The sequence below is a fragment of the Mesoplodon densirostris genome, chromosome 2 (genome assembly GCF_025265405.1).
Source record: "Mesoplodon densirostris isolate mMesDen1 chromosome 2, mMesDen1 primary haplotype, whole genome shotgun sequence".
Taxonomy (NCBI): domain Eukaryota; kingdom Metazoa; phylum Chordata; class Mammalia; order Artiodactyla; family Ziphiidae; genus Mesoplodon; species Mesoplodon densirostris.
Window position 1 is genome coordinate 33,593,362 of NC_082662.1, and position 71,643 is coordinate 33,665,004.

General features: G+C 42.8%; 2 protein-coding genes across 6 annotated transcripts; one reads left to right on the forward strand and one right to left on the reverse strand.

Moving 5' to 3' along the window:
• Positions 1-16,395: 16,395 nt before the first annotated feature.
• Positions 16,396-43,166, forward strand: CAP1 (cyclase associated actin cytoskeleton regulatory protein 1). Of its 5 annotated transcripts, none has more exons than XM_060089580.1 (13): positions 16,396-16,490; positions 30,351-30,472; positions 31,095-31,198; positions 32,884-32,961; positions 34,703-34,846; positions 34,948-35,033; positions 36,969-37,074; positions 38,255-38,432; positions 40,155-40,339; positions 40,521-40,644; positions 40,804-40,886; positions 41,203-41,346; positions 41,984-43,166. In XM_060089580.1, the coding sequence occupies exons 2-13, from the start codon at positions 30,361-30,363 to the stop codon at positions 42,065-42,067; spliced, it is 1,428 nt and encodes a 475-aa protein (XP_059945563.1). In that variant the 5' UTR covers positions 16,396-16,490; positions 30,351-30,360; the 3' UTR covers positions 42,068-43,166. The 5 variants fall into 5 exon arrangements, with proteins under 5 accessions (XP_059945563.1, XP_059945562.1, XP_059945561.1 ...); XM_060089579.1 differs by having other exon boundaries at positions 16,400-16,508; positions 30,348-30,472; XM_060089578.1 differs by having other exon boundaries at positions 16,403-16,508.
• A 71-nt stretch (positions 43,167-43,237) lies between these two features.
• On the reverse strand, positions 43,238-59,762 carry PPT1 (palmitoyl-protein thioesterase 1). The gene is made up of 9 exons (XM_060082556.1): positions 59,628-59,762; positions 55,977-56,086; positions 55,624-55,751; positions 55,228-55,298; positions 53,187-53,289; positions 49,158-49,248; positions 47,990-48,088; positions 45,997-46,068; positions 43,238-44,716 (listed from the first exon to the last, which is right to left on the reverse strand). Exons 1-9 carry the CDS (start codon positions 59,749-59,751, stop codon positions 44,594-44,596), a joined length of 921 nt encoding a protein of 306 aa, XP_059938539.1. The 5' UTR covers positions 59,752-59,762; the 3' UTR covers positions 43,238-44,593.
• Between the last annotated feature and the right edge of the window lie 11,881 nt (positions 59,763-71,643).

The following is a 71,643-nucleotide window of genomic DNA, read 5'->3' on the forward strand; positions in this document are numbered from 1 at the left end:
AGCCAACAGGCTTTGTTGATATATTGGATTAGGACATGAGAAAAAAAGAAAAGTTGAACGAGGCTTCATAATCTCTATCTGGAAGAACAGGGTGAATGAATGTCCCCCTTCAACCTCTTTTGTCTGCCTCTTTTCAGAGCAGAATTTTCCAGAGTGACCTACACTGTTGTCTCCATTTTCTCACCTCCCATCTGTCATCCCACTCCTAGCTAGGCTCTGCCTACTACCTCTGTAAATTGCTATTGACAATATCATCAATGACCACCGTGTTTCTAAATCCAATGGACACGTTCCCATCCTCTTTTTATTTGATCACTCTATTGCTTTTAGTACAGGTATCCACTGCCTTTCTGAAACATTTTCTTCTCTTGGCTTTCTTGAACCATGTATTTTTCTGATTTTCTGCTACCCCTCTGGTTGCCCCTTCTGATTCTCCTTTTCTGGCTTCTCTTCTAATTCACTATTAACGTAGATCAGTAGCTCTGAATGACCCTTTCCTGGTCTCACTCGATACTCCATCCATCCTAGGATTCCTAAACCAACACCTCCTGGACAGACTTGTCTTCTGAGCTCCAGTTCTATATGTCTACTTGCATATTCGGGAAATCCCACAGGTACCTCGAACTGAACTTGTCAAAACAGAAGTCATCACTTTCCCCAACAAACTTACTCTTCCTCCAGGTCCCCAGTCTCTCTAAGGAAATACCATCTACCCAACCACTCAAGCCAGAAAGCTAATAGTCTTGGCTACTCACCTTCTCTTACACATACCCCTGTAGATAATCAAGAGCTCCTGTAATTTCTACCTTTTCTATCACTCACTCTCAAATCTGTCCATTTCTTTTCATCTACTGCTGCCACTGTAGTCCAAGCCATTATCCCTTGACTGGACTTTTGCATCAGCCCCATACGTCTATCCACTGGCCTCCTTGTATCCACTTTGGCCCTCCATGTTATGTTCTTGTTCAAACACAAATACGACCGTGCACTCCCTCGTTTTAAAGCCTTTCAATGATCTCCTATATCCTTGGAATGTACTACAAATTGCTTAATATAGTTCATAAGACTTTGCATGATCTGGACCTTGCTGTCTCTTCCACCTCGGTCTCATATCACTGCCCTTTTTTTCTGTGGCCAGTCACACCGATCTGATCTCAGTCTCTTGAACCTGCCAAGGTTTTCTCACTTTTGGGCCTTCACACTTTCCTTCTGCTTAAACAGCTCTTCTCCATTCTCTTTGTCTGGCTCTCACTCATCCTTCAAGTCTCAGATTAAATAGCACTTCCTCGGGGCAGCCTACCCTAACACCCCAGATTAACTCAGCTCACTCTGTTGTGTGTTTTCTTAACCTTCTGAACTTCTGCTGGGCAGCACTTTGTTTTTGATTCTTGTAATCATTGTAGAGTATCTGTTTCGTGTCCGTTTTCCCCACCAGAGCATTAGCTCCATTATGACATGCTTATTTTACTCACCATTGTAGATAAGCATATAGTTAGATGCTCACTAAGTATTTTTGGGCTGGCTGACAATTGGGGAGGGCCCAAGTCGCACTGTCCTTTGGGCACAGGCTAGAATTGCCTGAGGCTATAACCCCTCCACCCTTTCCTCCCTTAAGGGCAGTTATAAGGGCCAGGGGAAATGGAAGTACTGCATGACTTCATGCACTGTCTAGTACAATATGAAAGAATATTAATCACAATTTTACTTATTAGAGTGAAAAATCAGAAAAAGCCAATAGCCCCTAAATATCCAACAATGTGGGAATGGCTTCATATATTACACCAGTGGTTTAAAATAATTGTCTAATAGATCTAATCCCTGTTTTTCAAATAGAACCTGGAATAGGACTCCAATGTACAATGCACTAAAATGGGGCAGAGCTTCATCTCTTAGGCCTCCTTAGCTTTCCCTTTCTTTTCCCTTCTCTCACTTTTCGTCCTTTCTCCCCCAGATCTTGAAGACTTTCCAGTTCCTGGCTCTATTCGCTCTTTTAAAGCCAGGACATCATTTCTGTTTAGGTTTCCATGAGACACTCCCAAATGCTTTGTTGTGTTGTTGTTATGCTGGCTCAAGTTGGTTTTCTGTTACTTGTAATTTTTAAAAAACAAAAACAAAAAACCTTAAATAATACTGTTGCAGCTTGAGATTCACTTATGTAATGAAAAGAGAATTGGGTTTGGAGTCAGAAAACTGGCTTCAAATCCAGGTCCTGACTTCAGGCAAATTAATCATTTTCAACAAAGTTTTCTCATCTGCAAATGGGACTATACTTTTGCAAATATTAAAAACAAACAATACTAATATATTAAAAGGATTGGTATCGAGCAGGCTCTCAACAAATGTTAAATAAATAAGATTAAAGTCTTATTAGAAGTCCCTCCTATCCCCTCCAACTGGAAGGAGTGCATACAGTGTGGCCAAAGTTAGCAAGGTTGCCATCTTGTGGAGATTTACTGACACACTGTCCAATGTCACTAAGCACATTTGAAGTAAAATGTTCAAGAATCTAGAGCTACCTAAAAGGATGGCAAACACACCAGAGAGACATTGGAATGAAGCTGATAATAAAAGACACGAGACAAGAGTAATTCACCATTGGAAAGAGCAGGGAATGAAGAACCTAGGACTTAACTTTCAGGAACTGTCACATGCAGCAGAGAAGTCAGGGGAAGGGGCAGGAAGGAGTGACTGATGGAAGAGGACAAGTGCACAAGTATAGCCTCGTGTAACACTCAAGCCAGAGTTGACATACCTATCTTCAATGTTAGCTAACCTGATCCTATCTTGTTTTTTTCCAAGATCTCAGAAGGCATTAAGAAAAGCCAGCTGGGGCTTCCCTGGTGGGGCAGTGGTTAAGAATCCGCCTGCCAATGCAGGGGACACGGGTTTGAGCCCTGGCCCGGGAAAATCCCACACGCTGTGGAGCAACTAAACCCATGCGCCACAACTACTGAGTCTGCGTTCTAGAGCCCGCAAGCCACAACTACTGAGCCCGCGTGCCACAACTACTGAAGCCCACGTGTCTAGAGCCGTTGCTCCACCACGAGAGAAGCCACTGCAATGAGAAGCCTGTGCACCGTAACCAAGAGTAGCCCCCGCTCGCCACAACTAGAGAAAGCCCACGCGCAGCAAAGAAGACCCAATGCAGACAAAAATAAATAAATTAAATAAATTTAAAAAAAAAAAGAAAGAAAAGAAAAGCCAGCTGACACCATAATCCTTATAATACCGTTGCTCTGGACCATTCAAATGCTACCTTTGTCTCTTAAATCAATGCTTCATCCTCCTTTTACACCTTATTACAAGATACCACTGGTAAGGATTTTAGTAATTATGAGGATACTGCATGTCAAGGGTTATCACCACTGCACCAGGAGTGGGGTACTCATTAGGGTCTGATCTTGTTCCAGAATCCCATACTGAGAATCTGCTTTCTAGGATCACTTCTACCAACAAAACTTTTAGACTTGATTTAAAGCAGAGCCTGAACAAGGGCTTGCAAACAGGTACGTAGTTTATTCTCAGAAGTGATCCCAAGGGACAAGAGTCAGAGATTGACTAGGAAGAATAAAACGGGCAAACAAGGAAAGCCAATCCGAGGAGGAGTGCTCCAGAAGGTCACTGCTTTGGGCATGTAGGGCTCGATTTCCCTGAAGAGGCAGTATAGAATGTGACTCTCATTTGTCCAACCAAGGGAAGAGGCGAGTATTTATTCACCAGCTCCTGTTCTTTACTGGTCAAGGGTTTCCTGACTGCTGGTAAACTCCCTTGCACTCTCCCAAGTTGGCACTTTCAGTCTGACACATGAGTCAAAATGATTGTGCAAGTTCTCCCAGGCAACCCCTGAGATGAGTTCCATGAGAGAAGCCTGAGGGCAGAAAGCGAGATATTTGGAGAAAGCAGATGAAAATTTGGACTGTCAGGTCACACCTGCACCCACCTGGTTGCCATAGCAATAGCTGGAGTAGAAGTTGCACCCAGAGGCAAAACAGTGCCCAATACATGGCCATAAGTAAGAGACAACATCTTGCCAGATTGAAGTTCTAGCCTAAATAGGATGCACTATTTGTTCTGAACCAGTAACCAATGTGTGGTAGCACTTTACTCATAGCCAAAATAGATGGCTCCCAGAAGAAAAGGGTATATGTGGAGTGACACTTCTATTATACCTAAATGATTATGTTTAAATGTTTATCTTCATGTCTCTGTGAGTCTGACTATGGTTATTGACAAGTTTTATTACACAAGAGAAAAATGTCTCTACCAGAGGACATGAAAATAGTTCCACTGGATTGGAAGCTAAGGCTGCCATTTGCCAATTTTGGGCAAATTTGTCATGCCAGTAGGTGAACAGACCAAAAAAAAAAAAAAAAAAGATTAATTCAGTGGTCTGCTAGAGCCAGCTCATACAGACTTACATGAGTTGATTGTGTATATGTATTAGTTTCCTATTGTTGCTATAAAGAATGACCACAAATTTACTGGACTAAAACAAAACAAATTTGAGAGGACAGAGAGCAAGAAGAACTACAATTCTGCAGCCTGTGGAATGAAAACCATATTCACAGAAAGATAGACAAAATGAAAAGGCAGAGGACTATGCACCAGATGAAGGAACAAGTTAAAACCCCAGAAAAACAACTAAATGAAGTGGAGATAGGCAATCTTCCAGAAAAAGAATTCAGAATAATGATAGTGAAGATGATCCAGGACCTCGGAAAAAGAATGGAGGTAAAGATCAAGAAGACGCAAGAAATGTTTAACAAAGACCTGGAAGAATTAAAGAACAAACACCCAGGAGAATTAAAGAACAAACAGAGATGAACAATACAATAACTGAAATGCAAAATACACTGGAAGGAATCAACAGCAGAATAACTGAGGCAGAAGAACGGATAAGTGACCTGGAAGACAGAATTCACTGCCATGGAACAGAATAAAGAGAAAAGAATGAAAAGAAATGAAGACACCCCAAGAGACCTCTGGGACAACATTAAACGCACCAACATTCGCATTATAGGGGTTCCAGAAGGAGAAGTGAGAGAGAAAGGACCCGAGAAAATATTTGAAGCGATTATAGTCAAAAACTTCCTGAACATAGGAAAGGAAATAGCCACCCAAGTCCAGAAAGCACAGAGAGTCCCACGCAGGATAAACCCAAGGAGAAACATACTGAGACACATGGTAATCAAGTTGACAGAAATTAAAGACCAAGAAAAATTATTGAAAGCAACCGGGGAAAAACGACAAATAACATACAAGGGAACTCCCATAAGGTTAACAGGTGATTTCTCAGCAGCAACTCTACAAACCAGAAGGGAGTGGCACAATCTATTTAAAATGATGAAAGGGAAGACCCTACAACCAAGATTACTCTACCTGGCAAGGATCTCATTCAGATTTGACGGAGAAATCAAAAGCTTTACAGACAAACAAAAGCTAAGAGAATTCAGCACCACCAAACCAGCTCTACAACAAATGCTAAAGGAACTTCTCTAAGTGGGAAACACAAGAGAAGAAAAGGACGTACACAAACAAACCCATAACAATTAAGAAAATGGTAATAGGAACATACATATCGATAATTACCTTAAACATGAATGGATTAAATGCTCCAACCAAAAGACACAGGCTCGCTGAATGGATACAAAAACAAGACCCATATATATGCTGTCTACAAGAGACCCACTTCAGACCTAGGGACACATACAGACTGAAAGTGAAGGGATGGAAAAACATATTCCATTCAAATGGAAATCAAAAGAAAGCTGGAGTAGCAATATTCATATCAGATAAAATAGATTTTAAAATAAAGAATGTTACAAGAGACAAGGAAGGACACTACATAATGATCAAGGGATCGATTCAAGAAGAAGATATAACAATTATAAATATATATGCACCCAGCATAGGAGCACCCCAATACGTAAGGCAACTGCTAACAGCTATAAAAGAGGAAATCGACAGTAACACAATAATAGTGGGGGGGCCTCCCTGGTGGCGCAAGTGGTTGAGAGTCCGCCTGCCGATGCAGGGGATACGGGTTCGTGCCCCGGTCTGGGAGGATCCCATATGCCGCGGAGCGGCTGGGCCCGTGAGCCATGGCCGCTGAGCCTGCGCGTCCGGAGCCTGTGCTCCGCAACGGGGGAGGCCACAACAGTGAGAGGCCCGCATACCGGAAAAAAAAAAAAAATAATAGTGGGGGACTTCAACACTTCACTTACACCAATGGACAGATCATCCAGACAGAAAATTAATAAAGAAACACAAGCTTTAAATGACAAAATAGACCAGATAGATTTAACTGATATTTATAGGACATTCCATCCCAAAACAGCAGATTACACTTTCTTCTCAAGTGCACACAGAACATTCTCCAGGATAGATCACATCTTTTGGTCACAAATCAAGCTGTGGTAAATTTTAAAAAATTGAAATCATGTCAAGCATCTTTTCCAACCACAATGCTATGACATTAGAAATCAATTACAGGGGGAAAAATGTAAAAAACACAAACAATGGAGGCTAAACAATACGTTACTAAATAACCAAGAGATCACTGAAGAAATCAAAGAGGACATCAAAAAATACCTAGAGACAAATTACAACGAAAACATGACTATACAAAGTCTATAGGAGGCAGCAAAAGCAGTTCTAGGAGGGAAGTTTATAGCAATACAAGCCTACCTCAAGAAACAAAAATCTCAAATAAACCATCTAACGGTACACCTAAAGGAACTAGAGAAAGAATAACAAACAAAACCCAAAGTTAGTAGAAGTAAAGAAATCATAAAGATCTGAGCAGAAATAAATGAAATAGAAACAAAATAAACAATAGCAAAGATCAATAAAAGTAAAAGCTGGTTCTTTGAGAAGATAAACAAAATTGATAAACCTTTAGCCAGACTCATCAACAAAAAAAGGGAGAGGACTCAAATCAGTAAAATTAGAAATAAAAAAGGATAAGTTACAACTGACACCACAGAAATACAAAGCATCATAAGAGACTACTACAAGCAACTCTATGCCAATAAAATGGACAACCTGGAAGAAATGGATGAATTCTTCAAAAGGTATAACCTTCAAAGACTGAACCAGGAAGAGATAGAAAATATGAACAGACCAATGACAAGCACTGAAATTGAAACTGTGATTAAAAATCTTCCAACAAACAAAAGTCCAGGACCAGATGGCTTCACAGGTGAATTCTATCAAACATTTAGAGAAGAGCTAACACCCATCCTTCTCAAACTCTTCCAAAAAATTGCAGAGGAAGGAACACTCCCAAACTCATTCTATGAGGCCACCATCACCCTGATACCAAAGCCAGACAAAGATACTACAAAAAAAGAAAATTACAGACCAGCATCACGGATGAATATAGATGCAAAAATCCTCAACAAAATACTAGCAAACAGAATCCAACAACACATTAAAAGGATCATACACCATGATCAAGTGGGATTTATGCCAGAGATGCAAGGACTCTTCAATATATGCAAATCAATCAATGTGAAACACCATATTAACAAACTGAAGAATAAAAACCATATGATCATCTCAGTAGATGCAGAAAAAGCTTTTGACAAAACTCAACACCCATTTATGATAAAACTCTCCAGAAATTGGGCATAGAGGGAATCTACCTCAACATAATAAAGGTCGTATACAGCAAACCCACAGCAAACGTCATTATCAATGGTGAAAAACTGAAAGCATTTCCTCTAAGATCAGGAAGAAGACAAGGATGTCCACTCTTGCCACTATTATTCAACATAGTTTTGGAAGTCTTAGCCACAGCAACCAGAGAAGTAAAAGAAATAAAAGGAATACAAATTGGAACTGTTTGCAGATGACATGATACTATATAGAGAGAATCCTAAAGATGCCACCAGGAAACTACTAGAGATAATCAATGAATTTGGTAAAGTGGCAGGATACGAAATTAATGCACAGAAATCCCTTGCATTCCTATACACTAACAACGAAATATCAGAAAGAGAAATTAAGGAAACAATCCCTTTCACCACTGCAACAAAAAGAATAAAATACCTAGTAATAAACCTACCTAAGGAGGTAAAAGACCTGTACTCAGAAAACTATAAGACACTGATGAAAGAAATCAAAGATGACACAAACAGATGGAGAGATATACGATGTTCTTGGATTGGAAGAATCAATATTATGAAAACGACTATACTACCCAAAGCAATCTACAGATTCAATGCAATCCCTATCAAATTACCAGTGGCATTTTTTTTTTTTGCAGAACTAGAACAAAAAATCTTAAAATTTGTATGGAGACACAAAAGACCCTGAATAGCCAAAGCAGTCTTGAGGGAAAAAAATGGAGCTGGAGGAATCAGGCTCCCTGACTTCAGACTATACTAGAAAGCTACAGTAATCAAGACAATATGGTACTGGCACAAAAACAGAAATATAGATCAATGGAACAGAATAGGAAGCCCAGAGATAAACCCAAGCACCTATGGTCAACTAATCTATGACAAAGGAGGCAAGGATATAGAATGGAGAAAAGACAGTCTCTTCAGGAAGTGGTGCTGGGAAAACTGGACAGCTGCATTTAAAAGAATGAAATTAGAACACTTCCTAACACCATACACAAAAATAAACTCAAAATGGATTAGAGACCTAAATGTAAGACCGGACACTATAAAGCTCTTAGAGGAAAACATAGGAATAACGCTCTTTGACATAAATCACAGCAAGACTTTTTTTGATCCATCTCCTAGAGTAATGGAAATAAAAACAAAAGTAAACAAATGGGACCTAATGAAACTTAAAAGCTTTTGCAAAGTAAAGGAAACTACAAACAAGATGAAAAGACAACCCTCAGAATGGGAGAAAATATTTGCAAAGGAATCAACGCACAAAGGATTAATCTTCAAAATATATAAACATCTCATGAAGTTCAATATTAAAAAAACAAACAACCCAATCAAAAAATGGGCAGAAGACCTAAACAGACATTTCTCCAAAGAAGAGGTAGAGATGGCCAAGAAGCACATGAAAAGCTGTTCAACATCACTAATTATTAGGGAAATGCAAATCAAAACTACAATGAGGTGCTTCCCTGGTGGCCCAGTGGTTAAGAATCTGCCTGCCAGGGCTTCCTTGGTGGCACAGTGGTTAAGAATCTGCCTGCCGTTGCAGGGGACACGGGTTCAAGCCCTGGCCTGGGAAGATCCCACATGCTGCGGAGCAACTAAGCCCATGTGCCATAACTACTGAGCCTGTGCCCTAGAGCTCACATGCCACAACTACTGAGCCCGTGTGCCACAACTACTGAAATCCACATGCCTAGAGCCTGTGCTCCACAACAAGAGAAGCCACTGCAATGAGAAGCCCGCGCACCTCAACAAAGAGTAGCCCCCGCTCGCCACAACCGGAGAGAGCCTGCACACAGCAACGAAGACCCAACACAGCCCCAAATAAAAATAAATTAATTAATTAAAAAAAATTAACTACGATGAGGTATCGTCTCACACCAGTTAGAATGGGCATCTTCAGAAAATCTACAAACAACAAATGCTGGAGAGGGTGTGGAGAAAAGGGAACCCTCTTGCACTGTTGGTGGAAATGTAAATTGTTATAGCCACTATGGAAAACAGTATGGAGGTTCCTTAAAAAACTAAAAATAGAATTACCATATTACCCAGCAATCCCACTACTGGGCATATACCCAGAGAAAACCATAATTCAAAAAGACACATGCACCCCAATGTTCATTGCAGCACTATTTACAATAGCCAGGTCATGGAAGCAACGTAAATGCCCCTTGACAGACGAATGGATAAAGAAGATGTGGTACATATATACAATGGAATATTACTCAGCCATAAAAAGGAATGAAACTGGGTCATTTGTAGAGACGTGGTTGGATCTAGAGACTGCCATACAGAGTGAAGGAAGTCAGAAAGAGAAAAACAAATATCGTATATTAATGCATATATGTGGAACCTAGAAAAATGTTACAGATGAACTGGTTTGCAGGGCAGAAAAAGAGACCCAGATGCAGAGAACAAACGTATGGACACCAAGGGGGGAAAGTGGTGGTGGGTGGTGGTGGTGGGATGAATTGGGAGATTGGGATTGACATATATACACTAATATGTATAAAATAGATAACTAATAAGATCCTGCTGTATAAAAAATAAATAAAATAAAATTCAAAAAAAAAACCCAAAGAAACAAATTTATTATTTACATATCTGGAGATCAGAAATCCAAAATGCAGCTAACAGGGCTGAAATCAATGTGTCAGCCCAGCTGTGTTCCTTCAAGAGGCTCTAGGAGAAAATCTGTTTCTTGCTTTTTCCAGCCCCTAGAGGCCACCTACATTCCTTGGTCATACCACTAGGACTATTGCTTTCATTGTCACATCTCTTTTCCTGATTGACTCTCCTGCTTCCTTCTTTCTCTTATAAGGTTCCATGTGATTGTATTTGGCCTACCTGGATAATCCAGGATAATCTCCCCAACTGAAGATCCTTAATTTAATCACATCTTCAAAATCCCTTTTGCCATGTAAGGTACCAAATTCACAGGTTCCAAAGATTAGGACGTGGACATCTTTGGAGGGCTAGTATTCCACATACCACAGTGCATTTTTCTTCAGTAATATAACATTGGTAGCTTAAAGTTGGCCATGGTGGGAGTATTTACAATACAGAAATCGGCAAATGCTACAAATCTGGTATTTTACCCATGGAGGGCATATTGTTAAAGTTTACCTGCATACCTCTGATTATGATGGTTGGTTAGGTGGATGAGCCATTATTAAGGCAAAAGAGAATTGTCACTATGCAATAGAGGGAGGGAGGATTATGATATAATCCAGAGGATACCTAGGGCACCTCCTAGTTCTGCCATGCTTAGTGCAAAAAATTATGGAAATATTTTACAGGCAGGACCACCAAGGTCTTCAATCCCTCAAGAAAAAAGGTTTGGGTGACCTATAGAAAATTAGTTATAGCCCCAACTAAGTTATGTGAGTAAGTTCTAGTTAATGAAGTATAAGTGGAAGTGATACATGCCACTTCTGGGTCAGGAACTTTAAGACAGTAGCATGCTTCCTTCATGCCCTCTTTCTTTTCCCATCGCTATGACCCTGATGAACCTAGGTGTTGGTTGAAGACAAAGAGAATATGGAATGGGTAGTGGATATGTGAAGTCACAACTATCAACTAAAGCCTTGTGATCAGTTACAGAAAGGTTTCGTGTCATGTCAACTCAGCACCGCAATGAGAAGCCTGTGCACTGCAACAAAGAGTAGCCTCCGCTTGCCGCAACTAGAGAAAGCCTGAGCGCAGCAATGAAGACCCGACGCAGTCAAAAAAAAAAAAAAAAAAAAGTTAGTGATATAAAGGGAATTCCCTGGTCCAGTGGTTAGGACTTGGCGCTTTCACTGCTGAGGGCCCGGGTTCAATCCCTGGTTGGGGAAATAAGACCCCACAAGCCGAGTGGCCAAAAAAAAAAGTTAGAGATATAAAGAAACAGATAAGGGCTTCCCTGGTGGCACAGTGGTTATGAATCCGCCTGCCAATGCAGGGGACATGGGTTCGAACCCTGGTCCGGGAAGATCCCACATGCCGTGGAGCAACTAAGCCCGTGTGCCACAACTATTGAGCCTGTGCTCTGGAGCCCACGAGCCACAGCTACTGAGCCCATGTGCCACAACTACTGAAGCCCGTGCACCTAGAGCCCATGCTCCACATCAAGAGAAGCCACCGCAACGAGAAGCCTGCGCACTCAAACGAAGAGTAGCCCCCGCTCAAAGCAATTAGAGAAAGCCCACGTGCAGCAACGAAGACCCAACACAGCCAAAAAAAAAAAAAAAAAGCAGCAGATATTTTTGGTGACGGGGCAGTAGTGGCAGTGCCTCTGGTGGCACCATCCAGTGTGTTGACCTTCAGACCTTATTCTGCTTCCTGGTGGCCTTCACCAGGGACACAGATAATAGACTCTCTGTATCGAATAATAATTGTTACTACTCATTGCATATTTACTGTGAGCCAAATGTTTTATAAATTTTCTCTCCTAATTGTCATCTCAACCATCAAGATGGATTTTTTAAAAATTTATTTATAATTTATTTATTTTTTGGCTGCATTGGGTCTTTGTTGCTGCGCGTGGGCTTTCTCTAGTTGTGGCGAGCGGGGGCTACTCTTCATTGCAGTGCGTAGGCTTCTCATTGTGGTGGCTTCTCTTGCTGTGGAGCACGGGCTCTAGGTGTATGGGCTTCAGTAATTGTGGCGCACGAGCTTAGTTGCTCTGCAGCATGTGGGATCTTCCTGGACCAGGGCTCGAACCCATGTCCCCTGCATTGGCAGGCGGATTCTTAACCACTGTGCCACAAGGGAAGTCACTCAAGATGGATTTTAATATCTTTTTCTAAGGCTAACTGACTTGACCAAGATCACACATTAAGTGGAAGAGCTGGGGTTCAGGTTCAGGTCAGAGTGATGCCAAAGCCAGATCTTAACCACTACATTATTATATTGTCAATATCTCTTTTGCCTACTCGTAATTTTTGGACCTGAGACCTTAACTCAGGCTGGAGCCAGGGACTCTATCCTAGGAGGAGAAGAAAGATGGGCTCACATAGATCGTTGTCTGTCATCAGCCCCTTCTGGCAGGGGCATTCAGGATCTGCCCAAATGCAGAGAGGCTCTGGGCCAGGCAGCACAGATGCAGGCGCTCCTCTGAGCCAGTCTGGGAAACACTCCAGATGAACCACCAGACTTCTATGTCTGAAGCTCTGAGCGATAAGGGAGAATCTTGGGTGGCACCCTCAGAGACAATGCGATTCTGCAGGTTTAGAATTTTGCTGAAATCCAAGCAAAATACATGAAGAGGGGCCATGTGTGAGAATCATTCAACTCTCTGCTGACAATTCTCGTTTGAAAAATGATTAACTGCACTCTTTTCTCCCTTTCTCTCCCCAGGCTGGATTTTGAAGGTCTGAGGCTGAAAACCCCAAAATCTAGCCTTCCACCCATCTCCCATTCACCCATCTCCAAGTCTCAGAGCCACCCAGGCCCTTCCCACCCTTTTCGCTTAGCCACAACTTTCCATAACTATCCATTGAGATAGATTTTTGTGCTAGAGAGGCAAGGACTCTAACTTCAAGGTACTTAGGGAGAAAGAAGATATTTAAAAATAATTGCACAAATAATTATTTAATTAAGATTGTGATATCTGCCAAGAAGGAGAAGTAATATTCAATGGGAGTGTATCCCTGGGGAACTAGATCTAGTCTGAAGGTTCATATTCAAATCATTCCATTTCCATCTGTCTTCCTCCTCCTCCCTAGCCCCTTTATAAGAATGCTATCTCCTGCATTGTCCCCTTTGCTGCATCCCCAATACCATAGCTTTGATTCAGACATCATTACATCTTTGCATCTGTTTTCTGACAGGTCTCCCTGCCTCTTTTTTCACTCACTCAAGCCCATGCTCTACACCACAGCTAGAATTGTATTTCTAAAATGCGATCTGACCAGCTCCCTCTCGCTTTCACACTAGGGTTTCACCTCTCCTGCCTGGCACAGCTTGCTCAACCTCTTTTTTTTTTTTCAGCCTTATCTCCTATTCCTCTCCTACAAGAACCTCTCACCTCATCTAGACACAGATTCCCATCTCCACTACTGTTTACTCACGTTTGCCCTGCAATGTTCCACCCATCCATCTCAGCCCAGGATATGACTGCTCTGAATTCAAGGGGCTCACTGAACATGAGCCTGATGAGAGCCTACCATGGATGAGGCACTGAGTACTGGGCACTGGGCAAGATCAGTGAGGAGGAAAAAAACTGGAGGCCAGTAGTCAGCACATCTACTGATGACCTCCCCAGATGGTGATACTGGTTTCTACAATAGACTGTGGAAGGTCCACGAGGGCAGTGACACGGTCTGACTTGTCTACTGCTATACTCCTAGTTGTGCCTGGTACAAAGTAGCATCGTGCTTAGCACAGAAGAACCCAGTAATTATTTTTCTGTGTATAAATAAATGAATAAATAAAAGTCATGGACTTCACTGGTGGCACAGTGGTTAAGAATCTGCCTGCCAATGCAGGGGACACGGGTTCGAGCCCTGATCTGGGAAGATCCCACATGCGGCGGAGCAACTAAGCCCATGCGCCACAACTACTGAGCCCGCGTGCTGCAACTACTGAAGCCTACGTGCCTAGAGCCCGTGCTCTGCAACAAGAGAAGCCACCGCAATGAGAAAACCGCACATCGCAACGAAGAGTAGCACCCACTCGGTGCAACTAGAGGAAGCCCGCGTGCAGCAATGAAGACCCAATGCAGCCAAAAATAAAATAAATTTATAAAAAAAAAAGTCACAGATACTGTTCTTAAACTGCCTCCCATTGGAGTTACAAGTACCTGTGTTCAGACTTCTTAAAAGATTAGAAGTTCCTGAAGGGCAGGCATTGTGAACATTGCTTCTATTTCTCATTACAACCCCATGAATTATTATCCCCAATTTATGCATGGGGAAACTTTCTTATTTTCTTCCTTCTCCTTCCTGTTTCCCACTTTCTCTCCCCTTCCTTTAGGATGCATGTATGGTTTTGGTATTTCCTGTCTCTAATCCGGAAAGAGATTTAGAAGGGCTAAGTGTAGAGCTGATTACGATAAGGGCCAGGGAGGCTATTTGCCCTAGGTTACACACACATGAATCACTCAAATATAACCTTTTATGTCTGAATAGAGTTGGTGTGCATGTGTGAGAGACAGTGTTTTTGTTAAATGTAAATATTTAAAAGGTACTGCAGTTTTTGTTCCGTATTTTGCCATGTGGTCATTTTCTTGTAAATATTCTGGGAGTCATAAAATTGAGAAGAGGCCCAGGTTCAGAGAAGTCAGGTAACCTGACCCAAGTCTGACCCCTGGGAAGCACCTAAGCCATGACTGGAACCCAGGATGCCTCCCCACCAGGGGCATCACTGCCTCCAAATTGCAGCAAATGATTCCAGTTCGGTCTATCATAGGGGTTAAGTTCTGGGATTTAGTTAGATAGATGTGTCCCCTTCAAAATTCCGACACTTTATGAACTTGCAAGTAATTCAGCCACCTCATCTGAAAACTGTAGGCCGTAATGGTACCTACCGCAGAGAGTTCGTTAGAATTAAATGAAAATGCGCTTGAAGCACTCAGCACAGGCCTGGCATGTACTCAGCGCCCAGTAAATGGTAGCTGTTATTATAAGAATTGTATTTGTTGAATGAGTGACTCTGGCATATAACGCTTGCATTCAACTTGAAGCTTGCAGCCGTCACAGCCGTTCAACTGAAGGGGTGGGAACTTGCCACTTTTTTCTGTAAATAAAATCTTTGTAGGAGGATAATCACTGGTTGGAAAGTGTGAGCCTTGAGGAAACAAAGCTCTGCTTCCCAGACCCAAGAAGCACCGAAGAGAAGCCTTCCCCGCGCGCCGCGGCCACCGTGCAGAACCTCCCCCGGTCTGAGTGGCAGGCGGCTGGCCACGCCCAGCCCGGGCAAGGTGCCTCAGAAGCCGGGTTTTAGCCGAGTGGAGCCGGATCCCTTCTAATTCCGCTCATCTTTTTTTTCTCTTCCCCCGCTCATCTTATTCTCGGGGACAACACCCTGCGCGCGGAGAGGAAGGACTCCCAAACCGCCAGACGGAGGCTTCCGCGCGGCCCCAGACCTGACCATCTATGGTCACAGAGCGCACCGAACAAACAGGAAGTGGGGCGAGCTTCCACCTTCCCAGCCCGGGGCAGAGCGAGCGGGGCGGCGGCTGGCATGCCCAGAAACGCGGGGTTGGGCCCGAGCGCCCCCGCCGACCCCTCCCCACACCCAGCCTCCGCAGGTCCTCCCGAAACACTGTCCAGAGCAATAGCCTCCCCACGTCACAAACGGGGAAACCGAGGTTTGAACGCCCAGAGGGAGGCGGAGCTTAGCCTTGATCCCCCTCGGAGAGTAGACGGCCGCCCGTGATTCCCGCCCTCAGAAAATCCTCCGGCTAGCCACTAATAGCGACTGAAGGGTTAGCCCCCTTCTTGACTACTGTGAAAAGGAACCGGCCTTTGCCAAAGAGGCCAAACTGACAGGAGAATTAACCACTCATCTGTCCTCCTTCTTCGGGGGTGGAGCTTAGCCAGTAATTTCGGCCCTTCATTGGTCCGGGCGATTCCGGCAGCTGCAGCTGATAGAAGGGCGTGGCTAGCCTTAGGCACGCTCCCCGTCGCTCCCGCCTTGGGGGCGGGACTCTTTTCCCAGGCTAGTAGGGATTCTCTCTCCCCGGCTTGGCGAATAGGGGGCGGAGTCAAGAGCGGAGTTGCCAGACTTCCTCCCCGGTCCCTCCTCTGGGCCGGCGTTTCGGCCGGCGGTTCATTTCCGGTGGGGGTGCCGCGCCCAGTGAGGGCACGGAAGTGGGTCGCGCGAAGATTGCTGGGCGGTTCTTGCCGGAAGTGGAGAGCGGCTGATCACAGTCCCGAGGTGAGGCAGATCTCTGAGGTGAGTGTTCGCGGCGGGGTAGGGACTGTGGTCCCCTCCGCGGCCCACTGGCCCCTGGCGTTGTTAATGACCCTTCTGGCCTAGGCGCATTTGGTGAGCCCCCCTGAGGCGGCCGGCGGCGGGGCCCTCAGGCCGACCCGGGATCCTGGGCGCGGTCTCTTGAGGTGGGGCCTCGGTGACCAACTGAGCCAGGCTCTCCTGGGGAGGCCCCTTCTGCTGGACTTCGCGATTCTGGCCATCAGCCTCAGCGGAGGCCTGATTCCTAAGGTGCTCTGACTGAAAGGAACCTCCGAGACCTTAGAATCTTCTCTATCCCTGGTCTCGCCCCCATTGCTTGGATGGGTAAATTGATCCCCGGAGAGAGGAGGCTGGTCCAAGATCTTACAGCGAGCGACGGAAACAGTCGGAATCTAGACCTCAGCTCCTTAGATTACCAGCCCCAGATCCTTCCCCCGTTCATTTCCTAGGAACCTCTCTCTACCTTCGGGTGGTCTTCCAGTAGGTATCGTCTCGCGGGCAGTTGCAGGTTAAAGGCTACTCGCTGCGTGGAACTTTATAAATGCAGCCTGTTTGGCACACCTGGGCAGTTTTTTTAAAAAAGAGAGGATCGGGTTTTTGTGTTTGCAGTCAGAGAGCCTCCCCTTTCTCCTAGTCTATAGCTCTGATCCTGAAAAGCCAAGTTAACTTTGTTGAAGGTGTTGCATACTTCTGGACGTGAAACCAGTTGGCTCAGTTTTGGTCTGGTCCCACTGCCAAGCATCGGTAGCCATAGGCGCTTTGTTTAACTTGTTTGAGCCTCATTTTTGTCATCTTTTAAGTGGAGATCTCTGCTCACCTCACAGGATTAAATTCAGTGTAACAAATTGTGTTTATTCTTTGTTAGACACTCTGCCACATCCAGGGAAGGCAGAAACAAAACAAGGTAGACCCTGCCTTCATGGAGCTGACGGTGTTTGCAGGGAATTTAACAAATAATTATAAATGTGATGAGTGTTAGGAAAGAAGAACAGGGTGCTTTGGCAGTATGTAATGAGGGGCTCAGGAAAATCCATTCTGCAGAAGCAGGGTTTAAGATGAGTTTCGAAGCATGAAGAGCTCATTGAAGAGAGCAGAAGTTAGTATCAGAACTGTCAGTTGAAGCTCTTTATAGGGATCCCTGTTCAAGTGAAAACCGGGGCAGCCCAGCACATTAATCATTCACCAGCCATTTATTGAGCCCTTGATATGTGTGAGGCACATATTAAATGAGGCACCTAGCCCTGGTGACTAAGAATACGGTAGTTCTCATGGAGTGGAGGAGGAGGCAGACAAGTAAATCAGGGGTGGCTTACACTGTCATAGTGTGTGAGCACAGGGCTCTTGAGAGGAGGAATACCTGAGCCAGCTTTCCAGGCTTTGGGGAGGAAGTGGGAGGCTAAGTCCTGCAGGATTTGTTTAGCCGTATGGTGAATCTGGAAAAGGGATTTCCAGCCAAAGGGTCCAGTGCAAGGACATGGAATCTGGACATGTGAAAGACCATGACTGGAATTCCAGTAATGCTCAGAGAAGTGGAGGAAGTGGATGGGGGTGGATCACATATGAAGGCCCTTGTAAACCATGCTAAGGAATTTGGAGCTTACCCTGAAAGCTGTGGGGAGGCTTTGCAGGCTCTTATGTAGGAAAATGATGTGGTCAGATTGATGTTTTAGTTCAGCCTGTCAAGGGGGAAGGAACATAATGGGGAAGTAGACCAGTGTTCGGAAGCTTGAACATGGCTTGAACCATGAAGACAATGAGAATGGGAAGGAGAGGAGGGATCAAATTTGAGCAATATTAAAAAGATGGAATCCATAGAGTTGAAGGCTGATTGTTTATGGAAATGAAAAACTAGCAGTAGCCTCGGATGATTGTCTGGTTTTCTGGTTTAGGGAACTGCGTAGCACCATTCACCAATATAGGTACTGTGAGAGGAGGGTCAAGTTGGAGAGGTGACATGGAAAGAAAATGAATTTTGGATATATTTAGTTTGAGGTGTTTGCAGCACATCTAAGCAAAGATGTCTAATAAGATATCTCAACTAGAAGAAAGAGCAAGAGAAAGGTGTGGAGGCAGGAGAGGGTTTATATTGTTCAGGGAAGTACTGGAGCCTGGGGTTTGTAGGAGATAAGACCAGAAAAAAAGGTAGGTGCTGCCAGGTTGTGAAGGGCTTTTGATGCCTTGTATGAATGCGTTTGGATTTATTCTGTGGTTGGTATTTTGCTAATTGTTTGACTTGCTGCTGTCCAGTATAAAGAAAGTTCTGTTGGAATTTCCCCCCCTTTTCTTCCCCAGAAATACTTCATCAATCAGATGGACATAATTTATGTTTCAGAGGAGTTTTAAGTAAAATGGTAACTGTGAAAGTACTTTGTCAAGTACAGCCTGTCATGCAAACCAAAAGTGGTGGTATTGTTAAGATTCAGTGAGTGTATTTTTGCCTTGAGGAGGTTAGCTGTTTAGTTTGTAAAATGTTTTGTTTCCAACCTGAAGGATGAACTTTTTTTTCACCCCTTTTCTTGCTTATATATACCTTTGTTTAGTTGCAGTTATTTTTTTAACTAGGGACTGAGCCTTTAAAAAGTGACTTCCTCCTTTCAGTTTTCTGTGAAGTATGGTGAGTCAAAGGTTCATTTTACTTAAACAAGCAAATGCAGTGTCATTGAAAGTTGAACCCTCTGGTTTGAAATTTAATCCTGAGATTTGAAATCTGAGTATCCTCAAGCTATATCTTAGCCAGTCCTAGTGATTATTCCTTTGACTTGTCCTCATCAGTTTCTTTCTTTACTTTCTACTAAACTGGCTTTCGTATCTATACTTCAGCTTCTCTACCATAACCAGACTACTCTTTTTTTTTTTTTTTTTGCCGTACGCGGGCCTCTCACTGTTGTGGCCTCTCCCGTTGGCAGAGCACAGGCTCCAGACGCGCACGCTCAGCGGCCATAGCTCACGGGCCCAGCCGCTCCGCAGCATGTGGGATCTTCCCAGACCAGGGCACGAACCCGTGTCCCCTGCATCGGCAGGTGGACTCTCAAGCACTGCGCCACCAGGGAAGCCCCAGACTACTTACTTACTTACTTACACTTACTTACTTACTTACTTACACTTACTTACTTACTTACTTACGTTTTTTATTTTATTTTATTTTTTTTCTGCGGTACGCGGGCCTCTCACTGTTGTGGCTTCTCCCATTGCGGAGCACAGGCTCCGGACGCGCACGCTCAGCGGCCGTGGCTCACGGGCCTAGCCGCTCCGCGGCATGTGGGATATTCCCAGACCGGGACACGAACCCGTGTCCCCTGCATCGGCAGGCGGTCTCTCAACCACTGCGCCACCAGGGAAGCCCAGACTACTCTTTTTTTTTTTTTTTTTTTTTTTTCGGTATGCGGGCCTCTCACTGTTGTGGCCTCTCCCGTTGGCAGAGCACAGGCTCCGGACGTGCACGCTCAGCGGCCATGGCTCACGGGCCCAGACACTCCGCAGCATGTGGGATCTTCCCAGACCGGGGCACGAACCTGTGTCCCCTGCATCGGCAGGTGGACTCTCAAGCACTGCGCCACCAGGGAAGCCCCAGACTACTTACTTACTTACTTACACTTACTTACTTACTTACTTACACTTACTTACTTACTTACTTACGCTTTTTATTTTATTTTATTTTTTTTCTGCGGTATGCGGGCCTCTCACTGTTGTGGCTTCTCCCGTTGCGGAGCACAGGCTCCGGACGTGCACGCTCAGCGGCCATGGCTCACGGGCCTAGCCGCTCCGCGGCATGTGGGATCTTCCCAGACCGGGGCACGAACCCGTGTCCCCTGCATCGGCAGGCGGTCTCTCAACCACTGCGCCACCAGGGAAGCCCAGACTACTCTTTTTTTTTTTTTTTTTGCAGTATGCGGGCCTCTCACTGTTGTGGCCTCTCCCGTTGGCAGAGCACAGGCTCCGGACGCGCAGGCTCATTGGCCATGGCTCACGGGCCCAGCCACTCCGCAGCATGTGGGATCTTCCCGGACCGGGGCACGAACCTGTGTCCCCTGCATCGGCAGGTGGAGACTCAAGCACTGTGCCACCAGGGAAGCCCCAGACTACTTACTTACTTACTTACTTACTTACACTTACTTACTTATTTACACTTACTTACTTACACTTACTTACACACTTACTTACTTACACTTACTTACACACTTACTTATTTACTTACACTTACTTACGTTTTTTATTTTATTTTATTTTTTTTCTGCGGTACGCGGGCCTCTCACTGTTGTGGCTTCTCCCGTTGCGGAGCACAGGCTCTGGACGCGCACGCTCAGCGGCCATGGCTCACGGGCCTAGCCACTCCGCGGCATGTGGGATATTCCCGGACCGGGGCACGAACCCGTGTCCCCTGCATCGGCAGGCGGTCTCTCAACCACTGCGCCACCAGGGAAGCCCAGACTACTCTTTTTTTTTTTTTTTGTGGTATGCGGGCCTCTCACCGTTGTGGCCTCTCCCGTTGCAGAGCACAGGCTCCGGACGTGCGGGCTCAGCGGCCATGGCTCACGGGTCTAGCCGCTCCGCGGCATGTGGGATCTTCCCGGACCGGGGCACGAACCCGTGTCCCCTGCATCGGCAGGCGGACTCTCAACCACTGCGCCACCAGGGAAGCCCAGACTACTCTTTTAAAAAGAACCATTTTCATCTTGTTAACCCTTCACTGGCTTCATTTTCCCAAATAATCAAGTCTAAACTCTATTGTCCAATTTACAGAGTTCTCCATAGTCAGACCCTCATCTTAGTTTTCATTGGGTGGTACAGAGTGACATTCTGATTTAGAAAGTCCTAAACTATTACATCAGCATTTTATCTGTACCTCTTGCACTTACCTTTTGCTCATTATTACATTAGAATAGGGTTTCTCAACCTCAGCATAACTGACATTTTGGGCCACGTGATTCTTCATTTTGTGGGGTTGTCCTGTGCATTGTAGGATTTCAGCAGTACCCCTGGCCTCTACCCATTAGATGCCAGGGGCACTCCCTCAACTGTGACAACCAAAAATGTCTTCAGACATTGCCAAATGTCTCCTGGAGGACAAAATTGCCCCTGATTGAGAACAATGCATGAGAAAGTATCATAGCTCTGATTGTGCGGTGTCTCATCTCTCCAACTCAGTTCTCTGAGGGCAGGCTCCATGGCCGTGGTTAGCACAGTGTGTGGCACATGATAAACGCTGGGTACCTTGCAAGGAATAAATCATGGGTTTCACTGAGGCATCAAGAATTTTTGTTCATTCGAGGAATTTCTGGGTGGGCCTTGAAGAACTTGCCTTTTTGTGTTTTTTTCCCTCAGAGGATGTGATCTTAATAGAGAAAGGCCATTGTTTAGGCACTCATTAGAAATGAGGTTGGTGTTAGTTGACAGTGCAAGTCAGCAGATTTATATTTCCCCTATACTGGGGCTATATAAATTCCTGTTTTCTTTGCCTGCGTTTAGACAGCTTGGTTTAGTGGATAGGGATTATCATTTATTTTACATTGGATGTAGTTTATGATGTTGTTACTCAAGATTTATTTTGACTGATAAAATTGTTATACAGTTGACCCTTGAACAACATGGATTTGAACTGCGCAGGTCCACTTGTACGGGCAGATATGGCGGGCTGGCTATAAAGTTATTGGAGGATTTCCCACTGCACTGAGGGCCAGTGCCCGCCCGTACCCCCGTGTTGTTCAAGGGTCGACTGTAGTTTCATCATCCTTAAATTAATGCGGCTCTAGCATTCACCATGAAACTATTTGTTCTTGATATACCATCACGTAAACCTAATAAAAACCATCAACTCTAAAAATACTCCTCAGCTACAGTGCAGCTTTGTTTGCCTTGTATTACCAGACCTGTTGTATCAAATTTTTCTATTCTACTGGAAAGTAGTTATAGTTGAAATGTTTAATGGAAGAAGTGAGCTTGCTTTTTTTTTTTTCCCCTCCAGAGGTCATTAAAATTCCTACACGTAAGTTAATTATAGACTTACAGTTGCAGATCTTTTCGTATCTCTAGCTGTAGCTGAATCATGGCTAGGGACAAATGGCATCCTTGAATCTATCTTTATGCATGAGAATGGGAAATGCTGTTCTGTTTACAGCAACTACCAGTTGAAATCAACCAATGTAGTTTTTCTGTATACAATATAAAAGATGCCTGCTGAATGCTTTTATGGTGTTAGTCTTCGTAATATTCCTTGAATGTGAGAGAGAGGGGAACCCTTGACCACACAAGGTTATCTATTTGCCCCAGAGCATTGAAACAGCTAGGTCTCAAGTCTGACTTCAGCTTGTACACTATTACTAGCTTTACTCACTCCTGGAATTTTAGATAGAGGACCATGTTTAATGGTCAGGAGACAAGTGCTGATACTGGGTAGAATTCTTTCCCTCCGCAGGAGACAGGCCTTTCTTTGTGTTTTAATCTAAACCTCAGGTGGCAGTGACTCAGACACTAAATGTCATTGGTTTCATCAGAGAAACCAAATGCTTGGGGAAGAACAGTGGCTCCTGATTTGGGTTAGATTTAGATGGCATCTTACTGGGGCAAAGTGGTGTCTGTTCTTTGGTTTCTGGGTTAACTCAGCCAACTTGTAAGTATCCTATTAGCATGTGTAGGTTTTGCTTTGTAACATGTTAGAGTCTAGTGATGAGAAGTTCTATATTGTTAGGAATAGAACTAACTAATGTCTTATAGTTTAGTGGTAGCTTACGAGAGATATCCAAGTGGAGCTGTTTTGTTTTGTTGTCTTCTATTATAAAGAAATTATATTACTATGTTAAAAAATTTTTGGAAAACGGGGAAATTGTCTAAAACTCCATCACTCGAATGTGACAAATACTGTAAATTTTGTGTTCTTTTTCAGGTCTTTTTCCACAGTGCATTTAGCTCTTCCCCTGTAATTAGAAGTCTAAGCTAACACAGCATTGAACATCTTCATGCCTATCAGTTTTCCCGTTAGTATTATTTTCTTAGGATAACATCTAGGGAACAGAATTACAAAGCAAAGGCCAACAAGCATTTTGAAGCAGATCAGTTGGGCTACCATAGCATACAGGGTGACTTGTGTAGTTGCTTTCTTTTCGATTTTACTTAAGGGTATGACTTAGAGGAACAACTACCTGACAAAGTAGAAAACATTTTAAGCATAGCAACTTCTTATGAGTAGAAATTCATTCCACTGCCTTAATTGCCTGGTGAGAAGAGGCAAGAACTGCAGGAGTAACCTGGTTCCATTTACTTCTGAATGACAGGCAGAAGGAATTGGGTTGCTTGAATTGTTAGAATGATGAGAATATGAAGCAGCTTTGGCAGGAATCACTGACCATTTCTGATTTTGCTTGGTTTCAGACCACAAAAGAAATTGCTGGAGAATCAAGCTCCTGGTTTCTTTTCGCTCTGCATGATATCCCTCCAAAAGCCTATGCAGTCTCATGACTTTATGACGTTTCCTTGCTGATGACTTTGTAAACATTGATCTCTAGCCTTGATTCTTCCCCAAGCTCATTTCTAACTATTTACTGGACATTCCCACTTGGAAGCTTCATCTTCTGTTCAAACTGTGTATCCAAAACTGACCTCATCTTTTTGCCTTAGCTAGAACGTGCCAGAAACCTGTTTTTTCCTATAGTGTCATCATTCTCTTACTTCCCTGGACTTGCAACTCTGGAGTCATCTTTGACTCCCTTCTCTGAATGCTACTGTAACTCAGTAGTCAGTACCACACAGTTAATACTTGTTCTGTGTTTAATGCTCAGTTGTTTTGTGTGACCTCCAAGGGCAGAACCAAGATCAGTGGGTGGAAGTTGCAGGGAGACTGGTTTTGCCTCCATATAAGGAAGAACTTTTAAATACTGTGAGCTGTGTGAATGGAATGGGCTGCCTCCAGAAGTATTGGGTTCTCCACACTGAAGGTGTTTGAATAGAGGCTACCTGACTAATTGCTGAGAATGTTGAAAGGTCTGTTCTGTCATCAGATGGTGCTTTCTAGATTCCCTCCTGATCCTAAGAGCCAGTGATTCAGTGGAAGGTAGCTTTGTTGCTCCTGCTAGACTCCCTCAGGGTAGAAAAACTATTTTACTGTTAATTTAGGTGCTGGTCACTTAGCGGCCTAAAAGTGATTATTTTTTTCCTTTGCAATACCAAAAGTATTTTTTACAGTACCACTTTTTTTATTTTGCAGCTAGTTGAACAGCTTTCAACCTAACCTAGACCCTAATATCTTCCCTTTTTTTCCCCTAAAACCCATTCTATCAGACAGTACTTGTAAAAATTTTGCTTTCATCATATTATTCCTTCTGTCAGAACCCTTGAATGGCTTCACATTTATCACAACATCAAATTCAAATACTGCCCAGGTTTCAGGGCCCTCCATAACCTAGCCCAGCTTGCTTATTTCCCATGAGACTATGTGGGCTAACCTTCTCACACTTTCTGTACATAGCCTTCTTGGTCTCTGCTTTTGATTGCTCTGGAATGTCTTCCCTTTTTTCTTTTACTTTTTCTGTCAAAATGCCCCACTTCCCTCCTGAAACCTCTTGAGACTACCTTTAGTCCTCATTGATTTCTTCTCCAAGCATGTAGTCATTTATACTATATAATTCAGGACCATACAACATTCTGCAAAGAAAAAGCTCCACTGTATTAGCTGGTAACTTTAACTTTTCCCAATCCAAATGAAATTAGTTAATCTCTAACAGAACTTTAAAAAATATAGTCTTCAGTATTTAGTCCATTGGTATTTCATTTGCGTTGCCCTTCCCAATAAGAATGAAAGCTTCTAGAGGGCAGAGACCGCGGGTCTTCTGTTTCTTCAATAGCTGTCACAGTGCTAAGGACTTTCATGTTATGCGTGTCTTCTGTGTGCCAGGTTGTTCTAGGTGCTGCAGATTTTGGGGGTTGGGGCAGCAGGGGTGGGGAGAATGGATAAATTGCCATGTTTCTGGAGCCTGTATTCTAGTCCATGGTATGCAGCAATAACATTTTACATTTGAACTGCATTTTAAGGCTCCCAAAGTACCTAATCTATAAAACCAACTCCTTTGATCCTTACATCTCTGTGTGCTAGGTGAGGGTCCATTAAATGACTATCCTAAACTTACACAGTTAATACGTGGCAGAATTGGGACTTAAACCTTGGTCTCCTGAATCCAAGTTTTATTTAGACTTGGGTAATTAGGACTGCCTCTCCTTCTGAAGCTTTTATGATGAATGCTTAAATAGTTGGGAATCTGTACCTTCATTATGGAGGCTTACGTATAGTTCTTGGCTACTGTCATTCAGAAATGGCAGGGAGCAAGATTAGGCAGAGCTGTAGTTTTCTGCTCTGGCAATTCTGTATTCTTGGGAAAAACCTTATTTTAAATATTGGCTTTCCAAACATGTGTCGTCTGTACTGAATGTGAAAAAATACTGGTCTCCATAGAGGAAATTGAGAGCAGAGGAATTGAAAGCTGCTAATAATGTGCCTAAAGACACCATAAAGAGACCTTGAACCCACAGTGCTGTGCTCAGCAGACAGGTGGGGCTGGATGCTGTGATGAACCCGTTAGTCACTTAATTGCTTAAAAGAGCCTTAGAAAATTTGTGCTCAAGGCTAGGTTCTCTCCCCACCGGTTGTTTGATACCTAGCAAGCTTTTTAACTTCTGTCAGTTTCTTCATTCTAAAGATGGGGATCAGTATCTTTATAACATACGTCACAGAATTATTTTAAGTCTCAAAAGAAGCAGCAGTTTGATGATATAAAGCACCTACAACTCTAAGGGAGTTCTGTTTTTAATTAGTATTATATCATCTAATAAACAAGGTTATCTGCCTTATGGCACTTGGTTTGAAGATCTCGATATCAATTTAATTTCTGCCCAAGAAGGCAGCGTTTATTTGAAAGATGGGGATGTTTGTTAGAGCCTACAAACAGGCAAAAAAAAAAGTTTTTTTAAAGAATGGGAAACACCCCCCCACACACACTTCTCCCCAGATTTGACACAGAGAGGAGATAACCAGACTTGCGTTGAGGGGAGAGGGGGTAAAGACACTTATGTATTTATTTTTTCCAAGGACCTTTATTAACCTATTGTATTTATAGTGCCTACCATGTTTATAGTACTGGAATTACAAAGGCAAGACATGGTCTCTTCTGTAGGGTGACTGATTGCCTGTTGACTATTAAATGATTTTAAACCAGTGTGTTAAAGTGTGGTAGAGATAAGTACACAATGATATGTGGGAGCACATATTGGAAATGCTTCTTGGGGAGGTGATACCTTGGCTGAGACTGAATGGACAGTAGGAATTCTAGAAAGGGGGCAGATTGAGAAGGGAAAACATACCAAACTGGAAAAGCTTCCTAGAGGAGGTGACACCTTAGGTGAATCTGAAAAAGGCAGTAGGAGTTACGAGAAAAGGAACAGGTTGGGAAGGGAAAGCAAACAAGCAGAGTGGATAGCACTGTAAAGGCTCAAAAGTGAGAGAAAGCATAACTCTTTCTGGAAAATGCAGGTAGTTCTGGGTTGCTGTAGAATGTTGAGGAAAGGTGTGGCAGGAGATAAAACTGGCAGGGTGGTAGGAAATAAAGCAGGGCCAGATTATGGAAACCCTTGCTTGGACTTTACTCTGAATCACTGCGGTAATAAGGAGAATGGATAAAGAGGGTTTGTAACTGGAATTAGAGGAGACTAGTGAAGAGGTTATTGCAGTAATCTAGGCAAAGTCATGATGACTGAATTTTTATCAGGATGAAGACAAGGGGCATCTATTTATGATATGCAAGATAGAGCCTATGGATTTTGATGACTGATGAGATTAGTAAGGAGATCATTTAGTTAATGTTTATGGAATCCTAACCATTTTTCAGGACTGAGCAAGCCAGTCACTTCCACGTGTATTTCCTCATTTATTCTCACTACAGCCCTTTGGATTTTATATTGTTGTTGTCCCTGTTTTACAAATAAGGAAGCTGAGGTTGAGAAAGTTTGGTAACACTCAGACACAGAGCCAGTGAGTACCACTATTCAAACTCCCAGTCTCTCTGACTTCTCTAAAGAACAACACTCTTAACCACTATACTGTACTGCTTAACAGTTTCCAGGTTACTGTCTTTTTTTTTTTTTTTTTTTTTTTTTTGCGGTACGCGGGCCTCTCACTGCTGTGGCCTCTCCCGTTGCGGAGCACAGGCTCCGGACGCGCAGGCTCAGCGGCCATGGCTCATGGGCCCAGCTGCTCCGCGGCATGTGGGATCTTCCCGGACCAGGGCACGAACCTGTGTCCCCTGCATCGGCAGGCGGACTGTCAACCGCTGCGCCACCAGGGAAGCCCAGGTTACTATCTTGATTGCTGGTAGTGCTGGATTACTGAGACCGTGAGTCTGTGAGAGCAGTGCTAGGGAAAATGATGAGTTCTGTTTTGGACATTTCAGATGTCCTTTGGGACATCCAGGTAGAGATGTCTAGGTGGAAGCTGGATCTAAAATTCTGAATCCCAGAAGGATGGCCTGAGCTGGATACACTGCTCTGGGAGTTGTTAGTCTATAGGTGGTTGTGGTGGTATCACTCAGCAAGTGGACTGGATAGTAACGCAATAATGGTAGTTGACGGCTTTGGAGTGGACATGACCACCTAAAGAACGAATATGCGTACATAAAGAATAAGACAAGGTGTGTCTTTTGGTCCTTCAATTCTAGACATTCTTTCCCATAACATCTCAAATTTCACTCCACCCCCACCAAAAACAAAAAACTAGGAACTGTTCTCCTATATTTGATTAGTGGTGGAATGAGATTAGCTATAATGATAGCTGTTTTGTCTTTTCTCATTCTGCTTAAGTTAAACAGCAGAACCAAAGCTTGTTTAGCATTGAAAGCTTAAAGTACAAGTAAAAGATGGAAAAGAAGGAACCAAAATCCATGAAGCTGTATTATTAAGCTTTTCAGATAGGTCAGTATTCATGAACCCTGGCAGCCTTTAGAGATGCTTGTACTGTGTTACCATGTTCACACTGGCCGGAACTTATAGCATCCATTATGTCCAAAGGAACATGTTTTATAACAGAATGGGTGATATTTATTAATGCAAGGTAGCTTGGGAGTTTATTGTAGTCACTGCCTTTTCCCCTGGGATTTACAGAGTGTGGTGGATTATATGTGTCTGTCCCTGGATAGTACCCAGAATGAACAGGGCAGCAGTTTGGATATTTGGGTGATTGTGCCATAACATAAGGGAGAATATATTGGATGCTTCTAGTCTGCTCCATAGTCTGTTCCATTTTGAGCAGAGTACAGATTTGGAGGCTCCTGCTACCTCTTCAGGCCGGCGAATGGAAAGGTTTATTTGGTTCGCATTCTTATTGTTTTTTCCTTGATTCTTCTTTAAACAACATTCTCCGGCAAATCACTGGGCTCTGAGAGATCAGAGCCTGTACATGGAAAAGAATGGACAGGGATGATATTGTCTTCCTTAGTTTATCTTTTGAGTTGCTTCTCTCTTCCACAGGGAAGACAATGTGTGTTAAATGAGATATTCTGTCATGTAGCTGTCTTTGAGGGAATTATAATTGCTATGGTCATTTTAGGTGGCTTCAAGGGAGTTGAGTTCATTCGGCTTCAGTTGCCTGAATAAATTAATGCTTTGAAATGGAATCTCTCCAAGTCAAGTCTTTGATTGTGATTACACTGACTGATTTTTATGAGATCACCTATAGTCTAAAGCACTTTATGTTGATGTATATTGATAACATTAACACTTATTTATGTATATTTGTGGGTAACTTTCAGAACCCTTGTCTCTCTGGAGTTCTGGGATACTATACTTCAGGTTCATTAACTTCTAAAATATTTATTGAACACCTTCTACCTGCCAGGTAGTGGTCTAGATGGTAGAGGATAAACTTGTTTAGGAAACAAACCAGAGAAGGTCCCTTCTCTTTTGGAGCTTAATTTCTTTAGGATATTAGACATCGAATGAGGCTAGTTCAGATAAGTTGGTACTTGTGAAAGATCTGTAACAAGCTCTCTGGGTGTGTCTGTTCTCCTTCCCTGCTGCATATCCAGATCCTACCCACCCTCATTTGAAGCCCGGCTCAATTGGAAGCTTTGCCATAATAGCCTTATCTGATCCTTCCGCTGATATATTCTTCCCCTCTCTGAAATCCTGTGTTATTCTCTCCGCAACTTATGTCACCTTAATTTTTTTTTCTATTTGTTTTACAGTTGTTAGTGCACATGTAAAGTCTCCTCTATTAGACTGTAAGTTATTGGGGGCAGGATAAATACCCTATTCATCTTGGTTTGGGGCATTCCATATGTAGACAGCAGGATGTTGTAGGAAAAAACACAGAACTTAGAGCCAGAAGGCTTGAATTTGAGGACTGGCTTCCCTGCCAGCTAACTGTGAGACTATAGGCAAGTCATTTAACTTCACTGAAATTGTTTCCTATCTCTGAGAGTATAGTAATTATCTTTCCATTCCTAAATAGTTGTTGAGAGGCTTAAACTGAGATAATATATGAGACTGTACTTTGTAAATTCTAAATTCTTACACAAATATTTATTTGGTGATATCATAGTAAATATTCAGTAAGTATTTGAATGAGTAACCATTTGCTTTCAGTTAACACTTTCCTGGCTAGTTCTTTTGCTTAATGAAGTCTCTATGATTTTGCAAATATGCTAGACTATCTTCCATCTTATTTTACTGTAAAATGATTCTGTTCCTCAGAATTGGCATCCTCTTCACTCCCAGGGCATTCTTTTTTCTTTTCTCCCTAGGTTCTATGTAATATTAAAACAACAAATGACATTTGATCTGTTTCAGCAGGTGCTACATTATGGCTGACATGCAAAATCTGGTAGAAAGGTTGGAGAGAGCGGTGGGCCGCCTGGAGGCAGTCTCCCAGGCCTCTGACATGCACTGTGGGTATGCAGACAGTGCTGCAAAAGGTAAGCAGCATACAAGCCAGCAGAATACCTTGAGTGGTGAATACTTGGTGTCCTGGCCGGAAATTCTTCTGTCACAGTACATTCCTTTGGAGCTAACTCCCTAAAACATTTAATCTAGAAAGTTCATTGCCTATAATTCGTTATTGCTGTGAACAGATAAGGGAGGAAGTGACTTGTGCAGGGAGGCCTGTGGTTAAGTTATTTTAACACGAGAACTTCCTGCTTGTGTGATATTTCCTGTTCTTTCTTTGGCAAAATGACTCTAGTATAAGTCAAATGACAAGTGATATTAAATTTCCTCTCTCCAGACGATTGGCAAATTGGCCATTTTGCACATGCCCAATTGAATCAGAATGTTAGAGCTAAAAAGCACCTTGAGGGGGATCATTTTGTTTATTTTCATTCTATTGGTAAAGAAAATTAAGCTTAGCAAGAAAAGGGGACTTAGCCAGGGTCGCACAAGACGTTAATGGTGGTTCTGGAGCTAGAACACAGGCTCCTGACTCATGCTCCAGTCTTCTGTTTACTGTGTTACCTTGCCTCTCTGCTTTCATATGGAAGTGCCTTTAACAAATCCTCTTTCTGATGTGTGACCAGTTCTTCGTGGTGTGTCTGTCTTCAGCAGGAACGACTCCATATGTGCAAGCATTTGACTCACTCTTGGCCGGTCCTGTGGCAGAGTACCTCAAGATCAGTAAAGAGATTGGGGGAGATGTGCAGAAGCATGTAAGGAGGTTTGGCCCTTTTTTCCCCTCTTTTAAGGACTGGTGGCTTTCTTCAGATCCTACTCATTCTTGGTTGAAGAGCCCCTTGAGAGGCTCCTGGCTCCTTCTCTTCTACCTGCACTGAGGAACTCAGTCCACGCACTGGAACGTTTCCTCAGGTTTTTCCAGGCTCCCTGCTTTTATCACATATTCCGCGTGGGCTTCTTTTATACAGATCGTTTGCTTGGTGCATAAAATATGGCTTGGTTCATCTTTGTAGTGAGAACATGCTACCAGTCTGATCCCAGTGTGTTATATAACCAAGCCTGGGGTGGCTTATTCAAAGGAGTCATCATCATGACTTAGCATTTATAAAACTAAGCATGGTACTTATGCTAAAGATATGCTAATGTGAGTTATTTTCACACTTAGCCCACAGTAAGAATGTGAAGTAGGCAATGACAGGTGCCTCTCCACCAACCTCCCTTCATGTGCTGCTACCCACGTTGTCACCCCTGCCCCTACTCTGTCTCTCTCTCTGAGACCCAGAATCCTCCTGCTAGTCTTCTAAGTGATCCTTTGTCAGCAAGAACCATGTTTAGGATCTTCCTGACCCGTCAGCAAAACTGGTTGCTTGATCTTTGGAAGAGCTATTTGGAGCCTCTTATATACCATCTGTTGGGCAATGGTGTTAACTCTAGAGAGTGGGACTGAGACTTAGATAGGAGTGTGGGGCTTGCATTTTTACTTTATACAGTAGGTCACATTTGAAAAGGTTTTAAAACGTATCACTTTTATATTTATATTTTTTACTTTTATATTTTAAAAATACAAATCCAGAAAAAAATATATGACTTCAATTTCAGTTTTTGTATTTGTAGTACTTATAGCCTCATGTTTCTTAAACTCTTGGTCGTTACCTTCAGTAAGAAATACATATTTGTGGGACTTCCCTGGTGGTCCAGTGGTTAAGACTCTGCACTTCCACTGCAGGGGGCATGAGTTCGATCCCTGGTTGGGGAACTAAGATCCCGCATGCTGCACGGCGCAGCCAAAAGAAGAAAGAAAAAGAAAGAAAGAAATGCCTATTTGTAGCTAAGATATAAGTTTCACATTATGCCTCTTGTGTTGCACTTTTTTTTTTTTGAAATAATTTCCAGTTGATGTATTGCACTCATTGTTCTGTTCTCCTTCACTTAATAAAGTGCAGGTTATGGGGTCACAACGTTGATTTAATTATCTGTGATAGGTCATGGTCCAACATTTGAAAAATAGCTTTAACACAAAGGAGTAAATAGCTTGAGAATTTGAGGCATAAATTTAGGCTTTTGCTTTAACTCTTACCTCTAGTTCTTGAGAACAGATTTGGGAGGGCGGGGGAGGTGATGAGAGGTAAGAGGGATTTTCAATGCACTTCATATCGCCCTGCATGTTCAGTTGCTGACTTGACTTCATCGAAAGCTAGCCCCAGTTATCTTCATTTCCAACTCTGGATTATATCCCTGATTAGTTTCAGCAGGAACAATGATATATTAGTCTGCCATCAGTCCCAAGAATCAGGAGTACTTGAAGAAGTCAACATGAAGTGTTGCTCTGGGTTGCTACCAGAGTACATGGAAGTGGAGGTTTCAGGTTATTCTTACCAGGACCTCTCCAGTTGTAAAGTGTCATTGATAGCTGATTCTTCTCCTTTCCTCTCCTTTTCAGGCAGAGATGGTCCACACGGGTCTGAAGTTGGAGCGAGCGCTCTTGGTTACAGCCTCTCAATGCCAGCAGCCAGCAGGCGTAAGTTCATTACTAGTTGGTTTGATGCACAGGACAGGTTGAGAGCTTTCTGCTAAGCTATCACAACATGCTAAGACAGACCTACTAGGCTCATGTATGTTCACACAAAATCCCAGAGGGGGAGTCAGATTTTAAGTGCCACTATGGGAATGTGCCATTGAGTATATATTTATTGGGCTCTAATGGCTTTTTTTCTGTCATTTTACTTAGGACTGTAGTTATCCCTGGGACTTTGCTGCTTCTCTCAATAGACATTCTTAGCCCAATTTCATCATATTGTCCCTTGTGCCCTTTGGGACCTAGAGAGTGGTTCTCTTGTTCCACTATGGGTGGGCTTAGGAAGGCTGCTGGGGAGATCCTAAAACTCCTAAAGTACTGCTTCTCCCCTCGCCCTTCAGTGGTTAGGCATCTCTCTTTAACTTTATTCCTACCTCAAGATTTTATGCTGCCACAAGTATGAAAATAAATTAGAGAAAATTTAGATTTTTCTCAGAGCCAAACATTTTAGTTTTGTTTCATTTCTTCTTTTTGCATTTGGCTTTCCTAGGCAGAAGGCTAATAAAATAAGTCTTCCTACTAATGCTGTATTAAAACCTGTGAACCCTTGGCATGCCTAAATAACGTAAAAATAGCGTAAGATAATGTTAAATATGTTGGACTCTAATTTTTAATCTGTCTCGAATAGTTGAAGCATTTTGTCTAAACCTTTTTTCCAAGCCCACACTTTCCACAACAAATCAGGCAGCTGAGACATTATTATCTTTCCCTTGCTTTAGATTGAGGATTGGCAGACTGTAGTCTGCAGGCCAAATGTGGCCTGCCACCTATTTTAAATGAAGTTTTTTTTGGAACACAGCCATGTCCATTCTTTTAAGTATTGTCTGTTGCTGCTTTGTGCACTACAACGGCAGAGTTGAAAAATAGCAACGGAGACCGTATGGCCTGCAAAGCCTGAAATATTTACAGTCTGGCTCTTTACAGCAAGTTTGCTGACTCCTGCTTTAGACTGTTCTCGTGCTAAGATCTGAGAAATGAGATGTTCAGGAAACCAAGCTTCGGATGAAGGATGAAAACACAGAAACACAAGATTCAACCATTTTGCTAAGCTGTCTGCTCAAGTGCCAAGCCCTCTAATTGCATTTGATTCAACAGATCTCTTCTCAGCACCTGCTATGTGGCTAGCAACGTGTTGAGGGCTATACGGATTATAAAAGAGGGCTAAGACAAAGCCCTTGTCTTTGAAGAATCAATTACAAAGAAAAGCATGTTTATATGGGTCCATTAGTAAATTGTGCTGGTGTGTGATAAGGTGCCAGAATTGGTTATGCTGACGATAGATGCTGTAGGAGGCCAGTGTGGTTGGTGGAGTGCTGTCCCTCATGACGCAGAGGAGCACACGGATAGATGGAAAGAGAGGAGCCCAGAAATGAACTAGTGTCTCCTGTTAGTGGGACAGAAAAGAGGCAAGTGGCAGAAATGGTAGAATTCTGTGGTACAGCTGGAGTATGGGTCCTGATCATGAAGAACCACAGAATCCAGCCTGGGGAGTTAGAACTGTCTAAGGTGAGGGAGATGATGAGCAGTATTGTAGCCATGTGAACCTTTGCAAGATAAATACAGAGTTTATTTGCATGCTTGTTGTAGTTCGTGAAGAATTCTTGCCTTGAGGATCAGAGTTGAGCAGCATAAAGGCTTCTATAAAAATACACTAACCTCAGTCTTTTCTTGCATCCTTTTCTAGAATAAGCTTTCCGATTTGTTGGCACCCATCTCCGAGCAGATCCAAGAAGTGATAACCTTTCGGGAGAAGAACCGAGGCAGCAAGTTGTTCAATCACCTGTCAGGTGTCAGCGAAAGTATCCAGGCCCTGGGCTGGGTGGCTATGGTGAGCGGCACAGCTTCCATGGGAGGGAAGGGACAGATGGACAGAGGCAAGGAGATATGGCTGGAGAGGGCCCAAGTCACTGACAGCTTCTCTTTTTCTAGGCTCCCAAGCCTGGTCCCTATGTGAAGGAAATGAATGATGCTGCCATGTTTTATACAAACCGAGTCCTCAAGGAGTACAAAGATGTGTAAGTCCAGCCTGTCCTCAAGGGGTAAAGGACAAACCCAGCTGGTTATTTGCTGGAGGAGTGCTTTGGGTTAAGTTAAACTGCCTTTGGCTGCTGTGTTGGTTCTCTTATCTCAGGGCTGCTTTTTGGAAAGTGTGATAGATATTGACTCATAGCAGCTGTATTTGCAAGCAGGAAGTGTTTCTGTTTCCTCTTCTGCTTTTTCTCCAGGGTTTGTAGAGGACTTTTTTTTTTTTTTTTTTTTTTTCGGTACGCAGGCCTCTCACTGTTGTGGCCTCTCCCGTTGCAGAGCACAGGCTCTGGATGCGCAGGCCCAGCGGCCATGGCTCACGGGCCCAGCCGCTCCGTGGCGTGTGGGTTCTTCCCAGACCGGGGCACGAACCTGTGTCCCCTGCATCGGCAGGTGGACTCTCAACCACTGCGCCACCAGGGAAGCCCTGTAGAGGACTTTTGAGTCTTCTCATCCTTACCCTTCCAGGTTTAGGAGGTAAAATGGACTAATGCCCTTTTATTTGCCTGTGTGGTCAAGATTTTGTTCCTTTGTTGAAAACTTCTAACTGGCCCAGTTGCAAAAGATTCAGTAAGATTTACTAGAAAATGACCCTGACTGTTCACGTGGTCAGATAAAGTGAGATGAAGGCTGCCTGACCACTGCAGGTATTGCACAAGGGGAGTCATTGTACGTCCAACCACACATGTCCACCAGTTCTTGCTTCTCCATTGCTGGTTTTGATCTGGAGTGACTGCAGGCAGCTATTACTTAGCTGCATAACTCTCCAAACCTTTCCTTTCTTCCGTCCATCATCAGTTAACCAACATCTGTGATGGAATAAGCCTTCATGTGGGTGAAAAATGTCCCAGAACACCAGGACGCTCCTTGATCCTTCCAGTAACCTGGGATTAAGCATCACAATGTTTTCATTATACTCCACCGTATACTCTGCAATTTACAGTTGAGGAAATTAGGCTTTATGCTAAACATTCATAAACTCTTCCAGCTAATAATGTATAAGAAGAGAGGAGGACTTCCCTGGTGGTGCAGTGGTTAAGAATCCACCTGCCAATGCAGGGGACACAGGTTTGATCCCTGGTCGGGGAAGATCCCACATGCCGCAGAGCAGCTAAGCCCGTGTGCCACAACTACTGAGCCTGCACTCTAGAGCCCACGAGCCACAACTCCTGAGCCCGCGTGCCACAACTACTGAAGCCCACGCGCCTAGAGCTGGCGCTCTGCAACAAGAGAAGCCACCGCAATGAGAAGCTCACGCACCGCAACGAAGAGTAGCCTCGCACTCGCTGCTACTAGAGAAAGCCCACACGCAGCAATGAAGACCAAAACGCAGCCAAAAAAATTTTTTTTTAATTTTTTTTTTAAATTGAAAAAAGAGAGAGAGGAGACTTGAACTATAGTGCAGTGCTGTTTCTATAATTTAATACTGATTATTTCCTCCTAACGGAAGTTTTTATTTTTAATTTCTTAGGAGGAGGGCATATTTTTGACATAAGGCATTATGCTATAAGGCAGTTGAGTTTCTTGGAGTCCTAGAGATCCACAGTGATGCTCCAGAGACCTCTCTACCATGGCTTCGTGCACGGAATGTTTGCTCTTATCAGTTTTGTATATTAGGTTCTGCCTAAGGTCTACTTTGAAATAGTGGTTTTGCTACTTTTAAAAAAAGTTTGAGGAGTACTGCTCTAAGAGATAGAAAGATATAATCTAGAGTCCCTATCCATGTGGACTTTGGTCTAATTAGGGTAAGAGAATAGGTTCAAAAAAAGAAGGAAAGCTCAGTTACTATAGAAAAGCTGCCGTTGAGCAGAGCCTAAGAAACGCCACAGGCCAGAGGATGTGAGTTCACAGATAGGAGGGGATCTGGAATCACTATTGTAATGTACCCTGACTGCCTGTGATGAGTTCTTCTTTAATTCTCCCAGGGATAAGAAGCATGTGGACTGGGTCAAAGCTTACTTGAGTATATGGACAGAGCTGCAGGCTTACATTAAGGAGTTCCATACCACTGGCCTGGCCTGGAGCAAAACGGTGAGTGCTCCTTCCCTCCTTTCATCCCTCCAGGACCGGATCTACAGGTTTCTTAGACTTGAGCACCACCAAGGTCTAAGAAGGAATGTTAGTCTTCTCAGTGGAGGGTAGAAAGAAAAAGGAGAGAAGGAAAGGGGAAAAAAGAGTAAAGAAAGCAAGGGTCAGAGAAGGAATAGTCAGTTCTATTCAGCGTCAGTAAACATGGGTCAGGGACAATGATTGGGCTGGAGGAGAGATAGATGAATGAGTTACACGGTGCCAACCCTCAAGAAGCTTAAAAATACAGATGCGAAACCCCACTACAAATCACCAAGCTAAGTGCCATAATAAAGGTACACACTACAGAGTATGAAGAAGAGAAGAATGATTCTCACTGGGAGAGACTGTACTTTGAAGAGGTATACTCTGAGACTTTTCAGGTATAGGATAGAAGTGGGAGAAATGGGAATACTAGTAAACAGCAAAGCTTAAACAAAGTAAATGCAGAGTAAGTGTCGAGATTGGTCATCTGGCTTCAATAAGGAGAGAGAGTCACATATTGAGGAGGAAAGGCTGGAAAGGAAGGTAGCTGAGACTTTTAGACTTTATAATAGGTGATAAGTAACTATCAGAGGTATTTGAGCAGGAGAGTGATAATGATCCTATTTGTCCTCAAAAGAGTCTCAGTATATAGGTTAGGGGTAAGGGCTTACGCTCAGACTATGGAAGCGCTCATGGTGCTAGGGGCTGGTACAAACAAGAATGAGATGTAACCAGGGTAATAAACTGATTTCATGAGATTGAGGGGGTTGGAAGACTCAAAGAAGATTGAATGGTCAAGCTTGGATGATAATGTCTCTCACTGAAATAGAGACATGGGTGTGATGGTGAAATCAGTCTTGGACTCTGTGAGTCTGAGGTACCAGTGACACACTGAGTAAGTACTTAGAACCATAGGGTCAGAGCTGGAATTAGGTAGAGGCCAATGGAAGAATGTGAAGGGTGACAAATGGAGTTGACTTGGATCCTTGGGAAAGGGTGAGAAGGAATAAAGCCAAGTTGGGTGTGGGTAGGGAGCATTAATCATTGCATCAGGGGCCACAGTGGGTACCCCATGTATCTTGGACACATGCAGGGCCCTATTGGGGATGGTACAGAGGGGAAGAGAGGCTGACTGTGTTACCTGCACTTACTGTTCCAGGGGCCTGTGGCAAAAGAACTGAGTGGATTGCCATCGGGACCTTCTGCTGGATCGGGTCCTCCTCCCCCCCCACCAGGCCCACCTCCCCCACCAGCCCCCACCAGTTCAGGCTCAGATGAGTCTGCTTCACGCTCAGCACTGTTTGCACAGATTAATCAGGGGGAGAACATCACACATGGTAAGTGAATGCTTTGGCAAGAAGAGTTGGTGAATAAGTTGTTTTGGCGAGAACTTACCAACTCGAGACCTAACAGTCTGTAAACCAGAACCGTGGTTTGTATATGGGAGATTCATTTGGGGTGTCACATTCCTTCAGGTTGCCTAAAGGGATAGCAGAGCTGGCTCAAATGGAAATTGAAAATGGATCATTATAGTTGGGGAAATCTCTCTCCCCAGAGGAAAGTGATTTAATATTAAGGGGCATATACAGAGTACCTACCCTGTTGTGCCAAGACATGGTACTGGCAGTGTTCCCCAGAGCTTTTTCCAAGTTACCATGCGGTCTCTTCAGGAGGTCATCGTGGAGGGGGTGGTTCACGTCCTCAGAGGGTGTATGTTGGTCATATGGAAAACTTGCGTAAGAATGACCTGATGTTGGTGTAGAGAAAGTAGACACCCTTATACACAGTAGGTGGAAGTCTAAATTATACAGCACTCTCCTAGGAATCTACCTATAAAAACACTGAAAGAACAAGTTTTATACATTGTTATTCATAGCAGCTAAAAATGGTGTAACAACCTGTATATCCCACTGTAAGAGATATGGTTAACTGTGGTATGTTCCTCTTGACGCAATACTATGCAGCCATTAAATCTTTTTCTGCAGTGAACCATGCAGTGTTTAGGAGTGGTGGAGCTGAAACGCCAGTATTGGTTATATAGATTGGGCCGTGTCCACAAGCAAGGCATGTGTCAGCCTGTTGAGGGTGATTATGGAATGTTTTTCCTTAAAAAAAAAGATATATTTATTTATTTATTAAATTTATTTATTTACTTATGTTTGGCTGTGTTGAGTCTTCGTTGCTGCACTCAGGCTTTCTCTAGTTGGGGTGAGTGGGGGCTACTCTTCGTTGCGGTGCACAGGCTTCTCATTGTGGTGGCTTCTCTTGTTGCGGAGCACGGGCTCTAGATGCGTGGGCTTCAGTAGTTGTGGCATGTGGGCTCAGTAGTTGTGGCTCACGGGCTCTAGAGTGCAGACTCAGTAGTTGTGGCGCATGGGCTTAGTTGCTCCGCGGCATGTGGGATCTTCCTGGACCAGGGCTCGAAACCATGTCCCCAGCATTGGCAGGTGGATTCTTAACCACTGCGCCACCAGGGAAGCCCCCAAAAAAGATATTGTTAGAAACTATAGGTTAACTTGAGAAAATTTTTATTGTGTTAATTGGTTAAACCAAATTTCTTAACAGTGTGCATGCTTATATCTAAATAAAAAACAACTATGAATAGAAAAATTATTGGAAGGGGAGTTTCAAATGCTAACACTGATTGGGGGTCATAGGTTAGCTGTGAGGTTTTTTTTCCTTTTACCAAATTTTCTTTATTATCACATACTACTTTTTCTTCCTCTGTTGCTTTAAAAACTACATACGTACTTTGTGAGTATATACTGATACTTAGTATGTGTCTTTCTAGATCTTTTTACATACCCATCCCCCTGCACACACACATTCCACTTTTTTTTTTTTTTAGTGGAACTTTATAATTTAATCTTGGGGTAGAGGAAAAATTATAAAAGTGCTTCTCCAAAGCTGTGTGTGAGAGAACATCTCAAAGGCTCTGGTTTTGGGCTTTGAATTTTTTCTTAAGGATCAGTTTAACTTCTGATAGCAGAAGTTGGTTATTGCCTCAGCCCAAAGCCCTGGTATGAAGGACAGGAATGAGGCAGCTGTTGTTCTTACAGCCCTGAAACATGTATCTGATGACTTGAAGACTCACAAGAACCCTGCCTTGAAGGCTCAGAGTGCTCCAGTACGAAGTGGCCCCAAACCATTCTGTGCATCTAAACCAGGAGTCAGTCCTTCCCCCAAACCAGTCACAAAGAAGGAGCCAGCTCTACTTGAACTGGAGGGCAAGAAGTGGAGAGTGGTGAGTTAAAAATGTCAGGACTCGGGGAACAAGGAGTGGGGACAAAGCGGTTAAATGGAGCACAGCCAAATGAGTACAGGGTTCTGGCTTAGATTGCAAGAATGACAGTTTGACATAGTCTGAGTTTTGGGGTGGCATGTGCTTAATGATGAGATTCCTAAAAGGGGTATCTCTTTAACAGGAAAATCAGGAGAATGTTTCCAACCTGGTGATAGATGACACAGAGCTGAAACAGGTGGCTTACATATTCAAGTGTGTCAACTCAACATTGCAAATCAAGGGCAAAATTAACTCCATTACAGTAGGTGAGTTCTTATTGTTGACCTAGGCAGGCTCTGTCCTAGAGCTTGAGAGGGCTGGAACCATACCCTACCCTATTTCTAGAGATCCTTAAATTCTTCATTTTTAAATCGAGTACTTTCCTTTAAAGTTATACTGTTGACCCGCTCCCTTTCTTCTCCTAGATAACTGTAAGAAACTTGGTCTGGTGTTCGATGACGTGGTGGGCATTGTGGAGATAATCAATAGTAGGGATGTCAAAGTTCAGGTAACTTGGTATCTTGGCTCCTTCCTTCAGTCCCTGAGGAATTAATTGAAAGAGACACAGCCGACCCACAGATGTTGCTGTGGTGGGAATCTGACTCTACAGAGTCTGTAAGCTGAGCTGCTTTGGATGTGGCAGGAAAAGAGTTGGCCCTTATCACGAGCTCTTTCCAGTACCCATTCTCACCCGCCCCTAGTATCCAGTATCTGTTGTACACCTGTGAGTTTTTCATGTAATCCCGTGAAACAGTGAAAGCTTTTCCCACAGCTAACTTGTTCTCCTGGCTGCTGGGACTCAGTGCTCTTGGTTTCCCCTGCAGGTAATGGGTAAAGTGCCAACCATTTCCATCAACAAAACAGATGGCTGCCACGTTTACCTGAGCAAGAATTCACTGGATTGTGAGATAGTCAGTGCCAAATCTTCTGAGATGAATGTCCTCATTCCTACAGAAGGCGATGACTTCGTAAGTTCCTTGATCTCTTTAGTAGTACAATCTGAAATGAGAAGGGACTGAAGACTTGCGTTGGAGGAGAAGTCTTCCAACGCAGCTGATGGACACTCTGCACCAAGTGGGTGCAGCCCAGCAGTGCACACCTCAGGCACACAGACACATGAGGTAGTCCCACGAAGTAGACCCCCAAAGGAGGGTGGTTTCTGCCTTCCTTAGGCAGAGCAGATGCTCGGGGTAGTCAGAAAGGAATGGGATTGAATCACAGCACCCTGTTGAGCTGGTGCCATGAAGCCATACACATTCCCATCTACGCCTCTTAGGTTTAACAGTCTGCAAGTTCACTGATCAGTGAACAGGAAGAAACAGACTCAAACCTCCATCTGTCTAGCTCTGGAGCCTTTGTTCTCATTCCTACACTGTGCTGCTCCTTCACTGTCAGCGGTGGAGGAGGTGGTCTAGAAGATGTGGCGCTGCCAGTGCGCTGCCAGTTCCACAGCCTTGCTTTCTCAGGTGGATTCAGTTTCTCTCTCATTACATCCTACTTGCTCTCAGAGTTTAGTGCGAGCAAGCACTGGGAGAAAGTTAAGGTTTAATTAACCCCAGGGTATTGTCTAGCTTGGGTTTAAACCTGTTGTTTCTTTATTTGCAGAATGAGTTCCCAGTCCCTGAACAGTTCAAGACCGTATGGAATGGGCGGAAGTTGGTCACCACAGTGACAGAAATTGCTGGATAAGCGAAGTGCCACTGGGTTCTTTGCCCTCTCCCTCACACCGTGGGATAAATCTGTATCAAGATGGTTCTTTTTTAGATTTCCTCTACCTTTCTGCTCTTAAACTGCTTCTCTGCTTTGAGAAGCACAGCTACCTGCCTTCACTGAAATATACCTCAGGCTAAGATTTGGGGTGGGATAGCAGGTCTTTGATCTTCTGCAGGAAGGTGCAGCTTTTCCGTATCAGCTCAACCATACAGCCAGTCCATTCTTCAGGAACTGCACATCAGGACAGGTGTGTTTTAGCTTTCAGCCTTTGGGGTTATTTGACCAACAAATAGTCTTTGGGGAAGGATAAAGCAGTCCCCAGGAACTAACAGATCACAGTGTCCACACAAGTTAATCTTTTTCTAACAATGAGCGTGAAGGTAGGAGAAGCTGTTGTGATCCTAGTTGGTTCTTCTAACTTAAACTAATTTTCACTATTGACAAGTGAGGCAAGGGTTTGCACAGGACCAAAGGCTGACGCTTGGCCATCTAGCATTCCAAGCAAAATGATTTCCTGTAAACATTCCTTTTCTTCTGCATTCCATCCTGCATCTGCCCGAACCTGAGATAGTAGGTTGTCCTGTGTTAGCTGCTGTGGTGGTGCCCTGCACCCAGGCCAGCTAAAGGAGTCTTGGACCCTTCCTCTCTCTGGGGCCCCTGCCCAGCACCTTCCTACAGAGATGACTTAAAAAGAGAGAAAAAAAAGGAAAACCACACCATTCCCAGGAATCTGGCTTCTCTTTCTCCTTCCATGCTGGGTGCCCATCATCCATCTTCATTGCTTCCTTTGCCCTGTCATGCTCAACAGCTTTTGGCTTCTGTCTGGGCACCTGAACAGAGGACTAAAATCTCCATTGCAGGCTGGTTTTAGGTCTTGTGTAAAAATCTTGCACAGCACTGCTAATGTAAATTTCAGTTTTTCCTCTAGGACAAACACTTTACCAAAATATGCAACTTTTTTTGGTGGGAAGAGAGATTGTCCTGTGATTTCTACCCATTTCCTGAGGCCTGCGGAAATGAACCTTTATGTACTTAAAGTTATACAGAAAATAGAATAAAATTAATACCAAACTTGCTTAGTATTTATGTATGATTATTTGCTGTACAGAGATTTAAGAACTTCGAAAAGAAAAATGACACCAAGGATAAGAAACTACTCTTTATTTTAAACAACTTCATAAAATTATTTTCACATGTCCCCACTTCTTGCCTTTCATCCTCTTAGTTGAAAAGTCTTGAGAGGTGAAAGAAAAATCACAGAGGGTAAACTTTGCAGCACTAACGAAGTGCTTCCCTCAAGTATAGCTACCCATTTCTGCAAACTGGCATTCTGCAGAACAATCTTCCAAAAAGTGTTGCTAGGTTTTCATGGGATAAGGGATTGGGGGTTAAGACGTCCATGCTCAAATGGCGTGGGAAACGGTAGATTAAGGTTAGTCTTCTTTACTGTAACAGGAATTTTCAGAGTCCTTAATATTCTAAGGTGGGTTGATCTTCAAGAGGAGAAAAGGGATATGGAATACTCCCTAAGCTTTTTGAGCACTCTTTTTTTCACAGAACACATCAGAAGCAGTTTGAAGTGTGCGGTAATCTCAAATTTTTGAGATGGAAGTTAGAAAGCCTGATCTCTTCACATTCTTCTTCCCATTCTTTGCTAGTGCCAGCAATAGAGTGACTCTAGAATCCACACCACTAGCCATATTTAGAAAGGGCAGGTTCATCAAGGATGGAATGGAAAGAACCAACTACCTCCTCCTATTTTTCTTTAAACCTCCCCCGCCCCATCTAAGTTAAGCAATATATGTACACTTCCTCCCTTAAGCAATCCAACTGGGTGCTATTTCCCTCCTTTTGTGACAGAGCAACAAATTCATCACTACCCGAGGAGACAAAAACAAGTGCTACCAAGGCAAGATGGTGGGCTGCCCGAATTTGTCTAATAATAGCTAAGATACCACAGAAAGCAACACACTCAAAGAGAGGAGGACAGCCTCAGGAAATTATGTGGACACATCATCCAAGCAATACTTCTCCAAGCACTGGTCAAATCTCCACCAGCACAACTGAGAAAGCATTTATGTGAATACCTTAGGCCTGGGTACTGGCCTCTTGGTTTGAGATGTGGCTAGATTTTCCTGAGAAAGGCATCTGCCTTAGACTCTATCTCATTGGTTTAGTTTGTTTAGTCTCTTCCGGGCCTGGGCACAGTTCTGCCACTGACCTGCAGCCAACTCCTGATTCCTAAAACAGTCTGACCACATCAAAGGGTTGTAAAACAATCTCCATGGCTATTAGCTAATTAAACTTGCATTCAACACCATATGCTGATAGGATGAGGCAAAGGATAAGATTCCTATCTTGGATCTTCCCAAGCAGGGCATGTTAGACGGTGACAAGAGAAGGATTAGTTTCTAGCTGGATCTGAGCTCAGGCTTGGCCATGGAGGGAACTGGTTTGGAAGTGTGAGGGGTTCCCTGAGCTCTGGTGCAAACTACAAGGGTTTCACTCAAGGAAGGGTATGATGTGGGCATAAAACCATGTTTCAGACAGTTGAAGATGGTCCCCTTCGAGAGCCAGGAACACCAGCTGTCCTGCGTCGTCCATTGCCTTTAGCCCCAGGCGGTCCTGCAGAGAGAAAGGCCATAATTAATCGAGGCTTAATGAAAAGCTTCATAGTGAAATCGTAAAGAAAGTTAACTTGAGATATATTCTCAAAATGCAGTCTTTTCTCTTTTGAGTATTAAAATTTAGGTGTATTGTTGAAAATGCCAAAAAGGATACTTCCCTCCAGTTTTTTTCCTAAGCATTAAACATGTATGTGCAATTGAAGTTATTCTATACAGTTTTATATTCTGCTTTCTGAAAAGTTTCCCCAAGCTTCTGGAGGACCACCTATGAGTGGGCAAGCCATGGGCAAAACTGCCTCAAAATGTCAAGTTAAGTGGGACTGAGCTAAAGACAGGAGAACATTAGCTAGATAACTTACAACAGATCCAACCCTTAGATAACAAAACTCAGACACTTTCATATCCTGCCGCTGAACACATCATGACCCACAGCTGGGGTGCTGAAGAACAAGTATGGGTGGGAAGATGAGCAGTTACGATGGTGCCAGAATGTAGCTACCATCAGTTTGAGTTTCATAAGTTCTTAGTTGTAATATCCAAAACTCTTAACAGATCCTAGCTTCCCTGTCCTTTTACCTCACCCAAGATGGGGCCACCAGATGCAGGAGAAAAGCCAAGAGATGACAACTGGCCTCTGAAATTACTTGGAGGAATTTGAATAGAAAGAAGGCAAGTGGTTCAGACATAACACTTCTGCATTTTGGGGAGAGTATCTCCCAAGATAAAAGCCTTAAGAGTACGGAAGGCCTCAGAACTGGAGGTGGTGAAATGCTGCCACCTCTGCTTGAGAAACGGGACCTATTGCTGAACAAAATTCACAGCTCTGTTCCTCTCAGTCTCCTGCAGGAGGAGCTCGCCGTGTCAGTGCCTGATTTAAAAACAGGACTTGCCATCTATTGTTTTAAAGTAACAGCCCTCTATGTTTCTGTCACACGTGGGGGCTTCTTGGATTTGTAGTGGACGACACCTCAGCAAAGGAAGCTGGTTCTAGACTTGTTATCAGAAGGAAGGAGTCAGAGATGATGTGTCCCCTGTACATGCCTGAAAACATGACGTACAGGTCCTTCAACCTTCAGGATGTAGGCTTCGGTAAACCAATGCCTGATAAGCTAGTGCAACAATAAACAGCCTAACAAGCCTCATCCACATCAGACATGAGTCAGATGCCTCTTGAGCACCTGCTGTGCTGGGGTGTACAAGACAAGGTCTGTCACCAAAGCACCTAGCAGCTTCCGGAAGCAGGAGCTGAAAAGGACTGCGCCTCTCTTCCCCAGTTACCTGTGTGTACAGGGTGCTCTCCTGTAAGGGAATGGTTTCCTTGGCTTGGCCACTTCTGTAAAATCCAAACCACTGCAGGAGAGAAGGAAGAAATGAGGTCAGATCAGACACATGGCGCATACTGCCAAACTGGTTTAGGACTGGCTAGTAGCTAAGACTACCAACAAACTGAACACCCTAACACTGCAGCAAGGAGGGAAAACAGCGTGTCTTGAGTCATCTCTTCTTAAGGGTGGGTCCTGAGGTATGACTTAATCATTCCAAAGAGCTTTCCAACTCCCCAGAATTACTGCTTCCTACAATTATTGAGCACCTACTCTGTGAAAATCCTTGTGCTGAAGTCTAAACATTCAAAGATTAATATGTATACAGTCCCTGTTTTCAAGAAGCTCTAGTCCAATGCACAGAAACAACTAACTGTTCAGCATGGGGGTCAGCAAACTTCCATAAAGACCAGATACAAAATATTTCAGGCTTTAAGGGCCACGTGATTGCAGCTACTAAATGCTGCCATTGTAATGCAAAAGCTGCCACAGGCAATATTTCTGAAATGAATGTGGCTGCATTCTAATGAAACCTTATTTATAGACATTGACATTTGAATTTCATGTAATTTTCACATCATCAAATATTCTTTTCACTTTTTTTCTACCATTTACAAATATCAAAACCATTTTTAGTTTGTGGGCCATACAAATGCATGTGGCAGGCTGGATTTGGCCCACAGGTGAAGTTTGCTAGTCCCTGGTGCTCTGACACAATGTGATGAATGCTGATAGAACAGAGGCTGATGATTCTTTAAAAGGGAGCAAAGGCAATTCCCTGGCGGTGCAGTGGTTAGCACTCTGCGCTTCCACTGCAGGGGGCGTGGGTTCAATCCCAAGTCTGAGAACTAAGATCACGCATGCTGTGCGGTGCGACCAAAAAAAAAGCAGGTGGGTGGTACCAAATTCTGCTTGGAAGAGGGGTGGCATCCTGGAGGAAGTAACATTTGAGATTGGCCTTGACAGCTGAATAGAAGCTTGTCAGGCGGAGAAGCCCACAGAAGGGCGTTTTAGAGACTGAAATGCATGAACAAAGGAACAAAGACACAAAAGAAAAAGCACATGCCAGGCCCGGGGCATTTCAAGTAGTACAGTATGGCTTGATGAGAGAGGATATGAAGTGGTCATGAAGTTAAGATTAAGTTGGAAAGACAGGTCAAGGCAGACCTTGAATGTGAACCTCAGCAATTTATAGACTTTGGACTCATAGTTCTGAAACTTTTTTGGATCATGGATCTCTGAAAGTCTGATAAAAGTTATAGACCCTTCCTCAGAGGGTGCAACTACAGTTGACCCTTGAACAACATGGGTTTGAACTGCTCCAGTCCACTTATACGTGGATTTTTCCCCAATACTGTGGACACTGAGGGCCGACTATAAGTTATATGTAGACTTTTGCCTATGTGAAGGGTCAGCGTACCTAACCCCCACGTTTTTCAAGGGTCAACTAAGTTTGCACACAATTTGGGGCGGTTGGGGGGCTACAACCCTCAGTGTCCCATTTATAGACCTCAGAACCCCTGCTCTACACAAAGGTGGGTGAAAGGGACTGACAGTTTTTCCCAGCAGGCAGCTGTGGGCTTTTGTTCGTTTGTTTCTTGTCTTTTTTTAGTTTAGCCGCACTCGGTCTCTGTGGTGGCGCGCGGGCTCTTCCTTGCGGGCTTCTCTCTAGTTGCGGTGTGCAGGTTTCTCTAGTTGTGGCATGTGGGCTCCAGGGTGCCGGGGCTCAGTAGTTGCGGTGTGCAGGCTTCTCTCTAGTTGCGGTGCGCGGGTTTAGTTGCCCTGTGGCATGTGGGATCTTAGTTCCCCGACCAGGGATCAAACCCGCGTCCCTTATATTGGAAGGTGGATTCTTAACCACTGGACCACCAGGGAAGTCATGCAGCTGTGTTTTAATGCCATTTACTCTGATGGTCTCCTGGCATGTTGTGGCCTAAGCAGCATCTCACCTCAGAATCCACGGGGTCCACAATGGAATCATTGAGGAATTTCACCATCACAAACTTCTTCAGGGCCATCAGGTTTTTCTTGTAGGACTCATTGACACCCTGGAGAAAAGGCGAACAGTAAGTACCTCAGGAACACCACCATCAGGTTATAGCTGGGGAATTAAAACCTTTCAGTGCTCTGGTCTCCCTGACCCTGGGCCACCATGTTTCTTCTCCATGGTATGGGCTGCTTTTCTAGCTTCCTTCCCAGAATATACCAGGTACAGCCTTTTCTTACCATCCTATCTGACTGACAATGCTCCCACCAACCATGGCATACTGGTGCCACCATGAATCCGTCACTGCACTCCAAAGGCCTCCATCACATAGGTTCAAGGCTTCTAGCCAGAGAAAGCCAAGGCAAAATAAGAAACTACAGGGGCTTCCCTGATGGCGCAGTGGTTGAGAGTCCGCCTGCCGATGCAGGGGACACGGGTTCGTGCCCCGGTCCGGGAAGATCCCACATGCCGCAGAGCAGCTGGGCCCGTGAGCCATGGCCGCTGAGCCTGCGCGTCCGGAGCCTGTGCTCCGCAATGGGAGAGGCCACAACAGTGAGAGGCCCGTGTACCGCAAAAAAAAAAAAAAAAAAAAATAAGAAACTACAAACTCTGAGTGGTGCTGCTATACTATTCTATTCCCACCGCCCCCCTTCAAATTCTGTTTCTGTTTGTTTTAAACCTCCAGATAAGCCCAATATAAACTGAGCCATCTAGTTTACCAGAATCTCCCAAACCACGCTCATCTTTGGGACACACTCAGTCCCCTCTGCAGTCTCTCTTCTAAGTAAATTACTCTTCTGAGAAAATATGACCCAAAAAGGATCCACTAGAAAGGCTTCCCTCAGTAAGGCAGCAGCTGAAGTTCCATGTAAGCCAGCCAGCACCTGCTGAGCTCACTCTGCTGCTTCAACACTAGGAAAGAGGAAGAACCTACAGGAAGAAAGCCACATGAATTTCAGCCTCCCTAAAAGGAACTGAATCTCATAAGCATCGCCTCCCAAAAAACAGAACTTCTTGTTTCCTGGATTCTGCCTGGGATATTCTGAATAAACGGTCACTGCTAATCTGTTTATAATGCCCCAAACAGGAAAATGAATGCACATCTATGGTAGCCTGGGTTGGGTGCTTACTCTCTCCTGATTAATATCTGCCAAGAAGATGCTGCTGTTGCGGTATATGTCCTCCTTTATGGGGTCGTGCCAGTATTCTGCTTGCACCAGGCTGTGGGAGGAAAAGAAAGAAAGGTGACCAAGCTGCACTTCGGTCAGCACTCCCGGGGCATGCCCCTGTGCACAGGCCACCAAGAGACTTCAAAGGGACAAAGGACCAGAGCCTTCTGTTCCCTCTGCCTGATCCATTTTTTCTTAGCATCTCCTATGCTCCTTCTCGTTGTTGAGATCCCAGCTTAAATATCTTTTCTTCAAAGACCGTCTGTCCAAAGTAGGCACCTCCTCCATGACTGTCCATTGCTGCCCCCGTTTCTTTCTGCCACGAGCTTAGCACTGTTATCTAGTGCATCTGTTTACTTGGAGACCCCCTTTCCCCAAGTATACAGAGTATGTTACCCTAAATGTCTTATTCTCCACTGTATCTGCAAGACTTACAATGGGGCCTGGCAAACAGTAATAGTTCAGTACTTGATTAAATTATGAACAAAGTATTTTAAGTGCGACTACAACTTAGAGACAACACAACCACTGCAATACTTATAAATAAAGGAAAGAGAAAGCTAAAGTTGAATAAATATTTTCAACACAGCACCGCTTGTGGCACCAGCGCAACCCTGCCTACTATGAGCTGAGCACTGCACTGAGAGCTTCACACTCCATTGGTCTAATCCTCACAGCAACCCTGCAGGAAAGCACTATTAGCCTCACGCCGGAGGTGAGAAGAAGTAGGCTCAAGGACATCCAAGGCCACACAGCTGGACAGTGTAGCACTGAGCCTCTCCAACAACCCCCTAGAGAGAGAATATGGAAGGCCATGTCTTTTCTTTTTACATGGCTGAAGATGTCTTTATTTTCCCTTCACATTTGATTGCTACTTCCAGGTTCAGTAGAGAATTCTACATTGGAAATCATTTTTTCTCAGAAGCCAAAGGTACTGCACCACTGCCTTCTAGCTAGTAGTTTTGCTGTCAGGGAGTCAGTGTGTGGCCTCACGGGGGTCTGCTGTTTACCCCCAGTGTTCTGACACTTCATGGGAATATACCTGGATGTGGGTCTTTTTTCACCCCTGACTACTTGGTGAGCCCTTTCGATGTGGAAACTCATGTCCCATAGTTCTGAGAAGTGTTCTCATATTTCTTCTTTGATAATTCCAATCCACTCTTTCCTCTGTTCTCTTTTTGAAACTCCGATCAAGCAGGTATTAGACTTCTTGAACGGCTTCTCTAATTTTACCTGTTCCCCCTTTTTTTCTACCTCATTGAGATTTTGTTCTAATTTCCAAGAAAGTGCCTCAACTTTATATTCCCATACCGCTAACACATTTTTGTTTTGGTTATCTTATTTTTAATTTCCAGGATCTCTTTCTCTCTGATGATTGGTTTTATTTGCATTCTCTTCTAGCATCATGGATGATCTCTTATCTCTGAAGATAATAATACAGGCTTTTTTTTTTTTAAGGTTTTCTTCAGCTCCTTGAATTGCCATCTGTTTCTTCCAAGTTCCTTTTTACTTTTTGCTTGTTTTGGTTTTTCATTTTGGAAGCTTTCCCCAGATGTCTGACTGGGGGTCCTTGGCTCACTGTTCATATTTAAAGAAGCTGACTGAAAGTTCTTCACGCAAGAACAGAGCTTATCTACTGGTGGCTTGACTACGTGGTAGTCAGGAGGAGTCCTAACTTCCTGAAGGATTCCAAAACATGAACCTGTAGGTCTTTTCTCTGGGACCAATCAGTTTTTTCAGAGAGGGATCCGTCAAACTTCTGCCTAGCAGGTAATAAGCCTGGCTGCTATCATTCTAGGAGCAGAATGGGACGGGGTGGGTTTTCAATATGGTGTCTTACCATTGTCAGGTGCTTGTTATCTCGAAGTCTGGTACTACTTTTTTTTTTTTTAATTAATTTTTTTGTTTTCCGGCCACGTGACACGGCACGCGGGGCCTTAGTTCTCCCACCAGGGATCAAACCCATGCCCCCTGCAGTGGAAGCATGGAGTCCTAACCACTGGACCGCCAGGGAATTCCCCTGGTACTTCTTTTTTTTCTTTCTTTTTTTTTTTTTTGCGGTATGTGGGCCTCTCACTGTTGTGGCCTCTTCCGTTGCGGAGCACAGGCTCCGGACGTGCAGGCTCAGCCGCCATGGCTCACGGGCCCAGAAGCTCCACGGCATGTGGGATCTTCCCAGACCGGGGCAAGAACCCGTGTCCCCTGCATCGGCAAGGGGACTCTCAACCACTGAGCCACCAGGGAAGCCCCCCTGGTACTTCTTTAGTCAAACTGCTCCAGAAAATAAATTTGGCTTCTCTTGTCAGGGAGAGGAGCAGTCACTTGGACGTGCATTTCAGGGAACTAAGGAGTCTGATCATTGTTTATATAGATTTTCAACAAAAAGTCCCATGCACTTACTCTACCTTCCAAGGTATCTTAGGCATCTAATTCCTGAGTCTTTCTGGGACTGTAAAAAGTGAAGCTGGTTCCTTCTTGTCAGTGTGTCCCTCCACAGACATAAAGGTTTCAGAATTTTCTGCTCTGCTAAAGCAGTTATCACTCATTAATTTGCTTTCTTTCAAAAAAAACGTTGACATCTTTTATTATCTCTTCTCTCCTCTCCTGTTCTCTTTGCCCTTGTGGGTTTAGCACTTTTTATTCTTTTGCTACCAGTTTATTAAAGGTTAAGAAGGAAGTGAAGATAAACACATCCATGTACCACTTTTAATCAGTACTTAGGTGTCACTGTCCCCCCACCCCCCAGCTGACTGCTCCTCTACAGTCAATAATAATTCCAATTGTGTTTGGTTCACCAAAGAAGGAAACACAAAGAAAGAAAAGGGTGGATTCTTTCTGAGGCATCTGGGCAATAGTTAGAAGAATAAAGAGTAAAGAATAAAGAACAATGTAGTTTAAACAGATCATACATACCCATGAGAACAGAGAATGTTTGAACATAAATAACCAAGCTGTGACTAGTCAAACCAAGGAAGGGGTAAAGCTTAGCAGTGGTTTGAGTTGCCTGAGTGGGTAGGAGGTGGAGATATAAAGTCTCTTAGTTTCCTTCACTGACCATCAGGTGGCACTGTTGACCCAAGACAGCTTTGTAGCTACACGTGTAGCCAGCCAATGGGTAGGAAAGGAAAAGAGAGCTAGCTACAGGTCTTTTCTACAGGCCAGTCATTCACAAGGCTGTACCTTGGACAGGCCTTCAAGGAAGTGTTGTATTGAAGAGCTGCTATCAAACAAGAATCATACACTTGGAAGACCCATAGGATAGATACCAAAACCATACTAGTTGATCCCAAATCTCAGTTATCACCCAGAATACTCCAGACCTACTGAATTCAGATTTCTAGGGATGGAGCCCTGGAATTCATTTTTAATGAATTTCCCAGGGGGTCTGATGTATAATTTAAGTTTGGAAACAACTGAAGGAGAACACACTCTGAAAGTGATTTTGTATATTTTTAAATACCCAAACACAGGTAGCTAAGGACATTGACGTAGGAGGCTAATCCCTCATTGCTGACAACAGAAAGAATCTGTCCTCCAAATATTAACAGCAATTCCTTGGGCTTACTACTTTCTAAAGACTTTTTTGGTTTTTTTTTTTTTACAGATGAAAATGTATTGTTGTGGGGACTTCCCTAGTGGTCCAGCGGTTAAGACTCTGCACTTCCACTGCTGGGGACCAGGGTTCAATCCCTGGTTGGGGAACTAAGATCCCACACGCCTCGTGGCATGGCCGAAAAGTAAAAAAACAAAAAAAAATATTGTTGTAATTACATTCTTCTTTTATAGAAAAATGTCTTCCTTTCCTTTAAATTAATATTAGAGCAGTTTTAGGTTTACAATAAAATGAAGCAGGTAGTATAGACATATTTACAATAAATATCTCATTTGAAAATCACTAGCAACTACTCCTAGAATCACGGTTAGCATGAAAGTCAGCATGATATTTTCATTAGTGACAGTTCTGTGTCCTTTTCAGCTAACCATACATACCGTTCTTGTATAGCTTTGTTGTAAGCTCCAGCATTCAGTGTTTTTCTGATCAAGTCACAGATGTGAGAGCTCTCTCCTGGGCACCGAGGGAGTCCAAAAACACCTATAGTAGTAGAAGACAAATATCCATGCCTTCAGTAGTCATGTACTGAATACCTACTATGTGCAGGGCATTGCAAGAAACAAAACCAGAACTAGACCCGGATCTTGTTCATTTATTCCTCAAGAAAATAATGTTTTGAGAATTAATACTATAACCAGCTTCCTCCTGGTGTTCCCACACTCTTTTCTGCCTCAGGACCTTTGCATCTGCTTCTCTCTGGAGTATGTACTTCTCTTACTGCTTCAATGGCTGGCCTCATTCTCATCTCTTGGTTCTTGGTTTAGAGAAGTCATACCTGAGTGCCCTAACTCAAGCAGTGCCCAACCCCAGTTCCTTCCCTTCCCCCAATTATACTTGCATCCTCATCATCCTCATTAATAACATTTTGGGGGACACCAGACATACCAGTTCTAAGCATATATTGGCAGTAATTAATTTAATCCTCACAACCACCCTGTAGAGTAGAATCATTTGCACCATATTACAGATAGGAAACTTTTTTTTCTTTTTTAAAGGAAACTTTCAAAGAGAGAGGTTAGATACCTTGTCCAAGGTTAGACAGTAAGTGATGGAGCCAGGATATGAACACAGGCAGTTTGGCTCCAGAGCCCACACCTTTCACCAATACAACCATCATTCTTCCTATTATCCTATTTTTTTTTCTTTACCACAGTTACCACTATCCGTATTTATTTTATTTGTTTACCTATTTCATGTCTATTCTCCCCCCCCAACTAGAATGGAAGTTTCATGAAGGCAGAAAACTTGTCTGTCTTGTTTCTAGGTTTTTAATAAATATTTGTAGAATCAATAAATGAATGATAAAGCTGTTCCTACCAACTTGCATTTAAATAATACGTGTACTTTAAAAAAGTATTTTCCTACCTATTATTTCATTTCATCCTCTGAAAAATTCCCACAAGATGGGCAGGGTCTTATTTTAGTTTCCCTCATCTGTGAAATGGACCTACGATACCAAATTACTTGTCCATCAGTAACCGTTAATTGGGTGAAGCCAGTTTCCTGATTATAAGGAGAATCCGTCTGTCCCTACACCCTACCAGCTAACAGTTATATCCATCAGAACAGAGATAACGTTCTATCCCAAAGACACATCTTCGCCCAAAAGTAAATAATTCTGTCTAAATAGCAAACCTGTTGTTTTCTGAAAGATTTAATCTCTACTGTTAATTATAAAATTAACAAAAAGCCTAGACACTATTCTTTGCCTAAGTCTAAATTCAGTAGGACATTACCCATGTCAGAAAACAGGAAAGGTTGTTGGGGGATTTCCCTGGAGGCACGGTGGTTAAGAATCCGCCTGCCAGCGCAGGGGACACGGGTTTGAGCCCTGGTCCGGGAGGACCCCACATGCCATGGAGCAACTAAGCCCGTGCACCACAACTACTGAGCCTGCACTCTAGAGCCTGCGAGCCACAACTACTGCGCCCACACGCCACAACTACTGAGACTGCGTGCCGCAACTACTGAAGCCCACGCGCCTAGAGCCCATGCTCTGCAACAAGAGATGCCACCGCAATGAGGAGCCTGTGTACTGCAACAAAGAGTAGCCCTGCTCACTACAACTAGAGAAAAGCCCGCACACAGCAACGAAGACCCAATGCAGCCAAAAACAAACAAATAAATAAATTTTTTAAAGAAAAAAAAAGGAAAGGTTGTTGGACTTTCCTAACTCTTAAACCACCACCTGTTACGTGGCTGCAACCATCTCACCTCCATGAAATCATGTCAATTAAATTAGAGAGAAGTAGGTGGTAACCTAATGATTCATCTGTGTTCCAGGCCTCTGGAATCCTATTTCGTCATCTCTCCTGGCTAATTTGTTATAAATTAGAAAAACAGGATTTTTGCAAGGATGGCTGGCTTCTTGTACAAATAGAGCTGCTAGAATTTTTTAAGCGAAGGGGACAAAGTTACCTTGATGTTGTCCCCCAAATGATATGAGATTGATCATAGGAGGTGATGGGCATCTCTGAGCCACTGCCCTCCTGGAGAAAAAAAAAGGATTATCAGTTCCAACTGTCAGATGGAAATGTATCATCAACAATTAACTTCCCAGATTAAGCTACTTAATCCTCTGTGGCTCCCCAAAGCCACAAAGTTTCAGGACTTTCCTCTGATACCGCCAAACAAATCTTTATACCTTCACAGAAAATAAGTTAAGCTCCATAGAACTTCTTCCATGGGGATATTTTAGAAGAGTTTCCCTTCCAAAATAGGTGAAGATTCCAAAAGAACTGAATGGGTAGATCTATCTGAATCAAAGGAAAAAAAATCAGTTCCATGTAAGTGATATAACAAAAAGGGACTTACAGAAATTGGCCTCCCTGGGAGAATCCCATAGCATTGTAGCCTTGCTGCAATTTAGGATCCTTAGCAAGAATCTGACACACCGTTGTTACTTGGGAGTTGACATTCAAAAAGAAGCTGTTCTCCACGTCCTAAAAGAAGAGCCACGAGAAGTGAAAGGATGGGGCTGAAAACTATCACTGGCACCTTCTCTAAGAGCAAACTTGTTTAGGTTGGTACCCTCACAGAAGCCACTCAAGAACTAAAGTATCACTGTATGATCTGCTGCTAAAAATACAAGGTTAAGCATCTTAATAATATATTCTATGAAATCAGTCAGCCAACCTTCAAAGGAACAGAGCCGTGAGGGGCCTCACCTCGACCAGGGTCTTCCCAATCTCTAAAGACAAGACGTAAATTCCAGGTATTTTCTTCTCGACCATTTTTTTAATAGTGCCCATGCTTAAGGGATTACAACAGCTGTCTCCTAGACAACAAAGGCAATCGTGGAAACTCATGAGTAAAAAAAACATTATTTTTTTTAAAAAACTTCTGTGCTTTAAAGGCATTAATGAAAATGTGAAAAGACAACATACAGAATGGGAGAAAATAGTTGCAAAACATATATTTGATAAGGGTTTAATATCTGGAATATACAAAGAACTCTACAACTCCACAACAAGAAGACAATCTAATTAAAATGGGAAAAGGACATGAACAGACATCTCTCCAAAGAAGATATACAAATGGCCAACAAGCACATGAAAATATGTTCAACATCAGTGGTCATTAAGGAAATGCACATCAAAATCACAATGAGATACCACTGCACAACTACTAGGATGGCTTTAATTTTTTAAAAAATTAATTCATTTAAAAATGGAAAATAACAAGTGTTGGTAAAGATAGGGAGAAACAGGAACGCTTTACATTGCTGGTGGAAATGTAATATGGTGCAGCCACCATGAAAACAATTTGATGGTTCCTCAAAAATTTAAACATACAATGACCATATGACACATCAATTTCACTTCTGGATACATACCCAAGAGATGTGAAAACGTATGTCCCTACAGAGATTTGTAGAAGACTATTTAAAGCAGCATTATTTGTAATAGCTAAAAGGTGGAAAACACCCAAATGTCCATCAATGGATGACTGGATAAACAACTGTGGTGCATATATACAATAAAATATTATTCCACCATAAAAAAGGAACAAAGTATTGACACATGCTACAATGTGGATGAACCTCGAAAACATTATTATAAGTGAAATAAGCCAGAGACAAAAGGTATAATTCCTTTTATATGATACATCCAGAATAGGCAAATCCATTGAAACAGAAAGCAGACTGAACATTTCCTGGGGATGATGGGAAGTGGGGGCGCAAGAGTGATTGCTTAATGGGTACAGGTATTTTCTGGGGTGATGAAAAAGTTTTGAAACTAGAGAGAAGTGGCGATTGCACAACGTGAATACACTAAATGTCACTGAATTGTACATTTTAACATGGTTAATTGTATGTTATAGGAATTTCACCTCAGCAACAACAAAAAGAACAACATTTTTTGCTCAGCTCATGTTTATCAGGTAATAACAAACTTCAAAAGCCCACAGAATATAATGGGGACACCAAATTCACAACTGAAAATAAGCAGGGGTGCAGATTCCCTTATCATCTAGAACATTTGGGGTTAATAGACTCAAAAGCACTTTGGAATCTGATCTCTCTTTAGGGCCAGGACTACAGTAAGACAAGTAAAGCGCCTAGGACACAAAATTTAAGGAGGTGCTAACTCTTGCATTCATGTAAGTGCTGGCCGTGAACTTACATTTTGCTTTTTTTTTTTTTTTTTTCCTGTTTCAAGGAACCAGAACTAAGAATAGCAAGCAAAGTGGCCGCTGAGTGGGAGAACTGGGCTGAAATCATTTTCCATTTTGAACTTAATCATCCCATTTTCAACCTGAGAATAAGCTTAAGAATTTTTTTTCAAAGAAGGAAAAGGCCTTAAGCATCTTTGATTTCTTGCACTGAACTATAATCGTGGGTTACTTAACTGCCTCCCACACAGAGTGACTGTGCTCTGGGAGGGCACGGAGCTCCCCTGTTCTCCTTTAACTCCACTGTAGTAGCCCCAGGCCCTGGCACAGAGCCTTGAAAGAACTGTCTCTATTTACTGACTCTAATTCCTCTCTCAACATTTTTCTTTAAGCCATTTCAAAAAGGCTCTCACTCTCACCACTCCCCTAAAAGTGCTTTTGTCAAGGTCATTAGTGATGTTCCTATTCCTAAATCCAATAACCAATTCTCAGCCCTCATCTTATTTGACCTGTCATCAACATCTCACAGTTTTTTCTCCCTTCCTCTTGAAACATTTTCATGTGGCTTCCAGGACTCTGCCCTCTCCGGACTCTACCGCCTCCCTAGTCGTTCCATCACTGTCTCCTTTGCTAATTCCTCCCCATCTCCTCAACCTCCAAATGCTGGGACTGCCTCAGGTCTCGGCCTTTAGACCTCTTCCCTCCTCTGTGTACACTCACTCCCTAGGTGATCTCGCCCAGTTCCATGGCTTTAAATACCAGCCATATGCCAAAGGCTCCCAACTTCAATCTCCAGCCTGTATCTGTCTTGGACTCCACACTCCAAATGCCTCTACATCTCCTGGATGTGTAACAAACAACTCAAATTTAGTAAGTCCAAAAGCAGACTCTTGGTTTTCATCACAAATTTGCTCACCCTACAGGCTTCCCCATTTTGGTAAAATGACAACGTCATCCTTCTCACTGTCCAGGCCAAAACCCGTGGAATCATCCTTGACCCCTTTCTCATCCCACATCTAACCTGCTAGCAAATCCCATTGGTTCCATCTTCAAACTATATCCAAACTTTGACCACTTCTCAACATCTCCTCTATTACTAAACTGTTTCAAGTCACCATCACCTCTTATTTAGATTACTGCAAAAGCTTCCTAACTTTTCTCCTTGCAAAGGTCCATGACCTCCTACAATCTATTCTCAATATAGCAACTAGACTGCTTTTAAAGTGCAAATCAGATCATGTCACTCATCTGCTCAAAACCCACAAGAACTTCCCATCTCATTCTAGCCAAAGTTCCTACAGTAGCCTTAGTAGGCCCAACAACATCAGCAGGCCATCCCCATCCCCTTCCCATCCCTGAACTAAACACCTATTTTCTTCTTGCTCACTAAACACCTATTTTCTTCCAGCTACAACGACCTGAATGCTGTTCCTTGAACATACCACCATACCTGACATACTTCTGCCCCATGGCCTTTGCATCTGCTGTTCCTTCCACCAGATATTCACATAGCATCTTCCCTCATCGACTTCAGGTCTTTGCTCAGGTGTCACTTTCTCAGTGAATCCTTTCCTGACCTTGCTCTATAAAACTGCAAGCCCCCACTTGCAGTCTCTATCCCCCTCTCTGCTTTATTTTTCTCCATTGCACGTATCACCATTTGACATATTATATTACATTATATTATTATATTATATTATAGTCTGTCTCTCCCACTGGAAAGTTCTAGAAGAGCAAAGAATTTAGTCTATTTCGTTCACTGCTGTATCCTCAGCATCCAGTAGGTATTCAATAACTATGTGTCAAATGTATAAATGAACTACTGGTGCCTAACAAATCTCTTCAATGTGTGAATGAACAAAAGGATGGATGCCCCGGTTATGCAGCCACAGCCCAGCCTTCCCCGAGCAAGTGTCTGATGCTGCACCCGGACGCCACTGCCATGGGGATTAAACCAGGACACCACGTAAAACCCTACCGCAGTGCACAGCACTCTGTGAGCGCTCACCAAAAGACAGCTCCTTCCGCATCTCCCTTTCCAATGCAGAGTAACCCCCAAATCCTAAACCGTGGGGACTGCCGGGTGCTGTGTGACCACGGTCCTCGCCCTCCACACTTGCACTTTGCAGACGCGAACACAGGTTTGGAGAGGGAAAGAGTCGCCAAAACCTTTTGACTCTCTTCTCACTCCCTCCTTCACTTACCCATCCCATGCCAGATCACCAGAGGCAGCGGGGCAGGCGGGTCAAGATGCCCCAGCGCCAGGGAAGCGCAGGACCCCGGCAAGAAAGCGAGAGCCAAGAGCCACAAGGAGCTGGACGACGCCATCTTGACTCAATCACATGACCGCGCTCCCCTCTCCTGGGCCTGGCGCGGGAGGGGCTGGGCCGCATCCTCCACAGCTCCGCATGGGAAGCTGCGCGGACGGGTGTCTGTCCTGGAGTGTTACCCTAGCGAACAGAGAGCCAGCAGGAATCATATGCAAGCCAACATTTATTCAGCGCTTCCTACGCATCAAACACTATTCTAAGCGCTTTACATCTGGTATCTGATTTAATCCTCGTAACAACGCCAAATACACTTCTCCCCATTTTATGGGTCAGGACACTGAGGCACTGAGCATTTGGGTTTGGAACCAAATTCACAGAGAGTAAATTGGTGGATCCAAAGTCTTTGCTCTTAACCTCTGCATTGCACTGCCTTTGGAAGAAAAGTACTTTGTGGAAGGAAGAAAAGTACTTTGTGGAAGGAAGAAAAGGAGGAAGGACTCAGCTCTCTATCAGAAGTTGAAGGGGAGGGATAATTTCCAGGGTTAATCATGGCAGTGTGGTATTCTCTATCATGAAGGAAAGATAGGACTTCAACAGGCAAAGATGAAATGCGGGAGAAGGACTGTTATGAGCTAAGGTAGACAGGAAAGCTACCTGTTTTTTAGAAATGGCAGAGCTTCCAGACTGACAAGGGCATCTGATGGATGCAAGAGTGATGGGAAAAGCCACTGCCACTTCCTGGTCTAATCTTAGAGCTGGGTTATTGCAGGAAACTCTCATCCACCATTTTACCCTTTTTCATTTGCCTCCAGATTCATTATCTCAATCCACTTTCACCATTTTAGTTCCCTGCTCAAAAATTTTTTTTCAGAAAAACATTGAAATTGTTTAAATGGAGAATATGTTAAGTGAATTAAAGTGTATCCACTATACAATGGAATATTGTGAAGCAGATTTTATAAAGGATAAGGTAAATTTGTATATCGTGACACGAAAAATGTTTTCGATATATTGTAAAGGAAGAGCTAGTAACTGTATTTTTGCAAGAAGTACATGTGTTGTGGTGATGGTTGTACCACTCTATAGTTACCAAAAATCATTGGGTTGTACACATGAAATCGGTGAATTTTATGGTATGTAAAACCTACATTAAAACAGCTGTTTTTTAATCTATATATTCACATGTTTCTAGTGATTTTGACTGAAAGGCCAAAGAACTGACAAGCAAAAAGAAAGAAAATAAATATACAAAAAGATCAGGGAACTGTTAAGAGTGATATTCTTGGGGCTGTATTATGTTGACTGAAAAAAAATGCACAACATGAGAGTTGTGAGTTAAGTTTTATTTGGGGCAAAGTGAGCCCTATAGCCCCGGATGCAACCTCTCAGGTAGCTCTGAGGAACTGCTCCGAAGAGGTAAGGGGCAGGTCAGTATATGTGTAATTTAGGCGAAGGGGATGCATGCAGTCAAACACACATTTTGGCAGAGGGTTGCTGCTAGTGACAAGAAGGTAGCTGCTAGTCAGGAGGAGCAGATGTTTCTGTTAATGATTTCAGTGCTTTCCTGGATATGAGAAGATGCAAGAAATTGGGCTCCTAAAATCTTCTCCCGAAAATATCTAGCTATCTGGAGGGCTGTTCTGCCAGTTTTTTCAAGCGCAGAGTCCCTCATTCCTGATCTCCACCCTGAACTCCTTTCAGGGGGTGTTGAAGGTCAAAGACTGCAGTGGCTAGTGACTTCATTCTTGTAGGGTGACATGATGAGCAACAATTTTTAGCTGACAATTATAAGGAACTTTCATTTTTTACTTTATATGCTTCTGTATGGTTTGAATTTTTATAGGAAGGATACGTAACTTTTATTTTTCCCAGGTTTTCCCCCCAGTTTTATTGAAATATAATTAAAACATTGTATTAGTTTAAGGTAGACAACATGATGAATGATATATGTACAGATACATAAATTTTATAATCAGAAAAAAGGATATATATACATTAAAATTATTGTATTTCTCAGTTAAGATAATGGAATAAAGCTTTTGCATAGACTCTGTTTCCACCAATACCCAAGAAAGTTTTAAAAGTTAAAATTTCATCCACAACAAGCAAAGCGTTACAGCTCAGTATCTTAAATGTCAATAAGCGGCAGTCAAGGAAAGAAATAGAAGATCTGGTCTGGAACAAGCATGTCACAGCTTCCAATCCTGCCTCCATTCCATCAAAACTCATACTGTTAGGTCCATAAAATCCTAGAAAATAACACGTACATATGAGCATGTATTCCAAGAGAGAAGAAAATTAAGTGGTTTCCTTATCTTTTATCTCTTCTCTCTGGAAAAGTGAAAATAGCTACTGGGGAGATGAAGGTGGAGTGAGAAGTGAAGAATAGACTAAGTCTTTAGGTAGCAGTGAAGACTCCAGGAAAGCATACTGAATCGGAGGAGGCTCTTTCCCATAGGAGAGTGAATTCTGGAATAGACACTTAAAACCTCAGAAGTGATTGCAAAAGTTTGTATTCTAACAAAGACTGCACCTCACCTTCCCTGAGTTCTTCTCCCTCCCCTCCTTCAGACAAGCTTATAAGTCATAGAAAAAGTGCATACAGCATAAAATAACTGCCTCAAGTTGCTGTTCATTAGGAAAACCAAACCAGTTTCAGATCAAGTGGGAAGGAATTCAGGAGGCAAGTAGAGAAACAAAAAATTCACCCCAAGTGCTTTGAGCACTAGAATAACCTAAAAAGAAAATGAGCTCAGTAGATGAAATTCAAAAATGAGATAATAAAACAACTGAAAGAGATGAATAGGGAAATTGCACATCTGATAAAGCAAAGACCAAAACCATGTCATTAAAGAACTAATAAATACATCAAAACAGCAAGGAACAGACTAGACATGGCTGGAGGTTGAATTATTGATGTGGAAAAAGGCTTGAAATAATCACAATAAAGGGAAGTGAAAAACACTAGAGATTAAAACCATCAGAGAGAAGCTACTAGATATGGAAGACAGAGGTTGTTGGTATCCCTGGAGTTGAGAACTCTTAAATGGAACAGAAAAAGTATTCAAAAATGTAAGTACAGGGCTTCCCTGGTGGCACAGTGGTTAAGAATCCCCCTGCCAATGCAGGGGACATGGGTTCAAGCCCTGGTCCAGGAAGATCCCACATGCCGCGGAGCAACTAAGCCTGCGAGCCACAACTATTGAAGCCCATGTGCCTAGAGCCCGTGCTCCGCAACAAGAGAAGCCACTGTAATGAGAAGCCTGTGCACCGCAATGAAGAGTGGCTCCCGCTGGCCACAACTAGAGAAAGTCCGTATGCAGCAACAAAGGCCCAACACAGCCAAAAATAAATACATTTATTAAAAAATATATATATATATACAGAAGTTCCTGTAAAATGATGAGTTAATCTGTAGCTTGAAAGGTCAAATATTTGATAGAAAATATTTAACCCTGAGACATATTTTAGTTAATTAATTGAAATTCAGACATCCAGGCAGAAAAAAAGCAAATCGCCTACAAGAAAAAACGTCAGGCTGTCCTCAGATATCTCAAAAGCAACATTCAGAGACAGAAGTGGAGCATTGTCTACAGAGTTCTGAAAGGACAAAAGTGTGATCCAAGAATAATATACCCAGCCGAGATGTCATTCAAAAATAAAGGTACTGGACAGTTCCCACAAATATAAAAGAACTCATAGAAAAGAGAAATACTTGAAAGTGAAATTCAACCAATTAAGAAACAGGGCAAAATTAAGATTTTAAGAATTGAGAAGTCTCGGTAAAAGGATGTGTGATGATCATTGAATCCATTTAAATACAGAATTAATAATGAACACTTGAATGAGTTATTGTTTTGGAGCATATACATGTTATACAGATTAACAATGTAAAATACTATGACTAAGAAATATTGGCCCCATGGGAAGGGGTTATGAAAGATAGGATGAGTGCACCAATGTCCTGATCTTCCACATCAAGGTCAACTGATTTTAACTTAAAACATGTTTTTTGAAAACAGCAGTAAGGATAACATAATATCAAAACCAGTTTTTCTAACCTTAGATTGATATTTTAAAAAATGATAACTCTTGTAGTGAATAAACCCTTATTTGATGTCCAGTTTTTCTTTTAGTTTTTAAAAATTCTGTTAAATTTAACTAAGCTTGAATGCAATACTTTTTAACTTTTAAATAACACATATATTATGATACTATTTTTAAAAATTAGGTATATCCATTAACACACCTATTTATCTATCATTCTATCTGTGTAAAAGCATGGAAAGATTTAGAATGATGTTAACCAAATGTTAATAATTGTTATTTTAGATGGTGGGCTTTAAGGGGTTTAAAATGTTTTCCCTGTGTGTGTTGCATTGCTTAAATTCTTTACAATGAAACTGTTATTTTTTATAAGAACAACAACCGGATTTTTCTTAAAGCAAAGCAAATTGAAAAACAAAATTTCAACACTTCTCCCTAGCCTTCAGGATATGATCGATGATTTTGTCTTCAAAAAAAAAAAAAAAACTGTCTTTCCAAAGCTATCTCCCTTTAGTCTCAACTGAACAGGGCTGACCTATAAGAGATGTTCCCTGAAAATCCCTGCTCTGCTCCTTTGCCCAAATAACTTATACCATCTTGAATGGGTTCACCATCCTTATTCCTGGCAAATACGGTCCATCACCCAAAGCTCAACCTCTGGTCTGTCTCTTCCATTGACCTCTTCAGAATTCACCCCCTGCCCAAGCATTTTTTAACCAAATAGTTAAAGGTATCCATGTAGAGAAGTAGCAGTAGAGTTCTTACTTCCTCTGGATTTGGCTTTAAGAGGAACCATTTAGAATGAGACAAACAAAGTTTTTTCAATTTAAGTCAATTCCAGGTTGTTATTTTAATAAGTAGCTTCTGATGCTTATTAATATTATAATAGGAAGTGAGAGCTTGCAAAGTCCAAATTTCAATGTAACTTCAAAGAGTACTGAAAGTTAATAAGATATGTATACATTCCCTGAGTAGGCAGGGAACAATGAGAACTTAGAGGAGTATCCGAACACTCATAGGTTTCAGTTTTCTTTTTCACAGAAAGAAATGAAAATGCTTTTGTTGTTGTTGTTGTTGTTAAAATACCCAATTTTTAAAATATAAATTTATTATTTATTTTATTTTTGGCTGCCTTGGGTCTTCGTTGCTGTGCATGGGCTTCTCATTGCAGTGGCTTCTTGTTGCGGAGCATGGGCTCTAGGCACACGGGCTTCAGTACTTGTGGCATGCGGGCTCAGTAGTTGTGGCTCACAGGCTCTAGAGCACAGGTTCAGTAGTTGTGGTTCACAGGCTTAGTTGCTCTGCAGCATGTGGGATCTTCCCAGACCAGGGCTCGAACACATATCCTCTGCATTGGCAGGTGGATTCTTAACCACTGTGCCAGCAGGGAAGCCGGAAAATGCTTTCTATAGATTAAAAAAATTTAATAAGGTTGCTTGCTATTAAAAAACATGATTATTCATAACCAAGATCTAGACACCCACTGACTTTTCAATAAAGTAAACAGAGATTTCACCAAGTGACAGCATATTATAATTCTATAAATATTAACTGTAGAACCAAGTAATGTGATTAGATCCTTAGTGATGGAAATATACTCCTATGTCATTAAAACTTTGTAACTCAAAAGGGAGCCTTCTTCCATGTATCAGGATCTTATGGATCTTTAATTTTTTTCCCAAGGTTTTTCACTTTGTTTAGTCTTATACCTCTCTTATTTATATCCCATATGGTCCTCTTTGTTAGATTCCATTTTCATTTTGCTGAAGTATATCTATGAGTAATTTTTCCACATAAAATATATGGTGTTAAGCATTTTGAATTCTACATGCTTCTTATTTTGCCCTCACATTCAGTTGACAGTTTGGCTATGTATAGAATTCTGAAAAAGACTCTCTTCTTGACCAAACTTTAGACAGGCTACTCTGAGCCGTCCTTTTGACTATTCTTCACCCTTGGGCTCAGGACTCAACTTGCCTAGCCCAGTTTTAGCAAGAATCCTGCTAAATTAGTTTAGCAAGAATTCCCCCATTCTTAATATCTGATCACCATTGATATCTGATGAAGTTATTCATTCCCCACCCTTGATGTCTAAGTCCTTGTCCTGCCCTTAGCAAGAATCCTGTGAGGCAAGTTTAACAAGAATCCCCCTACCCTTCAGGTCTCTCCTCTTAGTAGTTTCCATCCACTGACTCCCTCACTCTGCTCTTTGCCAGCTGCCTTTGCTGTATTTGGAGTTGAGCTCAGTTTTACTGAAGCCCCTCTCCCTTGTTGCAATGGTACTAAATAAAATCTGTCTTTACAGCCTTTAACTAGTGTCTGGCTCTATTTCTTTTTAACAATTCTAGATTCAAATAATTATTTCCTCACAACTTTGAAGACATTCATTGCTAATGATGACAAGTCTCATTCCTTTATAAGAGAACCTGTTTTGTTTGTTTGCTTTTCTTCCTCTTTGGATGCTTGGTTGCCCACTCATATTCCTACATAGGGAGTTAGCTTGAATTTCCTCTGCATCTGTGTTTTTCCGATAGGCCTATCCCTTAAATTTGGGCTCTATGTGAGAAGGAGGTGAATATCATATCATCAGGCAGTCTTCATTGTAGCCTGCATGGGGAGTAGGCAGGTAGTCTGGTGACCTCTGTAACTGACTCCATCATGATGATGGAATGCATTATGTGAATCATTCCTGAGTGAAGCTGCTGTCCCACCCACCCGCCCCTTCCTTTTATACAAGATCTACCTTTTGTCAGATGAAATATTCTCTCTAGGAGCCTGCTCCAGTCGAGTCCCCACTGTCTTCAAAGAGCAGGTATGATGTGATTAGCAGACAACCCCTTAAAAGAAAATAGTTAGTTTCTTCCTTTGATGAATGGCTGTGTCAGATTGTCTGTTGGAAATTCACCAGTGGAGTTCAGGTTACTGCCAGTCAATGAAAGGCATTCAGATGACATTTGGAAAGCAAACAAGAAGCGGAAGCTATATATTATTGCTTTCTGGCCAGCAGCAGGAAGACAAGAGGTTTTACAATAGCCTCCAAGTAGTTCCCCACAGACTGCCCGCCTTGGTGCTGCATGCAGGAGTAATCATTGCAGTTCCTAAAACTTCTGACTCTTTGAAACCTAGTGACAAGTCTGAGAGCAAAGGATGACTTACTCTGACCTTCAATCCTCCAGCTCTTCTAATGGTTTGATTAAAAGACTATTTCCCTGAAATAAATTCCTTCCTGCTTGAAATATCTAAAATAGTTTCTGTTTCCCTGACTGATCTCCAACTGACACAGTGACAAAGACAAGGAGAGCTGGGAAGATAAACAGGCTTTAAGACAAAATTAGGGGAATTCCCTGGCAGTCCAGTGGTTAGGACTCAGCGCTCTCACCGCCGAGGGCCCAGATTCAATCCCTGGTTGGGGAACTAAGATCCCACAAGTGACATGGTGCAGCCAAAAAAAAGCAAAAAAAATTTTTTTAAAGACAAAATTGGCTAGAGAAGATCCCATGTGGTAAAGGCAGGAGGTGACAGCTCTGAGAAGAGAGAAGATGAATCCCTGGGGCTCACACAAAGAGTAAATAGCTCAAAAGCCCTTCAAGAAGAAAGTGCCCGGGGGGTTGCTTTTAGACTGTGAGGACACATCCTTGTTTAATACTATAGCCCTAGAGCATAGCACATGTTTGACACAGAATTGGTGTACGATAAACATATTTAACAAATGCATACCCCAGTAGAGAACTGTGCCTTTCTTTGTGCTTCAGTTCGGATGCTTTTGGTTGCAATTAATAGAAAGTCCAACTCAAACTGGCTTAAGCAATAAAGGGGATTTATTATTCCACGTGACTGAAAATTTTTCAGAACTATGCTGAAACGTACTATCAGAACTTCAGGCAATACTTAGTCCAACAGCTCAACAAGGATGTAATTTATTTTCATCCCTTAACTCTGTCTTCTAAAATGTTGGCTTCATCATAAGACTGACTTCTTTTGTTGATTGATTGATGCCCAGAGCTCCAGAATTACGCACTTCCTCTTTTTTTTAAAGTAAAATCACTCATTTTATTCATTCATTCTATCAGCTGAGAATTGCTCTATCGTACAAATACAGTATTGTACAAAAAAAATCACAAAACATTACAAAATTAAAAAGTACAAACTGCCTTACTTAATAAATATGACTAAAAGTAGTTAAAGTGGAAATGAGATAGACTTTAGGTTGAAACCATTGTTTGACCCAGCAAACCATACAAGCTCTGTATAGACATTTTTATTTGTACATAACACAGGGCAATCCTATTTTGCCTTGTGAAAGAAATTAAAAGGAATAGACTATGAAGACAGTATTCTCCTGCTAGAAAATAACTGCCAAGGTTGGTTGGGGGCATTTATGCCATTAGTTTTTAAATATCTCAGTTGAATCCAAGAAGCTATATATAAAGCAGGAGGCTTATCTTGTCACAAAGTCTTCTATCTTGTTAAAAAATTTTTTTCCAGAAAACAAGAGATATAAATAAAAACAATTGAGAACCCCAGGCAATCTACTCTAAACATCAACCAGAATACAGAATAATCACTCTGCCATCATCAAATATCAGATTTTCATGCAAGTAAGAGCTGGCACTATTCTTGCACTTTCTCTTTTATATTTTATAGAAAACAGGGAATCTTTAGCCTAGCATTCCTAAAAAAGATATGATTGGATTGGATTAGATCACATGTCCACCCCTGGATCTATGACTGTGGTCAAGTGTGCACTGATCTGCTCCACTTCTGAATTAGAGTCAGCTTCCCTGGACAAAATGAATACTATGAGGAGAGACAAAAAAAAAGTTTTCTATTCTTAATATCTGACCTACTCAACTTTATTGCTAATTCTTGGGGGGACCCCCATCTCTGTATGGCTGGGACTGGACTTGCTGTGGGAGTCACTAGATAGATGCATATTCGACAATGGGTAAGACACATCCAAATGACTCCACTTAGTGAGAGAGGATCCCATCTATCTCAGTGACCAGCCCCAACCATGCTTTGGGCAAAGATACTCATTCCCTGGACCTACCCTAGGACCTGACCCACAAGAGGCAAGGCCTGCGTCTTCAGAATTTCCTGTAGCTGCTGAAATGAGTGATCTACAACCCTAGATCCCACTTCCTCTTAACTACTCCAGGAATTAGCTCACTAATTTATTTCTTCTCACTTCTACAGCATCAGAATTTCCTTCTCTATTTGATTGTTTCCATGAGCATACAAACATGCTGTAATTTCTCCTATCTTAAAAAGGGTACCTCCCTTGAACCTCACACCTTCCTCTGGCAATTACCACATTTCCCAGCTTCTCTTAACAGAAAAAAAGGTCCCTTTTAAAGTCGTATGTACTAGAAGTCTCTATTGCCTGTCCTCTCATTTTCTCTCTTTTTAAAAAATAGTCCAATTTTTATCTTGATTTTTATTTATTTATTTATTTTTTATTTATTTTTGGCTGTGTTGGGTCTTTGTTGCTGTGCGTGGGCTTTCTCTAGTTGCAGCGAGCGGGGGCTACTCTTCATTGTGGTGCACGGGCTTCTCATTGCGGTGGCTTCTCTTGTTGCGGAGCGTGGACTCTAGGCGCGCGGGCTTCAGTAGTTGTGCCGCGTGGGCTCAGTAGTTGTGGCTCACAGGCTCTAGAGCACAGGCTCAGTAGTTGCGGCGCATGGGGTTAGTTGCTCCGCAGCACGTGGGATCTTCTCGGACCAGCGCTTGAACCCATGTCCCCTGCACTGGCAGGCGGATTCTTAACCACTGCCCCACCAGGGAAGCCCTCATTTTCTCTTAAACCCATTTTAAATAAGCTCTTATGCTTGTAACTCCACTAAACTGCTCTCAGCAAGGTCACCAGTAATTATCACTTTGCTAAATCCAAGGGTTATTTTTCAGCCCTCACCTTTCTCCAGCTTCTCAACAGCATTTGGCACAAGGGATCATTCCCTCCTTCTTGAAACCCATCTTTCATTTGGCTTCCGAGACCCCCCACTCCCGACACTTTCCCTCCTATCTCACTTGCTGCTCTTTCCCAGCCACCTTAGCTGGTTCCTTCTCCTAGTCCTAACCTCTAAAGGCAGAGTCACAGATCAGTTCTCTGACCTCTTCTCTATTTATACACACTCCCTGGGTAATGTCATTTGTTTAAAAACAATCTATTACCTACTGAAGTATTTATGCGGAAAGCAATAAATATCCAGAGTTTGCTTTAAAATACGCCAACCCAGGGAGGAGCAGGGGAGGATGGGACAAGACTAACAAAATATTAATAATTGATGAGGCTAGGTGATGGGTACATAGGTGATGGGTACATAGGTGATGGGTATATTATTCTCTCTACTTTTGTATGTGCTTAAAATGTTTTTCCATAATCCAAGCAAATAAATACAATCCATATACTGAACTCTTCTATATTTATGCTTCAAGCCCTGACTTTTTTTTTTCCTAAACTTCAGACAAGAATTTTCAACTGCCTATTCAACATTTCTACTTGATTCTTTAACAGTCATTTCAAACTCAACATGTCTAAAATGAGCGCTGGACCATCCCCCCTCTCTACCACCACCCTCCCCACCCCCGCAAAACCCTCTTCCTCTCCCAGGGTTTCCTGTCTCTGTACATGACATTACATTCATCCAGCTGCTCATACCAAAACCTTTTTTTTTCATTTGTTTTTTTGAATTTTATTTAATTTATTTTTTTATACAGCAGGTTCTTATTAGTTATCCATTTTATACATATTAGTGTATATGTGTCAATCCCAATCTCCCAATTCATCCCACCACCACACAGCCCCCCCCAGCCGCTTCCCCCCTTGGCGTCCATACGTTTGTTCTCTACATCTGTGTCTCTATTTCTGCCCTGCAAACTGCTTCATCTGTACCATTTTTCTAGGTTCCACATACGTGCGTTAATATACGATATTTGTTCTTCTCTTTCTGACTTACTTCACTCTGTATGACAGTCTCTAGGTCCATCCACCTCTCTACAAATGACCTAATTTCGTTCCTTTTTATGGCTGAGTGATATTCCATTGTATATATGTACCACATCTTCTTTATCCATTCATCTGTCGATGGGCATTTAGGTTGCTTCCATGTCCTGGCTACTGTAAATAGTGCTGCAATGAACATTGAGGCACATGTGTCTTTTCGAATTATGGTGTTCTCTGGGTATATGCCCAGTAGTGGGATTGTTGGGTCATATGGTAATTCCATTTTTAGTTTTTTAAGGAACCTCCGTACTGTTCTCCATAGTGGCTGTATCAATTTACATTCCCACCAACAGTGCAAGAGGTTTCCCTTTTCTTCACACCCTCTCCAGCATTTGTTGTTTGTAGATTTTCTGATGATGCCCATTCTAACTGGTGTGAGGTAATACCTCATTGTAGTTTTGATTTGCATTTCTCTAATAATTAGTGATGTTGAGCAGCTTTTCATGTGCTTCTTGGCCATCTGTATGTCTTCTTTGGAGAAATGTCTATTTAGGTTTTCTGCCCATTTTTGAATTGGGTTGTTTGTTTTTTAAATATTGAGCTGCTCATACCAAAACCTTTGGAGTCATCCTTCACTCTTCCCTTTCTCTTATAATCCACATCCAATCCCATCAGCAAAATACATTCAAAACCTGACAACTTCTCACCACCTCCACTGCTACCATCCTTGTCTGTCATTTCTCCCTGGAGCTACTGCAAAGGCCTTGTAACGAGTCCCCTTGCTTCCACTTTGGCCCCTACACTTTGTTCTCCACAAGCAGCCAGAGTGATTCTTTGAAAATGTGAATCAGATCATGTTAATCCTTCCTCTCAACTTTCCAGTAAGGTCCCATCACACTTAGAATAAAGTCCAACATCCTTACGATGGTCTGTCTGCAAGGCCTTACGTTATCTGTACCC

Excerpts from the sequence above, each read along its gene's own strand:
- PPT1 (XM_060082556.1), bottom strand. The coding sequence starts at position 59,751 with ATGGCGTCGTCCAGCTCCTTGTGGCTCTTGGCTCTCGCTTTCTTGCCG. Across the intron at positions 56,087-59,627 it reads GGTGATCTGGCATGGGATGG|GAGACAGCTGTTGTAATCCC; the intron begins GTAAGTGAAGGA and ends TTTGTTGTCTAG. Across the intron at positions 53,290-55,227 it reads ATTTGGGGGACAACATCAAG|GTGTTTTTGGACTCCCTCGG; the intron begins GTAACTTTGTCC and ends CTACTACTATAG.
- CAP1 (XM_060089580.1), top strand. The coding sequence starts at position 30,361 with ATGGCTGACATGCAAAATCTGGTAGAAAGGTTGGAGAGAGCGGTGGGC. Across the intron at positions 32,962-34,702 it reads AATGCCAGCAGCCAGCAGGC|AATAAGCTTTCCGATTTGTT; the intron begins GTAAGTTCATTA and ends ATCCTTTTCTAG. Across the intron at positions 34,847-34,947 it reads CCCTGGGCTGGGTGGCTATG|GCTCCCAAGCCTGGTCCCTA; the intron begins GTGAGCGGCACA and ends CTCTTTTTCTAG.